We start from the raw sequence: 63125 nt of genomic DNA on the forward strand, positions 1-63125 counted from the left end.
CATACTCCAAGTGCCTTACCAGGACCACTCAGGTATGAAGACAATACCATCTCGGTTACCCGAGGCAATGATAATCAAATAACAATAAAGAAACAACGTTTAAATATAAATACTTAGCGAAGAGTTACAATTCTCAAAACCAAACCAAAAGTACGATACATGTTCTCAAACTGACTGTTCTAACTGAAATGTAAATAACTAATAAGCTACAGCGGAAGACTCCTATCATCAGGTCGTGGCAATCCCAGCTATCCCAGTACTCATCTCAATACTGCCAAGATTCGCTCACCATCCCCGAATGGATCACCGCAGTTTACAAAACAACACCGGGGTCAGTACTAATCACACAATTCAATATATACTAACAATAAGATAAAAGCATGACTTAATCACACACACACAATCACGCCAAATCCAATCATCTCTATCATCGACCGTCCACTTTGGACCACGCCGATGGGGACCGCATCCGTACCCACCAAATCCCCGCTCCACATAGTGAGCGATAACCCTGTCCATTAATGTGCACATCCCTTCGGTGGCGGGTTCCACGAGTAAGGCGAAACTAGGCGTGAAGTCACTCCCCGCAAGTGACCCCACTCGGCCGAGGCCACGCCTCACGAACCATAGACAACGATCACAACCACAATCACAATACAATTACTATATCAAACAACCAAACACAACACATCAACCAATATCCCATTATGGGACTAATGCGAGTAGGAAATCCTACAGTAAGCACACAATCGACGGTCTCTCTTCTTTGAATCAAAAGGCTTCCTCTATGAACCCTCCTCCTATCATACAACATATAAAGGCTACCAAATCACATACTACACATAAACCCCCAAATCTCTAAATTAGGGTTTAACCAAATCAAAGAAAAGACAATAAAAAGGGTACATAGATCTTACCCTCGACGCAAGGAACTCAACGGTATAATCAACGCTAAGAACTGACCTTCCAAACTCCGGGTATTGCTAATAATGCGATTAGGATGAAGAACTTGCTTGCTTTCTCTCTTAAACAGTAATTTAGGTTTTGTAAAAGTGATTTAGAATAATGACGACAAAGCTTATATACCTTAATCGCATAATTAACAAAACCCGAGAAAACTCCCCGTAAAACCGGCTACTCGATCGAGTACCCGAGGTACTCGATCGAGTACCCCCTTACTCGATCGAGTGCCCCAGCTACTCGATCGAGTGCCCCAGCTACTCGATCGAGTACCCAACAGGTCAGAAACTTTTCTAAAACGCAACTTACCCTTACTCGACAGAGTAAGGCCTACTCGATAGAGTACCCCAAGACTTATAAATACGGAGTATTACAATTTCACCTCTCCACCTCATACCCCAGAACATAATGGGTATGCTGAAAAAAGACACCGTCACATTGTTGAAACGGGTCTAGCACTTCTATCTCGTGCCGGTCTCCCTACAATCCTTTGGCCGTTTGCCTTTAGTACGGCGACTTATCTTATTAATCGTCTTCCTACTGATACATCAACGGCCATACACCTTACTCAAAATTGCGTAATTTACAACCCGATTATACTAAGTAACATAATTTCGGGTGTCTTTGTTATCCATGGTTACGACCATATACAAAGCACAAACTTGAATATTGCTCCGTCCCATGTATATTTGTTGGTTATTCACTCACACAAAGTGCCTTTCACTGCCTAGAACCCAAAACCAACCAATTATATACTTCGAGACATGCTAAATTCGTTGAAGACGAATTTCCATACGCTTGCCTTCTCAAAACCACGCCTCCTTTATCACCTCACACCAATCCTGATGATTGGTACAACCTAATCATTCCTGTTCTATCATCGACTACACCGACACTACCCTCCACCATGCCACCAACTCCCTCACAGCAACCTCCAATCCAAACTCGTCATCCTATTAATAAAATTTATACTAGACGACAACCCACTTCGTCCTCCACCACGTCCCCATCCTCACAACTTGAACCTACCACTATTGACCCCACACCGAGTCCCTCCACTTCTCCTGACTCTTCTCTGCCAGACCCGTCCTCCATGCTTCATGATTATATTCCAGGCTGAGCACATCCTCCTTACCTCCCGCTCGCAACGTTGTAACTAGACTTGACAATAATATATGCAAACCAACCCGAAATATGCCAATCTCGCTCATGCTTTCGCTACTACCAATTCACTACCAACTACGGTGAAAAAAGCTTTAATTTTAACTCAATGGAGAACCACTATGCAAGATGAATTCCAAGCCTTAGAACGAAATCAAACATGGACATTAGTCCCTAAACAATCGTCTCAAAATATAATAGTATGTAAGTGGGTATATCGGATTAAATACAATCCCGATGGTTCCCTCAAACAACACAAAGCACGACTAGTAGCAAAAGGATTTCACCAACGTCCCGGAATTGATTACACCGAAACTTTCAGTCCAGTTGTAAAACAAACAACGGTAAGCTTAATCCTTTCACTAGCATTCACCAAATCTTGGTCTTTACGTTAATTAGATGTCAATAATGCCTTTTTACAAGGGACCTTGACTGATAATGTATATATGGTTCAACCTCAAGGATTCGTCGACGAATCAAAACCTCACCACGTTTGCAAATTAAACAAAGTCATTTACGGCCAAAAACAAGCTCCTCGAGCCTGGTATACTGAACTCACAACATATCTTGTCACCTATGGCTTCCGACAATCTATTTTGGACTCATCATTGTTTATTCTTAACACCAAAACTACGTGTATCTTTATGCTCGTATATGTTGACGACCTTATTATTACTGGTCCTAACCAAAACCATCTACAACACTTTGTCACCACCTGATCTAAACGATTTTCATTGAAAGACCTTGGGTCGCTATCATATTTTCTTGGGATCGAGGTCACCCATAATGCTTATGGACTCTACCTTAATCAATCAAAATATGTCCATGATCTACTTGTTAAATACAAGATGTCAGATGTTAAATCAAATACAACACCTATGGCCACCGAAACACACCTTATATGTGAGGACAACAACCTTATCCAAGACCAATCCGACTATCGAGCAATAGTAGGGAACTTACAATACCTCTCCCTCACAAGACCGGACATAGCCTTCACTGTCAACCGCTTAGCTCAATTTCTACATCATCCTACTTCCACACACTGGCTAGCTCTAAAGCGCCTCCTCTGCTATCTCCAAGGGACTCAAAAATACGGGATTAAACTCTACGTTCACTACTCCACTTTGCCTATATGCGTTCTGTGACGCTGACTTTGCCGGCGACAAAGACAACTACGTATCAACCACCGGCTACATTATTTACCTCGGACGTAATCCCATCTTATGGTCCTCTAAGAAGCAACGCAGCCTTGCTCTTTCCACAACTGAAGCTGAATTTCGTGCTCTTGCTGCAGTCACTACCGAGACTCTATGGCTTCGTAACCTACTCACTGAACTCAACATAGCCATCACCAAACCACCGGCTCTATACTGTGATAACATGTCTGCTACACTCTATGCCAATAACCCGATGTTTCACTCGAGAATGAAGCATATGGCGCTTTCCTTCCACTTCGTTCGGGGGCATCTTCCCCTAGGCCACATACGTGTTCAACATATTGCAAGCAAAGATCAACTGGCCGATGCTCTCACCAAGCCGTTACATAAAATCCGCTTTCATGAACTACGAGACAAGATTGGACTCCTTGCTCCATCTTGCGGGGGCGTATTAACAATATTCACCAAATATCTCAAACAAGCAATGCAAACAATTAGCTCCTCAAATCAAGCTATTACAATTATCTTCTACTGTAAATAGAGGAACATATTATCTACTATCCTATTATGTAAAAGGCTCCTTATATTAGACTTATTTAGCTTCCTCCCTTCAACTATATATACTGTACATTCTCTACATTGTAATACACATTCAATACATACAACTTCCTCATCTTATACTCGCTTCCATATCCTCTGCAGTCTGCACATCAACAAGCTTTCTGAATACCTTTCAATCCTACATTATGGCTCAGAGATTTTCCAAGTTCCTGTATTTGGCAAGAAGCGATATTATAGGACTTCGTCCCACATATAAACCATCTATCATCATCATCATTCTCATAATAGAATGTCGATGCATACCTCCAGGATCCAAATAATTTTTAAACCGTCACAATTTGGATGTCTAGAAAACCTTGAAGTCAACACCTTCTTTTAACATTCAAAAGAAATACTGAAAATCGCTACCGAGTTCCCAAGAAGGGACAAAAACCTTGAGGCTCTTACTTTAACCGACGCCTGGCAGTTCCAAGTAGGTGAACGTCTCAGTATCAAAGTCAAAAGGAAACAAATTGAGTTGATTCATATAAAAAACGGGAATAAGTACCACCCCCATATCACCATATGGACCTTTTCCAAACCAATGAGCTGCCCCTTGACAGAGATCGTAATTGATTGAACATAATAAAACTGATGAAACATACTCTCAAAGTACCATTTTCTTAATAAAACTGATTGAACACTTCCTTGCCAAACACAATGTCTTTTTGGTTTCCAGGGGATAATACTTCCATGTCTACCTCAACAACAAGACCTACACCTTCCGGAACTGCGCTTGCTGACTTCGACAATGGAACAACCATATCATTGTCTAGTTCTACAAATTCCGACTGCGGCTTATATAAAAGCATACTTCGGCAATATTTCTTCTCATACGTCGTGGTGTAGGTGTGATTGTTATAAGTAGCAACGACTAATCCACACAATCTAACAGGAAGAAATAAAGAATAATGGTTCTGGTGGTTCGAGAATAACGTGATTTCCACTTTCGCTTGGCATGCACTCTCGAAGATAATGTAATGTAACAAAGCATAACCATGAGCTCCCTGGATATATGAGCAGACTCTTTTACCCAATGGAAAGAGACGACAGGGCTTCAGCACGAGTGACGTGTACCTGAACCAGATTGAATCGCTACTGCACAATTCCTTGACATTCAATGGATCTGTGAAAGAGATATATAAATGGAAATGATAATCGGTATCAATCGCACTATGCTGTTCTATTTAAACAAAACCCTTCCTCTCCTGTGAGAAAGACATTGGATTGTCAAAGCCTCGTTCAAATATAGTCCACTCAGGATGATAAATACAATCGTTAATTCTTATACTCCCACAGACGGCCGAAACCTCATGATTAGTCCCACCAACATATACAGATAACAACTCGGTCAATACAGCTCCGCAAAATTGCTCACTGTCCGCGACTTGGTCGTTTCCCCTAACGTCTTTTCCTCTAATATCAACTTCTGGAATAATTATAATTTATATCACCATATGGACCTTTTCCAAACCAAATATTCAGACCGAAACTGAACGGGAAACCAATTCGTCACCAACATATAACGTTTAATATACGGATACCAATTAACAAAATGTTATGGAGTACCAATTATATCAAAGGTAAATGGGACTGGACTCTGGAGTACAATTTACGATTTCTCGCATACAATAAGTATCCATCGTAAAGAATATCAAAGGTAAATAAATAAGTGAGATAAAGGGAGTACTTCCGTCGCAGTCAATGAGGCATAAAGAATGATAATTAACAAGTAGTTCACACAGATGGATTAATTAGGTAGGCAAAGTAGGTAACTGCAGAAAATGCTTTGCATAAATGATCATTTTTTATGCCACAAGTAATGACTAGTTTGATGCACACATCTCGAACGCAAGCCATGAGTACCACTGTAAACAACCGTATCAGCTGGCATGCTATATTGCTACCTAATATGGTGATACATGCTCTGGCGCTCTGCATCTGATCCGTCCAAACTGTCAGTGCGGTAATAGAGCCGTCAACTTTAACAGTTAACATCAAAAAACCAATGTGTACAGGACTACAGGAAGCTGAGGATCCAAATTCTATCAACTCTCAAGAGAGACAGAACATCTCAAAAGTTCGATGCTAGAATAATAGAATGTCAAAATAAGTAGCTCCAACATTATGCTACGAATACGAATTCAAGGTAAGTCGCTAATTAAACAGAAAGTGGGATGAGTAGCAATTGACGATATGGTAACTCACATTTTCATGGATCACATTTTGGTTTAGTTTGGTTTATTACTTTATTACACATACGAGTAGATATAAGAGTAGAGAAGTGTTAACACAATGACACCCAATGGCTAAAAGACGCCTTCTGTTTTGTATTAAAACCAAAAGAGCAACAACAATATGTTCAAAAATCAAAATAATCAAACAACAAAGGAAAGAGTAGAAATTGCCATATTCATTCTCTTATTCAAGGGAACGACATCAGATCCTTGGCTCCGTATCCCTTGTATAACAGCAAGCTCTCTGAATACGCTTCCAATTCTAAATACGAGCTCCTCAATTCTACTGGCTGTGGGACTTGACAAGTAGCAATGTTGTAGGAACCTTCCCCACAAATAAGACGGCCACCATCACTCTCACAATACAACACTTTTTCCTTCGAGTACTTAAAGGTGAACGGGCTGAATAAGTTATAACCATTGTTACTTGAAGATCCTGAGAACTGCAGAGTCCACACACCGTTTTCCAGCACCCTTATGCTGGAACTTACCGAAGAAATACTGAAAATCGCTAGTGACTCCCCTCGAAGAAACAAAACCCTCAATGAGTCTTCTTCGTACAAAGCAAAGGGCAGTTCAGAAAAGGTGAATCTTTCTGTATCAAAGTCGAAGGAAACAAAATGAGTTAATTGATTACTCTGCTGCCAAATATCCCCGTGTGGGTTATTTCCGAGCCAGTGTGCGGCTCCTTGAAAGTAAATCGTATTTGATTTACTACTGAAGCCATTATTACCCTTAAACAAACTCTGAAGATAGGAATGGTTAATATTCAGTCCATCATTTCTAACAGTCCATTGTTGATCACTAAGTGTATAAACGGCAACATACATCTTCATAGTCCTATCCCTTGATTTAAATGAGACTGCAACCACTTTATAATCGTTACTTTCAGGGGAGAATCCAAAAATATACATATCCTTACCGATCAAACTGGGGGGAAGTGGATTCGTGGGAAGAATTAGTGATTTGCGAATACAAGGGTTCCACAATCTTAATTCTTCCTTGTAAGAACTGTATCGTTGCACTAGGAGTAATCCATCACAAGCCCCTAAAATGTCGTATTCAAATTCATCCGATATCCTAAAAATGTGATTGGGATTTTTAAGGGTGTCGGTCTGAAGAACTGTCAATGAGCACCCACTCTCTCCCAAGAACCCCAACCTCTCAAGGACAAATAATAATTTATCCTTGTCGCGACGAACACTGCTGTATTTAAGATGCATTGAGACAAAATTAGGGTGGTCGATGATGGAGCACCAAGATTTACATACACGTCTAAATCTCAAAAGGGTTTTCACAGGCAAATTTTGGAGAATTTGAGTCACCACTTCCGGTGGAATATAACTGATTTCAGACATCAGGGGTGAACTTTTGTCTGCTGTTGCGCTGATCGTTTGCAAAGTTTTTGCAATCTAATGGAACAAAGTTTTGTCTTTTTTTTTTTTTTTTTTTTTTTTTTTTTTTTTTTTTTTATCAATTATTCATATGAATTACGTGCATGGATACAAATTGATCAAAGAAGTAATGGTAGATTAGGTGGATTGGAAGTAGGGTTTTATTCAGATGGAAGATGGGCTTACCCAAAACGATACGAAACTGGGTTGTTTGCGTAAACCGGATTTATATTTTCATAACCAGCAACTCAACTCTTTTGTAAAACGTCTTATTCAAATAAGAGATTATATTAAAATAGGAAAGTAAATAAAAGATTTTATCAAAATAGGAAATGTGTTTTAGGCGGTAAACCCTCGTTCTTGCTCACCATTTCATTAGAGACTCTAGTACTTTATTGGGTTGTTTTGAGTGGGATCTTCCCCCTTCCCCCCGTGATGTACCCGTAACTTTCCTTTGTTTATTTATATAATGCTCCTTTCTTCCAAAAAAAAAAAATATGAAAAAAGGCTCAAAAATAAATCTATAGTACGAATTATTACAAAAATCCCCAATATACTAAAAGAATAGGAAAACGTCAAGTTTTACCGCCTAAAACACATTTCCTATTTTGATAAAATCTTTTATTTACTTTCCTATTTTAATATAATCTCTTATTTAAAATTTGTCTCCAAGATTTTCGTAATAAAAATTTCGTTACTTATATGCTAAATCGTAACTAAAAGATATACTAATGAAAATTTATAAATAATTTCATTAATTTTGTTTAAAAATATATACATCTCATGATAATACTCAATCCCCTATTTACTAAATGATTAGGCATTCTCAAAAAATTTCCTTCCAAAAAGCATCTTTCTAAATAGGGTAGCTAATAACAATTATGTATACATTAACTATGTAAGGTAACTAATCATTATAATAATTTATTTCATTAACTTATTATCTTTTCATTTAAATTAATCTCTTCATCAAATTATATTTTTTTGACTAAACTCTAATCTATAATCTTTCAATTAAAATATTTTAATAAAAAAATTGTATCAAACTATGATTTACTAAATATTTTCCTGATTCTATTATTTGAGAATGACTTGATTCATACTATGTATAAAATAAAATTATAAGCCGTTTTCAATCAATTTCGAGACAAAAAAAATGAGAAAATTTATAAATTGGAATCATTAGTTTTGCGGTATAGAAAAATATTATTTACAAAAATACATTTCAACATGCTACCCAATTCTTTTAATTAATTTTCAGTTTCAACTTTTTATTTTTCAAAACAAAATGCAGTTAATAGATCCTACAACCAGTTGTACCAAGTTGTATGCTCTAGAACCCGAGTTATATAATAAAGTTTTCGAGTTTTGTTTTAAAGAAGTCGAGCTATACCATAAAATTTCTGAACTAACTCACTTAAACATAAAAGAAATTAAGTTTAAGAAAGCTCAAAACAATTACACATAAGCTCGATAAGTTATAACTTGGTTGTATGATACTATTGTACCACTGGAGGTATAATGTTATTTGTAAACAAAATGCAATGATGAGAAAAATGAACAACAAATGAGATACCACTTAGTAGAAAAAAAAACAAAAAAAGATTTATAAGCTGTGCATTTAATGCACTGGGTCTAACCTAATTGTTTTGATTAATTTTATAGGTCAATTTTTTCTAAAAATAAAGACTTTATAAATACCGCGCATTTCATTGACGGGATCTAAACTAGTTGTTGAATAAGGCGCTCTCTTAGTATAAGATCAGACCAGCCCATTAAAGATGGGTTGGCCCAAGAAAATACGTTATGTAAATTGCTGGGTATAGTACTTGGTTTTGTTGATTTGTTTTGTATTAACGACCCGTTCATTTTAACTCCGTATCGGTGTAAATTTTCCTAAAACTCGAAAACGTGTCTACTGATTCAATTAGATTTGAATTTTTCATCTTTGATATTTCGAATTAGTTACGTCAATCTTGCTGAGTACTCCAGTGCCTTAAATACCTTCCAAATTAGAGCCGGTAAACTATGATACAACTTGAGAAAACATCAGTTACAATAATGGCACAACATTAAGGGGTCTAGATTGACGTTTATCTATGAATGCATTGATGTAAATGAATCGGCACGAACACTATATGAGATTTAATTGGAACGGGTTTGGGTCAAGCACTCTAAACACGAAACCGCTAAGAATCACTTTTTATTAAAATTATTCTTCAATTATTTTAATTTTCCGTCACATAAGTATATTTACACTCCCAAACATTAATATGACAAGAAAACACGATATAAACCCGAAACAAAATTAACGGGAATGGGATGAGGCTTAAATGACCGACCTATTTATGTATGCAATAGAGTTAACACTAACACAATACTGACACAACAAGGCGAGCGGCATAATGCTCGTACTTTGAGACGGAAACACCAATAACACCAAAAACAACCGAAAAAGATGGAAACTTTGTGACGGAAACACCAATAAAACAGAATGTAAACTCTGAGACGAGGGTTGGCATCCTGTCATGGTCAATAAATTGCCCGGTAAGTCGTGTAGTCGGTACTGTAGCTGTTAATATCGAGCTGAAAGCGACATAGAAATAATCTCACCCGAATTCTACTCGCACAGAGTACTGGCATAACATGAGCGAAAGCAAACGCCACACCTATCCGTCGTTCCCTCCCCTCTCCATTATAAAAACTCAAAACTATGAAAACAAGCTGCTAAGCTCATAAATTCGTAATAGTTCAACCCAAATTACCAAAGTAGTTTGCAGGAAACGAAGCTAACTATATAGCTAGCATAGTAACCAAGTTCAAGGTGTCCGACATAGAAATAGTCGGGGAAAACGCGATATAATCTTTTGTCTAATCATTTGTTTACCTTTGATTATAATACCTCATATTAAACAAATGATGAGATGGAAAGTGTACAATATATTGCAGTCAATTCTCAAGAGTTATTTCATCAAACACCTCATATGCCTTCTCTTTTGCAGCAACTAATCGAAGTTGAAAGAATCGAAACAGTTACAACTTACAACAATATGCAAGTGGAAAGAATCGAAATTGCCATATTCATTATCCATGGGCAGGACTTCCATAAATCATTCATAGGAAGGACACCAGATCCTTGGCTCCGTATCCCTTGTATAACACCAAGCTCTCTGAATACGTTTCCAATTCTATATACTTGCTCTTCGATTTTACTGACTGTCGGACTTGACAAGTAGCAATGTTGTAGGAATTCTTCCCACAAATAAGACGGCCACCATCACTCTCACAGTAGAACACTTTTTCCTTCGAGTACTTAAAGGAGCTGAATACTTCATAACCATCGTCACTCGAAGATCCTGAAAACCGCAGAGTCCACACACCATTTTCCAGCACCCTTATGCTGGAACTTACAGAAGAAATACTGAAAATCGCTAGTGACTCCCCTCGAAGAAACAGAACCCTCGACGAGTCTTCTTCGTATGAAGCAAAGGGCAGTTTCGAAAAGGTGAATTTTTCCGTATCAAAGTCAAAGGAAACAAGATGAGTTGATTGATTACTCCGCTTGTTAATATCCCCATATAAATTATTTCCGATCCAATATGCCGCTCCTTGAAAGTAAATTGTATTTGATTTTCTATTGATATTATTGCCGTTAATCAAACTCTTAAGATACGAACCATCAATATTCAAACCATCATCTCTAAAAGTCCATTGTTGATCACTAAGTGTATAAACTGCGACATTCATCTTCTTAGCTTCGTCACTATCTCCAAATGTGATCGCAACCACTTTATAATCTTTACTAGCACGGGCGAATCCAAAAATATACTTGCCCCTACCGATCAAACCATGGGGAAGTGGGTTCATGGGGAGAATTAATGATTTGCGAATACAAGGGTTAAACAATCTTAATTCTTTCTTGAAACTAGGAGGACCGTATCGTTGAACTAGGAGTAATCCATCACAAGCCCCTAAAATGGAGTAACCAAATACATCTTTTATCCTAAAAATGCGACTTGTTTTTTTAAGGGTGTCGGTTTGAAGAACTGCCAATGAGCACCCTCTATCTCCGAAGTGTCCATACCTCTCAAGGGCGACCAATAATTTATCCTTGTCCCGACGAACATGCGTGTATTTAAGATGCATGGAAACAAAATTAGGGTGGTCAATGATGGAGCACCATGATTTACAGACGCATTTGAATCTTATCAGGGTTTCCACAGGCAAATTTGCGAGAATTTGAGTCACCAATTCCGGTGGAATATAACTGAATTCTGACATCATGTGTCTCCTGGGAATTACGTATATAGATAAATTTTATTTTTATTTTTTTTGGTAGAGATATAGATACAAATTAATCAAAGCTAAGCCAAATTAAAGGAAGATGATGATGATGATGGAGAAAAAAAAAGGGAGATTAGGTCGATTGAAATTAGGGTTTTATTTAAATGGATGCTGGGCTTGCCCAAAACGTTACAAATTGGGTTGTTTGTGTAAACCAGGTTTTTATTTACATAACTAGCAACATTCTTGAAAAAAAACGTCTTATATCATAGGACGGTCCAGTAGAATAAGTTATAGTCACCCTAACTATTAGAATTTTTGTTGTAAGATGAAATTTGTTGCAAGAGTAATTTGTTGGAGTAATGATTCGAGTATGGTGTATATGCGAAAAAGCTACGGTTACACTCAGTGTATAGAATCTTCTATACACTGCGAGTAATATCATAACACGTGGCAATAGAGGGGGAGATGAGATAGAATCTTTTTCAAATTTCATTTGTTATATTTTAGGAACCAAAATATATATAGAAAGAAAATTAAAAATTTGATTTTTTTTCTCAAATTATTATTTTATTTTTATACCATAATTTTCTATTTTGGTAAGGTAATATTCTCAAATTTTCCCCTTTTTTTCGTTAACAACCGGGTGGTACAACCAATTAACACCGCCACTCCCTCCTCCCCGCCAGCCACCCGCATACCGGCGCCGGGTACCTCTCACGCCGACGAACGACCCTGGCAACCATCAGTGCCGAAGACCTCCTCCCTGCCACGCAACCTCCACCGGCGCACCAGTTTCATCGACCCCGCCATGTAGCAGACCCGAGATTCTCAGACCTCCACCTGTACACCACCACTTTACGCCGCTGACCACCTCTTCGTCCTCCCCATGCGCTGCAATGGTCTTGCTAACCCATATCGTCATCCCTGGCGTCTACCACCCATGTCGCCATCCCGCCAACAACTAAATCGAATCATTAGATCATTGATGCTATTAGAGCAAAGCAAATGCAATCAATTATTAATATCTTCGACGTTATTAGTTCGCATGTAATCAAATGAAATCGATTCATTAACGTTATTATCCATTTAAAATAATAAAACGTATGAAAGTTTTTTTGTTATTATTTTTTTAACCAAAGTATGTATAACTTTTTGATAATAAATTGTTAGGCTAAAAAATTTAGAAGATATGAATAAAGATTATGTAAATTATATTGAACTATGGTAAATACGTGATTATTAAACAAAATACCAAAATTAAGAAGCTCTAAATCTCTCTCAAATCCCTGCCATGATTAAATAAATAGATTCCTCCATATGTCGAAATTCAATTGGTGGTGTATGAAAGATTCATACATCGAGTGTAACCGTAGCATCTTCCGTGTATATGTGGGTAATTTATTGAGTGACTGTGTCGGTGTAAAGATTTCCTAAAACTTGAAAACGTGTCTACTTAGCTGGCATTCTATTCACTTGTTGTTTTACCGACTTAACTATTTGAATTTGAATTTGAATTTCAAATAGATTGCTTAGTACTCTCGTGCCTTAAATACATTTCAAATTAGAGCCGGCAAACAATCATACAACTCGAGAAAACATCACAATCCTAACATAAAATTAATGGTCTAGATTGAAGTTTAATGATGTATGCATTGATGTAAATGGGTCGCTACAGACACTATATAAGATTTAATTGAGACGGATTTGGATCGAACTCTCTAAACACGAAACCGACAAGTATAATTTCTTTATTAAAATTATCCTTCAATTATTTTAATTTTCCCTCATATAAGTACGTATATTATGAAAACACGACATGAACCCGAAATAAAATTAACGGGAATGAGATGAGACTTAGATGACTAACCTATTTATGTAGTTAAATCAACACAAACACGATACATAATTTATTTGAGTGAGTTTGGCTTGAAGGAATCGTGACCCATTTACAAATGAGAAAAATACGAACCTAAAATAATCTGGTCTATTTGTCATGTCTATCCCATATATTACATATTGAATATAAATATATGATGATCCTTAGTCTTCATGATTCACTTATATAAATGATAAAATAGTTTAGGAATTGGTAAATAATATAAGAAAACATAAAGGTGATTTTTGAAAAAAAAAAACGCCTAAATTATTCAGCTTATAAAGGAAAAACAAAATAAATGTTTTTCTCGTTTGTTTCTGTATGTCTTTCGTTTTCTCACTTGTAAAATCAACCCGACCTAAAAAAGGCTGATCCGAGACCTGAAATTAACTCGAACTATATCACCCGAAACCCGAACTGGCCTGACCCGACCCGACCCAAACCGAACATGATCCGAGGTTTCTTGGGCCGTAACCAGTTACACAACCACCCAACCCGAAAATAACCCCACAAAACCTAACTCTAATTGAACCAGAAAAACTTGAAATGCTTTTTTCTATCTTATTCATTGATCCGAAAATGACCCGACCTGATCCGAATTAACCCGAAATAAATGAAAGATCCCAACTGATCCGACCTGACCCGAATTAGCTCGAAATAAATGAAAGACTCGAATTGACCGTTTGCTAGGTCTACTTTGTACCCCCTTGGTGTCGAAATGTGTAAATGTGTACCCCTAAACTCAAGACCCGAACCTTAATTGACCCATCATGAATATTTTATTATTTCACACCGATTATTACTGATAAGTAACTTGATAATAGGTGACCTAAAATAATCCAATCTGAAAATTTGCAAACCTGAGATTGATCCGAGCCAAACTCAATCTCGACCCGGTTGACCCGTTAACTCCACGAGAGAAAATTGATCGGGAATTGCTGGATAAGATAAAAATTGAAAGGCAATTTCTGGAAAACGCCTAAATTGACAGAAAAAACAAATTAAAAAATAAAAGTAACATTTAATTGCCATCCTCTGCCATGTTTTTACTTCTCCGCTTCTCTGTTGCAAATTAATCAGCATTTGGTATTACTGTTCTTTCTCCGTTACAAATTAATTGTTCTTCAAAAATCACAGGTTTTCTCAAAACCCTTAAACACCTTTTTTTTTTTTGGTTTATTTGGCGTTGCAGTTGTTTATTTAGTTCATCTTTTAATAATTTCCAGTGTGAATAATCAAGAACCCACCATTTCTATCCTGTTTTGATCGATTCTCCAAGAAATGCAGAAAATGAAAAGCAAAAAGAAGACCAAATCTTCGTTAGATTCGACCTGTATTTCCGAATTCATGTACATACCACCTGAAGTTTGCACCCAAATTCTCGCTAATTTACCAGCCAAAACCTTGGTAAAATTCCGGTGTGTATGTAAATCTTGGCGCGATATCATTGATCGCCCTGATTTCGTAATCCTGCATCGTAAACTTTGCAAAATCAATTCCGTTAGTAGTAAATTACTATTAGCCCTCGAGGGGTCGGGTCGGTATGGGATGCACGGATGCTTGTTGACAGTTCGTCGCGCTGATACTCTTCGAAAAACTGATCTCATCTTTAAGTGTTCGCAAAGGTATCATCTAGATGGGAGCTGTAATGAGTTGCTGTTAATTCGCGCCTTAATGAGTCACGGTAAAAAAGAACCGTTGATGCTGTGGAACCCTTGTATCAGAAAGTCGTTGCAAATTCCCCTTTCTCCATTGTCCTCCTTTGGGTCGCTCAGTTATACATTTGGGTTTGTGCCTCGCTGTAACGATTATAAAGTCGTTGTTATGACAATTCGACGGAGTCAGGATACAGATGACAGGAATATGTGTGTTGCAGTTTATACGCTCAGTGATCAACAATGGTCTCTCAGAAACGATGGCCTCAATATGTCTTTATCTTACTTTATGCGATTTTTTTGGCGATATGATTATCCCAAACTGGGTTTTTTCTTTCAAGGAGCAGCACATTGGATTGGTGATAACCCAAATGAGGATAATTCACAAAGCTACTTGATACTGCCTTCTGCTTCTGATAGTTCTACTCATTTAGTTTCTCTTGACTTTGATTCTGAAAAATTTACCTACTTGGAACTGCCTTTTGCTTCAGGCGATAGGGGAGCCGTAAGATTTCCGTTTCTTCTTAGGGAGTCTCTAGCGGTCTTCAGTATTTCTTCTGTGAAATCCAGCATATGGTCGCTGGAAGGGGAGAGCGGGAAAGGGGAGTGGACCCAACGTTTTTCAGGACTTTCAAGTTCTGACGGTTTTATGTTGTTCCGTTCTGGCCCGCGCTTGCCGCTATTCTACTGTGAGAGTGATGATGGTAGCTGTTTTGTTTACGGGAAGAAGTCATACAACATTGGTAGCAGTCAAGTGCAGGAGCTTGGAAAATGTATGTCTCGTTATGTGGATATGGAAATGTATATGGAGGGGTTGGTGTTGTGCAATGGTTACGGAGCTGAAGATCTACAGTCACTTGCTCAACAACAAGAAGAAAGGTGATGTTCTGTTGTACATTGAATGTGGATATGTCAGTTGCTCCTCTCCTGATCCCTGCCTAATGCCTGCCTAGTTAGTACTTTAAATAGCGTTCTCGATATTGTTTATATTTCAAATATAATAGTAGTGATGTTCTCAATCTTGTTGATATTGATCTTAATTGCTCTGAATCTCTGATATAGACTATAGTATTCATGTTCGAGGCCGTGGGTTCTGCGGCTTGTAATGCCTAGTAGTACTTAAGTAGTATAAATGTGATTGACAGGGAAACTACAGAATGCGCTAGCTGGCCGCTAGTAAATGATCAACCAATATGAATACTTTATTTTCAATGGAGTCAACTTTTGGTTGCTTAGTTTTTGTCATGATTCAATAAAATTAAAATGATTCAAGAAATTGTTGTTTGTCTTATAATGTGAATTAGCAACCAGAGAAATGCAATTGTTGTTTCATGCTCAATCTTTTAATTACTGTTTTGTTTCTACCACCTCTGGTGCCAAGCAATGTCGCATCTGTGCCATTGCCCGTCATACAACACCCGCCTCATCATGGAGCACCATCAACAGCCCACTTGCCTTACCTCCAAACACTGCCCCCATCAACATTTACCTTCCAAAACCCTTCCAGAAGGTAAATGTTGATTACTGTTTTGTTTCTACCATCATGGAGCACCATCAACAACGTCAGTCTGTGGAGACGACAGCTAGAAGGTGGGAGCTACCATAGTACATCATCTGTTGGCTTGTTTTATGGTAGTCCTGGCAAACTAAAAAAGTTGAAATTTAATGTACAAGCTGTACTAACATTGTAAGTAAGTATTCCTTCATTACAATTAAAAACAGTAATAACTAATTAACGGAGTTCAAACAATGTTTGCTACGACAAATTACTGAATCGTGTTTACAACAACTTCAAAATTACTGCAATATTCAATTACAATTACATATTTAATACGGACGAAGTAACCACATACGGATCAGATGATGATGGTTGTTTCTAGCAAACAAATTGAGGTAAATCATCCTTAAAGAACAAACCAAGCTTCTCCATTCGTCTTCTGCCCACATAACCTAAACGAGACAAAGAGCATTCCGCTAAAACCTCCAACTCCTTTATAATTCCATAGTTGTCGTCAAATTGAACCGATTTCTCCAACTTGTCTAAGGCAAGGCGAGCCGCCTGTCTCTCTTCTTGTCGCCGCCTTTGGTTCTCTAATAATTCCCTAGTTCTTTCTTTCTCTTCACTCTTTTTCATCACTTCATATGACTTAGCGATGATGTTTGCATATCGAGCTCTCAACATTGAGGCGCGTAATTCCTTTGCATCTTCTTCGACAATCTTCAACTTCTTCGTCATCTGTTGGTTTTCATGGTCTTCAACTCCACGGCTCCTCTTAATTCCTGCCATTATTGTGATTCACTTCCTTATGTTGTAATTTGTAAAACTAGAGAGTTTTTTTCGTAAGATTGAAATTTGTTGTAAGAGAATTAATTAATGGAGGAGAATTGTGTTGGAGTAAATAAAGTGATAACGGTAATTAGAAGAAGTTATGTGGGTAATTGTTTTTTTTTTTTTGGTGAGGAGAAGAAGGTAGTACACCCTATCAAAAGCAAACTAAACAAAACGAAAACAAAGAAAGAAAAGCAACTACACTACTTGATGTATCGCTTTCATATATACTTTTACAGCTCCCTTTATACCGTTTTACATACCGTTTCGTGCCTATTATATCATTTATAAGCTTTATTTCAATGAATTGTCGATACTGCCGCTATTTTGTGTTTTGATGCAGAAATGACTCTTTGCGAGTATGATCAAGCTAAGATTAGCATGGCGGAGACGGCATAGAAGAATACACGAAGCATGGCACGGGAAACGAGGAATCATGAAGGCTAGAAGTGAAAGAAGAGAAGAAAGAACCTGTGAAGCTAGTTCCTCGATCGAGTCATCACGACTCGATCGAAGTATCCTCGATCGAGTCACTTGCGACTCGATCGAGGATCCTCTCTGGCGGGTTTATTTCCGGAATTTCCTAAAACGTTAATCTTTTATTATAAATTAAAGACTCGTGTTTTATTGTAAAGCTACGTTATATTTTTGCTTGGTATTGCTGGAAAAACTCTCTTAGAACCCTAATCTTCCTTTTGTATGGTACTAATCTTTCCTCGTTAATTAATCATTATTGTTTTATGTTCTTCAATTATTGTCTTATGCTTGCAATTATGTTTTCATCTTTAATCATATTTGTTATTGTTGTTATAGTTATGAGTAGCTAATCCCCTCATCTAGGATGGAGGGGATCTAGGTTAATTAAAAAGGGAAAATCAATTAGTTGCTATTGATATCGTTAAAGTTGTTGTTTGATTATTGTAATTCTTCTAGTTAATCAACTTGAGGCCTGAGTTATTAATTAGTGTAGCGAATCGATCCTATCACCGACCGGGTTAGAATTGATATAGGCTGCGATAATCAAATAGAGAGTATCTAATCATAGCGACCGCATATTAGAATCAATCTAAAGGGCATAATGGAGTCGACCGATCTTATGACCTTAAACAACTTGATAGATTTAGTAATTGATTGATAATCCCCGACTGATTGACCTGGTGAACCTAATTCCTAGACTTTTAATAATATTGTTATTCATCCTTTATTTACATTGCAATTAGTCTGTCAGAATCAACTCAAAACAAAAACCTCCCGAAATTGGTTACCTTAGACAGCTTAAATATTTACAGACTTAACTTTCACCGCCTCCCTGTGGATTCGATACCTGTCTTGCTGCTAGCTATTCTTGTTAGTCCTGAGATAGATTTATTTTGGTTTGGTGATACGACTTCAGCCACATCACTACTACATAAATTAAGAGGAATAGAAAGGCACAACGCGGGGCCACGAGACCCATCCCATGTCTTGCTCCGACAGACAAAACAGTTGATCCGGCACACTTGAAAGATCATACGAAATCAGTTGGGCATCCTGGTAAACCCCCCGATTTGCTAACCAATCCGCGCATGAATTAGCCTCACGATATACATGTTGAATTTTAACTCTCCACGGATTATCCCGGACAAAAGCTTGGCAGATTTGTATCATATGCGAGTGGGCTGTTGGGACATCGAAAGTCGAGTCCATAAGAGATTTGACCACCTTCGAATCCGTTTGAACAATTACATGAGTAAGCTGAAGTTCTAATGCCATCATTAGACCCCGACGAAGGGCCATAATCTCAGCTCGTGTCACTGTTGCCAAGCCAAGCCTTTCCGAAAAAGCTTTAATGATCCGGCCAGTCGCATCTCGAAACACACCACCAGCTCCTGACAAGCCCGGATTTCCTTTGGACGCCCCATCAATGTTTAGGGCCACCCATCCCGCAGGGGGTGCTATCCATCGAACAAGAATTTCCTGTCTGCGATTTTCTTTACCCCTCACACATACATCCGTTGATTCCTTAGCATTTATCACCTCCCATATACGTTCTCAAAGAAAAGCAGCCGGATTCTGTGCAATGTCTTCCCCACGATTGAACACCCTGCAGTTCCGCCAACGCCACAACCACCAGACTATAACCGAGAACGTGGATGGCCACCCATCAAGACCATCTCTCGTTCCTCTCAATAGATTTTCAGAAACCCAATTTCGCACCAAGACCGAGGCAAAAAAACGACGGAGAATTAGCAACAGGAAAAAAAGTCCATACCTTCTTAGCTTCCGAACAATCCCGCAACAGGTGTAGCGTTGTTTCTTCCACCCCATTACACACCCCGCAACATGGATCTTCCGCCAGCCTTCTCTTGACTCTATTAGAGTTGGACAAAATCCTGTCATGGAGTAATAGCCATAGGAAGATTCGGATTCGTTGAGGTGCCCAAGTCTTTCACGGTAACTTCCAAATTGGTTCTACTTCCTCCACCGTGTCATTCCTTAGGATTTTGATAGCCGACTTGATAGAAAACTGTCCGGACGAGGTCGCTGCCCAAAATATAGTATCCTCATTATCATCCTCGCCAACTACCTCATAAGAAGCGATGGTTTAAAGAATCTCCGAGGACAAATAGTCCGCAAATAATTCCCACCGCCAGCCTATCACGGGATCCCACATTTCTTCCACTGCACAGCCTATAATGGAATCATCAATCGGAATGGGAGTGAGAGTCTCAAGGGGCACATTCAAAGCCCAAGCATGCTTCCAGAAAAGAGTTTTCTTTCCATTGCCAATCGACGCACTAAAACCCGATTTCAACGCATTAAATCCTTCGACCATACCTTTCCAAACATTAGAACATAAAGGTTTAGGTTTGAACATGTCCACGTCACATCTCCCTTTGCAATACTTATGGCGTAAAATTCTCGCCCAAAGGGCATTGGGTTCTGATAGGAGGCGCCATCCTAGCTTGGCCATGAATGCTGTGTTAACTTGACGCATCGAGCGCAAACCAAGACCACCACTTTCCTTCTCCTTAGTAACCATGTCCCACGACACTAGACTTAGAGCTCGGTTTTCTTGATTTCCACCCCACAAAAAACGCCTGGATTTTTTATCAAGATCGTCACAGACAGACCGAGGCAGCCTAGCTGTCTGCATGGCGTAAGATGGAATCGATGATAGGGTCGATTGAACCAATGTCGCCCGTCCTGCCAACGAAAGGTTTTTGGACTTCCATCCCGATAACCTTTTGTCGACTTTTTGAGCAATGAACACGAAAGTTTCTCTTGTTACCCGGCCATTGAGGGTAGGCACGCCTAAATACATGCCGAAGTCGTCAGTACTCGCTATTTGCAGTTCGTTAATGATAAACGAAACATCCTCTCCATCGACATTGGGTGAGAAATAGACCTTAGATTTTGCTCTATTTACCCGCTGACCTGATGCTTGGCAAAAGGCATTCAAAACACGATTAATCAATTGGGCCTGTTGAACTGTTGCTTCTCCAAATAGGATAATGTCGTCAGCGAAAAATAAGTGCGTTAAAGTAGGGCCTCCTCGACAAATTTGAAACCCTTTCCATTGGCTTCCTCCACTGTATTCTTCAATCAATTGGCTCAATTTTTCCATACATATCGTAAAAATGTATGGTGAAAGAGGATCGCCTTGACGGATGCCTCGTGTGGGCGCAAACGGTTCCGTCCTTTCTCCATTCCACAATACATTCAACGTCGAAGATTTGATGCACTGCATAATAGTTTGAACCATCCGAGGTGGGAGTCCCATATCTCGAAGAGTGAAATGGATGAACGGCCATTCGAGTCTGTCATACGCCTTCTCAAGATCAAGTTTGAGAGCCATAAAACCCGTGCCCCTTTTCCTGCCCCGCATGGAGTGTAATGCTTCCTGGACAATGATGATGTTGTCCGTAATTTGACGCTTGGGAACAAAACTACACTGCATGGGGTTAATAAGAATGGGAAGTACTGGCTTTAAACGGTTCACAATCATCTTCGTGATAATCTTGTACGCGACGTTACATAATCCAATAGGCCGGAACTGTGAAACAGTATGTGGGTGATCGACCTTTGGAATAAGCGAGATAAATGTTTTACCCAATCCGTCCGGGAAGTTGCCATTGTGCAGCACATCAAAAGCCAAATTGCATAGGATCGGAGAAACCGTTTCCCACTGAGATTGGTAAAACAGTGCTTGGAAACCATTCGGTCCGAGAGCCTTAAAAGGGGACATCTGGTTGAGAGCATATTGGACATCAGCTACCACATATTGACGGTTTAACTTCTCGGTTTCCTAACTTGTGAGAGCCGGGAAACGACCAATCGTTAATCCCTCAAGATTTATGGGTGAATTTGGCCCTGCAAATAGGTCTCGAAAAAAATCAATCACCATCCTCTTAATGGTATCAGCATCCCAAACCCAGCTTCATGATGCGTCTTGCAATCCTTCAATTCGGTTATGCTTTCGCCGGATAATCGTGCTCAAATGGAAAAAGCGTGTGTTTCTATCCCCATTGCATATAGCTTCCATACGAGATTTTTGAAACCACAAAAGCTCCTCTTCCCTTAGGACTTCATCCAACTGTTTTTTTAGTTTAAGCTCCAATTTAAATAAATAATTGGGCCCTCTATTAGAAAGACGTTTTTGAATGCCAAGTAGCCTCCTTTCAAGACTTCTCTTTCTTGCGAAGATATTATGAAACATATTCTTATTCCAGTCTTGTATAAGGTTTGCAAAATCGTGGATAAAGGGGAATAAAGGCCGTTCATTAGACCAATTCGAGTCCACAAATTCCAAAAAATGAGCATGACACATCCACGCAGCCTGAAAACGAAATGGTCTAAGGACTTTGGGGATGGGCGCAAAACCAGTAGTACTTACAATTATAGGGCAGTGGTCCGACTGATTTTGCATAAGATGTCGTAAAGATCCTTCCGCAAACATTGTACGCCATTCCGAATTACACATGGCCCGATCTAACCTAGCCCATTGACGAGTAGAAGCAGTAAGCCCTCGAGACCATGTATGATCCGGTCCAGAATAGTCGAGGTCAATCCAGTTATTATTCTCGCACCAAGCATTAAATTTGTTACATCTCCGCCGCATTCCATCACTAAGCCCATTACGTTCATGGATGTAACGAGTATCATTGAAATCCCCCATGGCCAACCACGGCCTATCATGGGTTCGGGCAAACGACTCTAGCTCCCGCCATAGTTCTTCTTTTTTAGTAACATTCGGGCTTGCATACACTGTCGAATAATACCAAGGTACTTCACCTACACGGGTAATCTCAACCGTAACGTGTTGGGGATGATGGATAATAGGGGTGACGGTGACTTCCTCAGGATGCCAGAACAGCCATATCCCACCACTAAACCCCGTTGCTTCCACTCTAGTTTTCCCTTGAAAATTGATTTTGTCGCATACTCGTTGCGCGACAGCATCACTGATATGAGTTTCGACTAGAGCTACGACATGAGGTGTGTTGATTCTAATTAATTCTTTGAGCATAGAAAGAAAGGCATTACTACCTGCTCCTTGAACGTTCCAGGTCATCAACCTCAAGGCTGATCGACGAGTTAAATGATTAGGTAAACGATCCATAAAACTTGCTGGGTAATGAGAGAGCGAGGACAAAAATGCCTCAGATATTAACACGAGAATCCTCATGTCCTGCATTGGGATTTTCACTTCCAGAAGCGGCTCCGGAACTGACGAGTACAGAGGGAGTGCAGACTTCATTACTACCTCCATTGAATGAGTTAGGGGTGTTGTCGACATCAGAACAGGGGCGTCCATTAGTGACATTAAGGAGAGGCAATGAGATGGGAGGATGGTGATGGGTTTGGTAATTGGTATCAGATTCGGGAAGGTGATTGAGGTTATAATGGTGATGTGGCGGGAGGATAGATGGACGTCCAGATTTTTTGTGGGTGCTACGATCAATTTTGCAGGACAAAGAGGCTTTTCGTAAATTTTCCTTATTAGAAATAGGGTTATGTGTAAATTTCGAGCTTCTTTGGTGCACAAGTTTTGGAATATTATTAATTGGGGACAAGATCATGGGAGATGGACTGACATGTTGAATTGTGAGGGGAGTAATCAAGGGAGGAGAAATCCTAGAGGATGGAATATTAAATTGATTGGTAATATTTCCATTTGAGGAGGGAATTGGAATATTCGATGCTTTTGTGATCTTTTCCTTAACGACAGGAGAAATATTAGCAGATCCTTCCTTGATTATGGCTTGATTTTTAATAAGACTTTCCTTAGAGACTGGACTCACCTCCTCACACATAAGTTCCTCATTATCAATTGGATTATCTTTTCCCTGATTTCCCATAATTTACATATTTGCCTCCCCCAAATCTCGTACACCAATATTCTCAGGCCCATTGACGAAAAACGCCTCCTTAGATTTTGCATTGTTGTTGCTTGCCTCTTGTTGACCTATCAGAACAGTATTGCTATGGATATGCAAATCTTCAAGGCCATTGACATCAGTCGAAACCATATCAAGGGCTTCAAATCTCGACCCAGAGCCTCTGTCAATTTTCACTCTAAACCCAGTGGATTTATGTTGTACTTCATTACTAGTAATCACGGGCTTATCTGCTCGAACATTCTTGCGTCTGACTGGCTTTTTGACATGCATCCAAGACCCATATGCCTCACTAGGAGCTTGAATGACACCCTTACCATTACCATTGTTAATGTTAGAGTCTGGGACTTCATTAACAACCAATTGACTAGTAGTCTCCGCATTCGCCTCAAACATCGTACAATTTGACTCATTATGGCCTAATTTTCCGCATTTATAGCATATCATACGGAGTCCCTCATATTGGATAATCCAAACTCTGCCATTCATTCGAAACTTCTAAAGCAAAGGTTTTGTTAAATCCACTTCGACGCTCATGCGAATGAACTGGCCTCTTTCCGCTAGGGCAGTTGGTTTATCAATACGGATTACTTTTCCCACTTTGCTCCCAATCTTCCTCAAGATATCCTCATGATAATATTCAACAGATAAACAAGGAATTCGTATCCATGTAGTCAGATGACGAATAGGTTCATCCGTAGCAACAAAGTTAGGAACCCATTTCCGAATGGTGAGGTAATGATCCCCAATCATCCAAGGGCCTTGAGATATCACGTGTTCATAATCCTCCTTGTTAGTGAACCTCGCCACATAGAAAGAAAACCCGACATCCATGAGTGATAGACCGCCTTTGAGAGCCCATTTCTTCTTTATCTGCCGTAGTAATGTAAAATATCCGATGTTTTTGTCAAACATCTTAGTGATGAGTGTATCCTTCCAATGCCTTCGGATCTTGATTTTTTCTGCCTTCGTAAGAAGAATAGTAGGACACATTGGGTCATTAGCGATATCATTGTCTTCAATGTCAACGTCAGACTCCTCTTCATAAGCCTCATTATTTGTGATATTGAAACTCATGCCTCGGTTGATAGCGAAAGATGGCGATCCTCCATTACTTAAAGACTCCATGTATGATAAACGAGGAGTCGGTCCTTGGTGGGCAGATTATGTGTTTTGATTCACAAAATTTGTTCCAGGGTTCTGATTCATTTTAAATTTCTTTGTAGAGCGGTTGTTTTGGTCATCTTCTGAATCGGGGGAAGAGGACGCACTTTTTTGAGAGAGCATAATCTTAGAGATGGAAGGAGTGTAAATCTTGCTTAATAACTAACTAATGAATTTAATGAGACACAGTTATGTGGGTAATTGTGTGAGTGTGTCGGTGTAAAAGTTTCCTAAAACTCGAAAACGTGTCTAGTTATCAGTATTTACTTGTCGTTTTACCGACTTAATTATTTGAATTTCAATTCCAATTTCAATTAGATTATAACTTTTCATCTTTGATATTTCAAATTAGTATAACTAGTTTTAAACCCGTGCAAAATTGCACGGGTATGTATTTGGGCCAGTATTAATGTTTTTGGATGTATATTTGTTTTTGCATTTCTAGTGTACTTATCTAGTTGGTCTAAATCTACGATCTACATAATTTATGTTTAAATTTGTTACAAACACGTGTTCACATACACTGGTTTATAAGGAAATAATGTAATCTACTATTGTAAATAAAAATTGCATACATAAAAAACTTTACATCCAGATAAAAGAAATAAAATCTAATATAATCAACTTTAACGTATGTATGTAATTCATTTGCGTTTTATGTTTGATCCCGTTTATAAATGTTATTCCTTCTTGAAATTATGTAATTTTATTATTATGTAATTTTGTTTTAAAAATTATGTAATTCAATTTCATTTACTCGCATTTGTAATTCATTCTGCGTATATGTTATTAATTTTATTTACACGGAATGTATAATATTATTTCATAATATTAATTCATAGAATTTTTTCATAATATTATTTCATAGAATTTGTTGTAAGACGGAATTTATTGCATGTTTGAAAAGGCGGAAACCCGAAGAAATAAATACATTGCACACTCACGGGTCCCACCATAACATGAATTTCCGAAAAAAAAAACTGCATTAATTACGTGGCGTGCCGAGGATTGAGTATTGTCTTTTGTATTAATATAGATAAGATTCCCGTGCTAAAGTGCATTTTTTAGATTTATTTTTTAAGGAAACTTTTCAATTAAATTATTTGCATAAAGAACTATACTTTTAATTTAATGTTATAATCTACTAAATACAATAATATTAATAAGAGGTAGAAAAAAAAGTTTACTACAGGTTACTTTTAAGTAAGTTATTTTATACTAATAAAAATAATGCTATATCATTACATCCAACTAATTTATGACATTAATAATACAAGTGAATTAGTTGTATAATCTAATTAAAATGCGTATTGACCTTAAAACTAAAATCGGTAAAATAGTAGGCTAATTCAAAATGGGCTATTAATAGCTTTTACTTTTACGTTAGGATAGAAAAAGGTGGGCTACTTATATTGGATACACAATTTACAATTCATCCAATCTTGTGGTTTGAGTATTCAGGTCTAACTAAGTAAAAGTTCTTTAGGCAGAAAAAGTAAGAGAATTTTTATTCTCTTAGTAGTAATAAAGAAGATTAGTTAGGTCAACCTTGCTCAGTACTCATGTGCCTTAAATACCTTCCAAATTAGAGCCGACAAACTATAATCATCTCGAGAAAATATCACATCACAATACTGACACAAAATTAACGGGTCTAGATTGAGGTTTAACGATGCATGCATTGATGTAAATGAGTCAACACGAACACTATATGAGATTTGATTGGGACGTGTTTATGTTGAGATCTCTAAACACGAAAAATTGCTAAGAATAACTTATTTATTTTAATTTTCCTTCACATAATTATATTCACACTCCCAAACGTTGATATGACATGATAACACGACATAAACTCGAAACAAAATTAATCGGAATGAGATGGGGATTAGATGACCGACCTATTTATGTAATTGAGTCAATACAAACACGATACAAAATTTTGTAAATCCGTTAAAATATTAAAGACACACGTTAGAAAAGTCGTTTATAAGAAAAAAATGTTACTCCATATACAAAAGACAATGGTTCCGAATGTTTTAAAATCACACACATTCTCAATGTTCATTCAGCTATCGAGTGCACTATAAAAACTCAACTTCCCCCAACTAGAACTGGCCATTAGCATAAGTTGACCCGGCCCGTCATTTTTTTTTGGGTAAAGGTAAACTTCTCATTATAATCAAAGGTTTCCCATACAATTACATATTCTCATGTCATACATAATCAGAAAATTTAATACTGTCTAATCTAATCAATCAAAGTTAATGCAGTAGCATTTCTACTTTTGATCTGTAGTTGCCCTACTCTCATTTTCATCTGGTTTTTGACCCTCTGCGGTATGCATTCAGGCCTAATGACAAGTCCATCCACCCTGCTAACATTGCGTGCATTCCAAATATTGTACATTAAGCTGGCTAAAATCACTGCTATGATCTTCTTCCTGCAGGCACTATAATCTCTTAAATGTACCCACCACTGAATCACCTCTGAATGTGGTAGCTCAAGCAAACACACATTAGAGACCAATCCTCTACATCTTTGACTGAACTCACAGGAAAAGAAAAGATGTTCATGAGTCTCTTCCTGTAAACCACATAGAAAGCAATTGTTACTCTGAATGATGTGCATCCTAACCAATCTATCCTGAGTTGTTAATCTTTGTTGAGCAATCAACCAACACAAAAAAGACTGTTTAGGTATGATCCACTGGTTTAGCATCCAGGGATACCAGGTCACCTTGCCCACATCTGGTTTCAGCCACTAGTACCCTGTCTGAATATTATAATGCTCTACATCTGCTCTGAAAATGTGATCTTTAAGTAATTGTTTAACCTTGCAAATTTTTCGCCAAGCCCAGCTACTTCCAACTCCTGGCTCATACTCTTTCCAATTAGCATTCTTGATGTAGATGGCATGCACCCATTTGACCCAAAGATGGCCAGTCTTTTTGGCCACCCACCAAGCATATTTTCCTATGGCAGCAAGGTTCTAAGCATGGAAATCTCTTATCCCTAGGCCCCCCTGATTTCTTGCTCTACAAACTGTCTCCCAAGAAACCAGCATTGGACTTTCCTTGGTGTCATTGCCATACCACAGGAAAGATCTACAAATAGCCTCCAGTTTTCCAATGACAGTTTTGGGGAGGATAAAAATTCTAGACCAATAACTGTGCAAGGAACTGAGAACTGCTTTTATCAAAACAAGACGTCCAACATAAAAAAGCTTCCCAGAACCCAGACCCCTGATCCTATCAACAATCTTATCCACCAGAATGTTACAGTCCATTACTGATAATCTTTTTGGTGAGACATTCACCCCCAAATATTTAAATGGGACAGTTCCTCTTTTCATACCAATGGCTCTCTCAATTTCAGTCACCAAATGAGCATCAATAACATTATAATAGAAGCTTGACTTACTACAGTTCATGGATAGACCAGATGACTTAGAGAACAGCTTAACAGCTTGTAACATCAATCCTACAGAGGCTCTCTCCCCCTTGCAAAAGAGGATGAGATCATCAGCAAAACATAAATAGGACAGTTTGATTCTGTTGCAAAGTGGGTGAAATTTGAACTTGCTGTGATTCTGAGTCACTAAAAGAATTCTATTGAGATATTCTAGACAAAGAGTGAAGAGAAGGGAGGAGAGGGGATCCCCTTGTCTAAGTCCTCTTTTGCCTCTAAAATATCCAAAACTTTCTCCATTAACAGACAGAGAGAAAGTGGGAGTGGTGAAGCATTGAACCAGGAGTTGGGTAAACTGTTCAGGGAAACCAGTGGCTCTCAACATATCTTCTACAAAATTCCATTCAACTGAGTCATATGCCTTTTGTAGGTCCAATTTCATCAGTATTCTGGGAGAACAACTCTTCCTCTTGTGCAATCTAACCAGGTCCTGACAAATCAGTATGTTCCCTACAATATCCCTGCCCTTAACAAAAGCACTTTGAGAAGGATTGATAATATGAGGAAGCAACTTTTCCAATCTGGTACATATCACTTTAGAGAGATATTTATACAATGTGTTGCAACATGAAATTGGCCTGAATTGCATAACATTATCAGGTATAGGGACCTTTGGGATTAGAGTGATAATAGTGGCATTGCATTGGCTCAACACTTTCCCAGACTGAAATGCACTCTGGACAGCAGAAATGACATCGGCTCCTACAACACTCCAATTGTCCTTGAAGAACTGACTACTATACCCATCAGGTCCTGGGGCTTTTGTCCCAAGGATGCTAAACATAGCAAGCCTGACTTCTTCCCTTGTGACAGGAGCAGTCAAGAGAGAACAGTGTTCAGGAGTTAAGCAATTTCCATACTTGACAATCCTCTTGTTGAGAGGCTTTACACTTTTAGAAGAGCCTAACATAATCTTATAGTAATCCTCAAAGGCTTTCTGGATGGTCTCAGGGGTAGAACATAGTTGATTATTGATATCCTTCACCTGATACACTCGATTATTAGCCCTTCTATTTTTAATGCTAGCATGGAAATAGGCCGTATTATCATCTTCACGTTGCATCCAATCTCCCTTTGCTTTCTGTCTCAAAAATTGATCTCTGGCCTTCAGTAACTCATCTAAATTCCTTGCACAGTCTCTCTCAGAGTGACAAAGATCTTCATTTAGTAGGTCATCAACCAGCAATTGTTGAAAATGATTTAGGGACAATTCAGCTACATGGGTGAGGTTTTCTATGTCTGCAAAATGATCTTTATTCAACGTTTTTAACCCAACTTTTAACCCTTTCAATTTCTGCACCACTCTAAACATAGGAGTGCCCTGAACTGGCTGTTGCCATCCAGACCTAAGAATGTCATTGTAGGTAGAGGCTAAAGACCACATATTGTAATATTTAAACGAACTACCTTTCTTTTGTCTTTCTTCTTCAAGGTAAATGAGGCCTGGGCAGTGGTCAAACATGCCCTCAGGTAAAAAGTGAACGTAGCTTTCAGAAAAGATGTCCATCCAGTCATCATTGATGAACACCCTATCCAATCTACTATAAACCTTTGATTGATGCTCATGCTTGTTATTCCAGGTGAAAAAAGCCCCCTTAGCACTAAGATCAAACAACTAACAGTCCTGAATAGTCTGCAGCATAGGTCTAATCTCAGCATGAGAAATAGGAGCCCCACCAATCCTTTCATTAACTGCCATCACAGAGTTAAAGTCCCCAGCAACAATCCAGGGTCCATTAGTCATACTGTGATAAACTCTTAAGCTGTCCCATAAAGGAAGCCTGTCAGCAGCTTTGTTTAGTCCATACACAACAATCATCCAAAAATTTTTCCTTCTAATTTTGTCAACCACCTTAAAATGAATACTCTAAATCTGGACATCTAGAATATCAATATCATACGCAGAAGGTTCCCACAAAAGCCAAATGCGTCCCCCTCTATGTAAGCTATTATTAGTGCAAATAGCCCAATGGTCTCCTACATTATTCCTTACTTTATTCCCATTACTACTTTTAACTTTTGTTTCTAACAAGCTACATAACCCCACTTTATTTAGTAGTAAGCTTCTCTTTATTTCTTTCTGTTTTGTAGGGTTATTCATTCCTCTAACATTCCATATGGAACACCTATCCATTGTCCACATAAGACTTGCTAGAGCCACCTTTTTCAACTAACCTATTCTCAGTTATCCCCAGTCTTGTTTTTTTTGCAAAGAGTGAGATAATGATTCCATAAAAGACAATCCTCCTGGTGAAAGAACACCTGGAGTAAAAGTCCTCTTTTCACCCCTATCATTCCTCATCAACCTGGTTAAGAATCTCCTAGGGAGAAAACTCTCCACCAGTGGGATTGGGGGCACAACAACAGGAGTCATAACCACCTCAGTGGCCTTGGGAGTCCTAGGGAGAGGGTCCTGCACAGGTACCTGTACAGGTGCTTTCTATACTGGTTTAGGAGCAGGTTTTTGCTGCTTTTGTGTAGGTACTACCTTAGGTTTCCAGATTTTCCTGACCGCAGGTTTAGTCATTCCCTTTCTACAGTTCTCAGTCGGATGTCCTAAACCCTTACAAGCAGTGCACTGTAATGGGAGCCAATCATACACCACCTTAAGCTGTTTAGACACTCCATATTCATTGAGAAAGGTAATAACAATAGGGAACTCTTGCCCAATATCCACCTCAATCATTATCCTAGCAAACCCTAAGAAATTCCTATGAACGGTAGCATCATCACACTTGATGAACCCGCCTACCACTCCACTCAATTTCTTTAGGCACTCTAATCCCCAATACTTAACATCCAAACCATATAATTTCATCCAAATTGGAATACGTTTAACATCATGCTTGATTAATTCAGTATCCTGTATCCATTCCTTAACAATAACAGGCTTGTTGTCGAAAAGTAGATGACCATTATTTAAAACAAATTGTTGTTGCTCTTTTGTTTTAAATCTGACTAGGAAAAAAACCATTAGGCATAAAAGAAATTTTATCAATATCCTGAGCTTTCCATACGCGATTGATAAACCCAGTGAGCACTGAACTCGGAGGGTTCGCACCAAGCACATAACAGAAAATAGAGGATGGCCAGAATTGTATCTGTCTGGCAACATCATCCTTAGTAATTTGGATCAGTGGTTGGACGCTCGTTGTTGCTGGAGGTGGCGGGACTGGTTCAACATGATCAATTTCTTCCTCCTCTAGTATCATCTCTAAGTCATCTTCAAGTTCTTGCGAAGAAAATTGCAACTTTCTGTGATGCGATTTTCCCTTCTTATTAGATGAATTCAGACTGAAATCATCCTTTTTTTGTGAATTTTTTGTGTTTTTTTGATGTGAATTCTTAGAATTTTTGTTGTTTTTCTTAGATCTAGCCATTGCCTGAAGATTAAGCTAACTAACAGAAAAGAAAGGGAGGTTTCTCTCTCTAAGTTTTCTCTCTCATCCTCGGTAAGAAAATTGCAACTGTCTGTGATACGATTTTCCCTTCTTATTAGATGAATTCAGACTGAAATCATCCTTTTTTTGTGAATTTTTTGTGTTTTTTTTTATCTGAATTCGTAGAATTTTGAAGATTTTTGTTGTTTTTCTTAGATCTAGTCATTGCTTGAAGATTAAGCTAACTAACAGAAAAGAAAGGGAGGTTTCTCTCTCTAAGTTTTCTCTCTCATCCTCGGTTAGAAACGACCCGACCCGTCATTAGCCCGTTATTTTAGGCAATTTGGCCAGGCCTGGGTCTTAAAATTTTCAGCCCAACATGCCTTGGCCCGCCATTTTAGTAGTTAAAAAGAATATACATAGGTGTGCAACTATCAGGTTGGCTTTTTATTTTTTCTTCGGATCAAACTGTATTATGTCATTTCATCCTTAGGAGGCCATCCTACAGTGGCAATAATTTTTTTTGTCAATTTGCTGCGATATTGATCGATTTTCTCCCAATGATCTTAGTCACAATGTTAGCTAGTTTCATCTAATCACCCAGAAGTATGATGTGTTACTCCGCAAGTTTTATCAAGGGTGAAGTCTACCTGCACAAAACCAGCTCTAATTTATAAGTTCGGCTTAACACCTTGTTCTATTCTATTCTCACAACTACCTCGAAATTTCATCTCCATTATATTATTGAGTATTGCTCATAACCATCGTATGTTACAACATAGGTATAAAATATGGAAAACATTATTGTTGAAGATACCCTTAGTCATCTTTTAGGCAAATTATACCATAAAACCGTGTATAATGTGTAATCAAATAAAAAGTGACCCAGGTTAAAACTTGGGTGATATTTCCGGAGATCCAGGTTCAAGCCTCCCCAAGAGCAAAATTTTCTGGACCCGAGGGTATCACGTACTGCCGAGGGTTTACCCAGTGCACACCAAAGGTAGCGGCTGCGGGTTCCCTCGTCGCAAAAAAATAAAAATAAATAAAATAAAAAGTAACCCGTTTTTAACATAAAATAAAGTCTTTTTTTCTGGACACTATAGATACTACCTTTTCAATTTCATAAACTAACATTGTACGGAAAAAAACATTCATAAAGAAACCCTACTGTCCAAAGATAAAACTTTACACAAGTCGGTAAAACTAGGGTTTTATTTCATCAGTTTATTAATCCCGGGTGAGAAACCCCTCTCTCAATTGCTCCATCATCTATCAACCGGAGAAAAATAATGAAGAGCAAGCAATCATCTTCAAATGAATACATACCCCCTAAAGTGTTTACTCAAATCCTCGTAAATTTGCCGGTTAAAAGCCTATTAAGATTCAGGTGCGTATGCAAATCTTGGCGCACCATTCTCGATAATCCTGATTTCGTTGACATGCATATTCAATTTTACAACCACCAAAATAAGATTAATTCGGATAAAATATTATCCCTCGAGGGTTTGGGACTCTATGGACGAGGTGGATGCTTGTTGACACTTCGTAAGGCCGACACTCTTTGTAAAACCAGTCAAATTTTCGAGTGCCCTGATAGCTACTATCTTCATGGAAGTTGTAATTCTTTACTTTTAATAAGCCGCCCTCAAAACTTCTTGTATGAAGGAATGAGATTGTATAACCCTAGTATTAGAAAATCATTGCTACTTCCTCGTTGTCCACTTTTACCACGTTACGAATGCCATACAACATATGTACTTGGATTCGTACCTCGCACTAAGGATTTTAAAGTCATTGCAATCTCATTAAAGCGTCCAGGTGTAGTCATTTCAGAGATGCGTCTTGCAGTTTACACACTTAGTGATCAAAGATGGGTTGTTAGAGATAACGGCTTCAATTTTGATTGTTTGTCCAATACACATTCGTTTGGGCCCTGTTATTTCTCTGAAGGCGCAACTCACTGGCTTGGAAAAGATCCATGTGAGAATAATAGTAATCGAGATTGGAAACCGACTCATCTTGTTTCCCTTGATTTTGATACGGAAAGTTTCACCTTTTTGAAACTGCCACATGCCTCGCCTGAAGCACAAAGGCGCCTGTTTCTTCTTGGTGAGTCACTCACGTTTTTCTGCATTTCTCCTGTTAGTCTCAAAATATGGGTGTTGAAATACGAGAGTGGAATGAGAGAGTGGACTTTATGGTTTTCAGGTCCTTCGAGTAGCGATGGATTTAATATGTTCTTTCATTGGGGTTGTAGAACAAGGCTGTTGTATTATAAGGGTGATGGTGAGCATGGTGGCACTCTTGTTTATGAGAACAAATCCTATAATATTGCTACTTGCGAAGTACAGTCAATTGCAAAACCTAGCTTTTATGTAGAACTGGAAACATATTCCGAGAGCTTAATTTTGTGCAAAGGATACAAAGTCGAGGATATGCCATCTTCCCCTTTTTGCTTGGATAAATAACCAGCCTAAATACAAAATTATGCTATCGAGAAGACTGAGTGTGGGTATCGTGTAGGAATTAGTTTGGGAAGACCCTCCGCTCCTAAATAAAGAATAATAAGTCCATCTCTACTTACTGCTCTTCGCATATGAGTGAATCGTCATCGACTAAAAAATTAGGACATTACAAGGAAGATATGGTGAGTTGGTGAGGGATGCTTAGATTAACATCAATAAAAAGCTAGTTTGTTTTTAGTTTAAGTATAGACTTACTTTGATTGACAATGAAGGTGTAGAACTTTAGTTATATGATATGTCAATTGCTTCTCTTGGTATCGCTTTGCTTTTGAGTGCCATTTTGGTGCAGACTTGCAGCTTCTGTTGGCTTATTATACTCGTAATTATTTAGCGCTGCTGTCTCTCTTTTAATTTTGTTTGTTCTGACTTGCTTCTTAACCTGTTGTCAACCATATGCCAATCCTATAATTTACAAACAAATATGAAGACAGTTAAATGTTGGAAAGTAATTTAACTCAATGTACCTGATGAAAAGCTAGAGCTCATTACCATTGCAAGTTACGATGTGCGAGCGTCCATGTTTGATGACGATGATGGTTTTTTTTTTTTTTTTTGCTTCCTCTTTGCGTTCGCCTTAGAATTTCAGACACGAATTTAATCAATTAATCAATCATCAAGATTAATAAGTTCTAAAATAGGTTAGTTAAGACTCCAAGCTAAGTTAGACCTACAGTTCTAGCCCAACTTGGATTTTCTTTTGCTTATCCCATAAGTAATACTACTGTAATAGTACAAATTCCAACATTATTATAATAATGAATTACTCCCTCCCAGTCACTATATTGTTCCCATTTGATATTGGCACAACACTTAAGGAAAAGTATTAAAATAGGAGTAAAAGAGTTGTGTGGGGTTGGTGATAGGAGAGAGGGATGAATTATTAGTAGTTAAATAAAGAATTGTGGGGCCAAAACATAAAGGAAAGTAATAAAATAGGGGTAAAAGAGTTGTGTGGGGTTTGGTGATAGGAGAGAGAAATGAATAAAATAAGAGTAAAAGTTTCTAAAAATAGAAAGGGGAACATTAGTTGAATAATCCGTTTTGGGAAAGAGGGAACATTATAGTGACTGGGAGGGAGTATTTTGTTAGGCACGGCGGTTTTCATAATAACGCCCAAATTTAGCACAAATTCTTTTGTAAGGACGTTTTATATATTCGCACTATTTTTAGAAACCGCAAGTGATTTGGCTCAAAATATTGGATGATTATGTTCTTCAAAGCGAGATTCTTTGAAGTCAGATGACGTGCAAGGCAAAACCCTTGCCACTCAAGAGTTATCATTTCTTTTCTTCTTCATTTGCGATCGATTTGGATTTGGATTTTTATTTAATTTCTTCTTGTCTAGATTTGGGTAGATTGAAAATTTAACCATCAAAACGCCGCATTATGATTAATTTTTATTTCTTTGCCATTCTAGACACGACAAACAATTCACTACAGGTAGATGTGAAGCATACAAGATTCTACCGCACCACGATCCTGTCGTTGTAACAAGAGGAAACTCATCGTTTTTATTAACTGATGTCAAGCATAAAACAAATTCACTAGAAGAGGCAGCCCCTTACGTCACAATTCACGGAGCCTTTGAGGTATGTGGTCCTGTTGTTGTAAAGAACATCAAAATTCCCAAAACTAGTCATTCAATCAAAAAACAATCAAATTTCAAAAGACGAAGATAGCTCATTCAACTCTGCGTACAGAGAAATTTACTCACATCAAGACGAGTAATCAATTACGGAGATCAAAGTTATTTTGCAAATCACACCCACAATTTCTAACTAAACAAATAACAATAAAAAAACTCTGTAACTTCAAATACTTAATTGTTCTAAAATTTAAAAAATGAAAGAAGTAAATAAATTACAGCCAATTCTTGAAGAAGGTTTTGAGGGTCAGGAGTCTGAAACAATAAAGACAGTCACAAGAAGGAGGCAGGTTGATTTCCTTGACACTAGAGAGTGGACAGCAAGGATCAACACCACCAAAGAAGCCGATAGTGTTGTGTGCTGGAACTGCATTCGAAATCCATTACCATACTTTGAGCTTAGAGTCGTAATTTTAATTTTCAAGCCGATAAAAGTATCACGCATCGATTAAGAAAAAAGTAGCTCGAAGTAGCGAGAAGACCTAATACGTGTCTTCCCAAAGATCATCCATGTGATTAGTTCGCGTTTACTTTGATTAGTATTGTATTTATTGCACAATGCCAAGCTCTCAAAATACGTTGCCACATCTACATCATGATGGCTCATAGATTTTCCAATCTCCCGTACTTGGCAAGTAGCAATATTATAGGACTTCGTCTCATAAACTAGATAGCCATAGCGTCCACTCCCTCTTTCCACTCTCCTGTTTCAAAACCCATATTTTCAAACGTATAGGAGAAATACAGAAAAACGCTAGTGACTCTCCCAGAAGAAATAGAGACCCTGAAGTAATATAAATATTATCCAACACAACCGGCAATTCCAAAAAGGTGAAATTTTCGGAATCAAAATCAAGGGAAACAAGATGAGTCAGATTATCAAATTGATTACTAGAATCCCCAAATGGAGCATTTCCAAGCCGGTGAGTGACCCCTCACGAAATAATACGGCCCAAACAAATTCTCAAAAGACGAACGGTCGATATTGAGGACATTATCCCTGACAATCCATTGTTGATCACTAAGTGTGTAAACTGCAACACACAACTCTCCAACCGCTAAACTGATAATGTGTTTAATTGCGATTGTGATGATTTTATAATCCTGACTATGAAGCGCAAATCCAAGCACAAATTCCGGCAAGTACTCGTCAGGCGGAAGTAGGGGACAAGGAGGAACTCGCAATGATTTTCTAATACTCGGATTGCATAATTTCATTCCTTTAGACATGTAGTCTGGAGAGAGGTTTATTAAAATCAAAGAATGACATGTTCCATAAATATCGTACTCTTCAGAACTCTTAAAAATCAAATCGATGTTCTTAAGATTGTCAGTCTCACAAAGTGTCAACGAGCATCCTCCGTTTTGCGTGCCTCCCAATCTCTCAAGGAATAATAACTTACCCGACGATTTGTTATTGTTGCAAAATTGCAAGTAGATGAAATTAGGATGATCGATAATGGAGCACCAAGATTTGCATACGCACCTGGATTTTAATAAGGTTTTAACCGGCAATTTTGCGAGAATAAGAGACAATACATCGGAGGGTATGTATTCATTTAAAGATATCTTCGCCAAGTTGATGTTGCTGCCACTCTTTTTTTCTATGATTGATTGATGGAATTCTAGGGTTTTTTGCGAAATAAGCTGTTGCCTTTGGGATTAGAGATTATTTATATACTCCTTTTTTTTAGATATATAACAAATATTATTATACAATTAGTTGTATAATAAGCCTTGTACAACTCTATACATTAATACGAGTTTATGTGCAATTTTTTTGAGTTTGTAAGAGTTTATTTTTTTTTTAAATGTTTAAGGGTGCGAGTTCAAAAACTTTAAAGCATAAACAAAACTCGAAAATTTTAACACACTGATCGGATTCTACATCATACAATTGGTTGTATAATCTACTAATTAGTACAGTCCTACCGATTATATACTCTTTTTTTTCCATTATAAAAGGTCGTCGACGTTTTATAGCGAATTATCAATGTTTTTTTAAAAAAGACCAAGACTACCCTTTTATCCTCTCTCTTTCACCCCCAAATTCTCCCAAAGCAATTAAAAACAAAAAAAAAAAGAATACAACAGCTTGACTATCGAAATCAGATATTATAACGAAAATTTTTCATGGTACCCTCGAATTTTGGTAGATTACACATAATACCCCTAATTTTAAGTTTCTACATATAGTACCCTTGTGTTTACTCTTTTTTCATAACGCCGTTACTCCTATGAGTAAATAGATGAGTAATTAAGCATTTCATGCTATTTGTGTTTTGTTATTTAGATATTAAATGTTAGTTTATTAAATAAAAAATGAATTTGGGAATTAGATGATGAAGTGTTTGTGTAATAGACTAATAATAACAAAAGAAAAGGGCGTCACAAGTCATATGAGTAATGGCGTTATGACGGAAGTTGTCAAATGGTATTCTAGGAAAGAAAAAGGTGAACACATGTGTACCATTTGTAGAAACTTAAAATTAGGGCGTCCACATCATCAAAAATTAATTTAGGAAAGTATCATAAATAATAATTTTTGATGTAAAAAATAAAGTGGAGAATCTTTTAATTATTATATATTTCCTAAATTATATTCAAGTGATATTTCCAATTTTTATATCAAACTTTTACACTTCATTTAGCAAAAAAGTATCGTTAAAAAATATTAAAATAATATAATTAGTTTCGTGGTAAAAAAATGTTATCATTAGAGTATAGATTTCATATTATTTGCACACATTAAAACTTCTTATTATGTAAAATTGTGTAATTTTTTTAGTATGTTTTGTCCAACATTGGAAAATAGTGTAGGTGTGGTGAATATATTACATATAAATAGAAGAATTGTCCCACATCGAAAGATTCGTATAAGGTGATATGATCCTATGATTATAAATAGGAGGCATATTTGGAACTTATGTGTCCGCCCAAAACTTTTTGAGTCTCATAAATATTATTTTAAAGATCTCTTAAGATTTTGTATCATTATGTATGATATGATATAAAAAAATAAAGTGGAAATCGTTTGGAGCTACCCAAAAAAGAGTTAAGAACATGAACAAGAAAATCAAAAAATACAAAACTAAAAGTTTTACTAATGGTAGTATCCTGACACAGTACAAAACTAAAAATTTTACTAATGATTGTCTTCTGAATGCAGTAATAGAGCGTTAATGAGTCGTTATATGTATCATATAGAGATCCCTATCTAATGATCGAGACTAAGTGGTTTTACCCCAAAGAAAAATAATATGTATAAATTAGTAGTTTTTTTAAAGAAGAGACATGTCGTTTTTGGTATGTTATATTTTTCACATTGAAAAATAATATAGGCATGATGAACATACTAAGTTTTAATAATTAAATTATGTATCTCACATCGAAAGAATAGTATATGGTAGGGTGATTCTATAAATATAAATAAGAGGCATATTTGAAACTTAGGTATTAACCCAAAATATTTTGATAAAAAAGATATGTACTTTTTAGTATGTTATATGTCCCACATTAAAAAATAATGTAGGTGCACTGTGGTGAATATATTATGTAAGAACTGTCCCATATATATACATTGGTTATATTATATTAAAGTGATGTCTATAATTTTGATATAAAAATTTTATATTTCATTTGACAAAAAAAATATCGTACGAAAATTATATAATTAGATTGTGACAAAAAAATGTTATCATTAGAGTGTAGATTGTATTGTATTTTCTCATTATTAAATCGGATTGATGTCAAAGTAGGTGCGGAAAAAAATGATGTACTTAGTATGTTATTTGTCCAACATTGAAAAGTAATGTAAGTGTGGTGAATATACTATGATTAAATATTCTTATGATTATAAATAGAAGTCAAAACACAAAATCTTTTGATTCTCTTAAGTATTGTCCGAGAGAGTTCTTAAAAGAGTTTGTATTACTGTCTCTACAATAATAATTTCTAACCTAAGTTAATCTTTGGAAAATCTTTTAGTTATTATAATATATATACTATATATTTCTTATTTTATATTCAAATGATGTTTCTAATTTTTATATAAAAACTTTTACATTTCATTTGGCAAAATAATATCGGTAATAAAATTTTGAAAATAATATTATAAGATTCATGGTAAGAAATGCTATCATTAGAGTTTATATATATTTCATATGATTTTTACATATTAAAGATAGTGTATTTCATAGTATGTTATATGTCCCACATTGAAAAATAATATAGGTGTAACAAATATACTACATATAAAAAATAGAATTTTCCCACATCGAAATATAGCATAAGGTGGGTGATTATATGATTATAAATAATAAGCATCCTTGGAACTTAGGCATCAACCTAAAATCTTTTGAGTCTCTTAAATATTGTCTTGGAGAGCTCTTAAAAGTTTATATCACTATATTTTCTACCTGTAGATTTTATATGACCCACATTGAAAAATAATGTATGTGTGGTAAATATACTACGTTTAAATAATATAATTAGAATTGTGTTAAAAAAAATTCTATCATTAGAGTATATGTTTATGTCATTTGCACATATTTTAATTATGATAAAAAAAAATAGAAAACAAACGTATGAATATTAATAGATAATATAGTATTTGCTTATTATTAAATCAGGTTTGATGTCGAATTAGGTTCAAAAAATACGGTGTCCTTTTAAATATGTTATTCTTCTCATATTGAAAAATAATGTAGGTGTGATAAATATATAGTACGTATAAATAGTTGAATTGTACCACATCAGACGATTATCATAAGGTGGGGTGATCCCGTGATTATAAATATGATTTATCCTTAGAACTTAGGTATCATCCCAAATATATTGAATATCTCAAATTATACTTATTATATAATAGACTTTAAACATAATTTTGAATTTAATGTTAAATTTTAAAGTTGTAACATTTTTTTAGATGGGATAAAGAGCGATAAAATGGTCAATATTATAACGGAAATTTTTCATGGTACCCTCGAATTTTGGTAAATTACACATAATACCCCAATTTAAAGTTTCTACATGTAATACCCTGGTGTTTACTTTTTTCATAACGCGGTTACTCCTATGAGTAGCTAGATGAGTAATTGAGCATGTCATGCTATTTGTGTTTAGTTATTTAGGTATTAAATGTTAGTTTATTAAATAAAATATGGATTTAGGAATTAGATGATGAAGTGTTTGTGTAATAGATAACAAAAGAAAAAGGCGTCACAAGTCATATGAGTAATGACGTTATGACGAAAGTTGTCAAATGGTATTCTGGGGGAAGAAAACGCTGAACACAAGGGTAGCATTTGTAGAAACTTAAAATTAGGGGTACCATGTGTAATCTATCAAAGTTCAAAGTTACCATGAGAAATTTCCAATACTATAATGACATAGTTAATTAAATTTTAATTTAAAAGAGAGATATTCATACCAATAAAACAATAAAGGGGGTATTATTTTTTAATTGTTATTTTATTGCCAAACCGTCAAACTTAACGTCCATTTAACATCCTTTACATTAGAGGTACCACAGGCAAAAAAAATGGAACCTCAAGGGTACCATAGGCAGATTCTTAAAAGTAGGGGTAACATGGAAAATCTTACAAAATTAAGAGGTACCACGGGAAATTTCCGTATCTCAATTATGATTAAAAAAAATTGAACAAAAACATACAAATATTAATGGAGAGTACTTGATCATATTATTAAATTTAAATATAACTGTTAGATTTAATGAGTCCTAATTGTCCGTATTCGGTATTTGGGATTTGATTGGATGTCGAACTAAGTGCAAAAAAGATGGTGTAATGCTGAGTATGTTATTTGTCCCACGTTGAAAAACAAAGCAGGTTTGATGAATATATACTACGTATAAATAGTAGAATTGTTCCACATCAGAAAATAATCCAAGTTTGGTGAATATATTACTTATAAATAGTAGTGATAAATTAACTAACTTATAATAAAAAAACGTTATAAATATATCCATGGATTAAAACGAGATTAAAACGCTGGAAATCAGTGGCAAACAATACGACCAATCTTTTTTATTGTATCTCCCATATGCATTAACAAGATTAGAACGTAAGAAATTCTTACATTATAAAACGTTGACTATACAAAAGCAAGTTACGTCTTTTTTATTAAAAAAACATCGGCAATTCGTTAAAAAATGTCGAAGATGTTTTACAGTTCGGTTGTTTTTGTAGTAAGTATTTATTTATTAGACCGTTTTCCTCTCACGACCCCTTATAAGAGGCTACAAGCTTGTGACGTAATAATGCCGTCACAAATGAAATTTTTTGTTTATTTATTTATCGAGATCTATCTTTTGTTTTTCTAAACGTTATGTGGTAAATCGGTTTTTTTAAGAACATGTACGCTTTAAAAATTTCGAATACCGAAAAAGAAAAAAAAGCTAAAGTAAGATCATCCACATTCCAAAGTATGAGTCATCTTCATAAGGTTGACCAAGACCCTGAATTGCTTACCTCAAATATGACCAAAGTCTAGACTTGTCAAAAGTATACCGAACCCGAAAAACCGATCGAAAATATCCGAATCGACACCTGACCGTACACCCGAAAGGTATAACTGAACTTTACCCCGAAACTTGAATCGACCTCAATTGATTCGAAATCGAACCGAATTTGTAATATCCGAAATAGACCCAAGATCGAATGAACCTGAACTGTTTCAACCTGAATTGTTTTAATCTGAACCGATATATACCTGAACCGATTTCAACCCGTACATTGATGATAGAAACCCAACATTGAAACCCGAAATGACCCGAATGTACCTAGGCGTCACATTTAGGGTGTCTTTTTGCACAAATACTATTATACAACTGGTTGTACTAGAGCATTGTACAACCATAATCAATCTTGCTGGGCTTATGTGTATTTTTGTCGAGCTCTTATAATTTTTTATTTATATTTTAAATTTTTGATGTCAAAAATTAAAATTTAATTGAGCTCCTATATATTATTTTTGAGTTTCATTATAATTTTTTAAGTTCAATATTTTTATAATGAAACTCAGATTCTTTTAAACAAAGCTCATTGTAACACCCCATGTTAATTGACGAGGTCCAGTGATAGGCTTAAATGACTAGTGCTTAAAGGGATTTGAAGTACTACTCATATCAACAAAGTGCACTTTCTTTTATGGGCATCCATGCGAAAGAACACCAAAGTTAAGCGTGTTTGGCTGTGAGTAGTCTTAGGATGGGTGACCTCCTGGAAGGTTCCCGAGATGCACATGAGTGAGGACAAAATGTGCTATAAAGGACCCGTGTTGATTTGTGAGCCATGTACACAACCTGGTGAGCTATCATAAGTAACCGCTACCGACCCGGTTTGGGTCGGGGTGTTACAAGTATTGTAACACCCCTAATTTCCATAATATAATTCTATAATTTTATTTTCCCATATTTTATATTTTATTTTCCGGGAAAATATCCGTCTCTTTTCTTTTGGGCTCCTTGGGCTCGAAAACGGTGAAGACCCGCTCTTTCCTTGGGTCTCACGTGATTTTGATGTAGATGGGTAAGTTTTGGGCCTAAGCTTGATATAAACCCATGAGCTTTTCTATAAATAAGAAGAGAATCAAAACCCTTGCTCTTCTTTTTTCATAATTCTCAAAACCCTAAACCTAATTCTCTCCCCCTCTCTTCCTCCCTTGTGCCGTGTGCCTCCACCCTTCCTAGGGTTTCGTGCCGTGCCTCTTCCTCCTTCCTTCATCGTCTTTCGTGCTTAGATCGATCCTACTTCTTGGATTTATCTATCTTTTTCGTAAGTTTTTATGTTTCGCGTAGTTTTTATAGTTTTTATATATATACTTAGTATATTTATTGGATTCGTTATCTTTGGCACGTGGGTGATTCAATAAAGGCGTGGAAATTGCACCTGGAGAAGACGTTTATATCGTTGAAGACGATCTTTAAGATTATTTGCTTAATAAGGTAACTAGGTGTTTTCTTTTAATTGTGTTTATGCCAATTGATGTAATTAATATGATTTAATGATTATTTTACATGATTGGTACATGTTTGATTATTTGTTGTCATGATTAAATATGTTTCGCATGGTTGTATATGTTTTTATGCATTAATTATATATCGTATGTTGTTTATGTGTTTATTATGGATGTCATGAGCGTAATTAGGGTTTACGAATAAACCCTAATGGCGGCATGATAGACGGCCAAGAGTGCTCTCCGAAGTTATAGCTAAAGGTAGTATAACCTTGATGATGATTCAAGGATTATAGCTGAAGTTAGTACAACTTTGGGTACTTACTCTAGTTATGGCTGAAGCTACTATAACATTGAAGTACGAGGTAAGGTTATAGCTGGAACTAACGTACCCTGAGATTTATGGCTCAAGGTTATGGTTGGAACTAGTATAACTTTGAGTTTCGTGTCAAGGTTATAGTTGAGGTAAGTATAACTTCAAGTTATATATGTTGAAGTTATAGTCGAGGTTAGTATAGCCTCACATCTAAAGTTCATGTTATGGTTAAGGTTACTATAACATTGATCATTAGTAATTGCTTCATATGTAGAGTTATATCCATTTGTAGTATAACATTATGTTAACTTATGTCTTTGGTTACTCTATTCATATGATAAGTGGTACAGTCAGTTACATTATTTTACGAGTTGAGTCGTGACGTTTGTTCATGCATTGTTGGTGCTGTCATTATACTGTGTACTTGTGATTTGGGTTGGTTGTATAGATGACGATAGTATCGGTTATATACTATCGGAATTAACAAACGCTACCCTTCGGGGATTCTTATGGTCTATGGTCGGGGGGAGAGCAGAGGCAGTTCGTTATACGCTCTATTCCCCGAGTGTCGTTCGGTGTAGCAGAGGCAATTCGTTAATCGCTCTGTGTTTCACCGAGAGGTCTGGCCAGGTCTTAGGCATGTAGGCAGTGGTTATACGCTACACATAGTATGGATGCAGTTCGTTATACGGCCCACAGTAGATGCAGTTCGTTATACGGTCCATACCGACTATGGAGGCAGTTCGTTATAAGCTCCATATCTAGAGGCAGTGCGTTATACGCTCTAGTGGTTAGAGGCAATTCGTTATACGCTCTAACGGTGTTCATTCTATACACTGTGTTTGTAGCTAGGGGCAGTTCGTTATACGCTCTAGTGGTTGGAGGCAGTTCGTTATATGCTCCATTAGTCAGAGGCAGTTCGTTATACGCTCTGAGGGTTGTTTGGTTTGGTCGTGGTTACATCGAGTTTGATTGTCCTAAGTTTCTACATGGTGTCTAACATGGATTGTTGTCATATGTCGTCTCATTTGGTTTAACTTTGGAATTTTTAATTAGGTGGTTATCCTAATATGATCTTGTTTGATGGTAAGTTGGTGATGAGTCTTCATGAGTATAGATGGTCTCATATGTTTACTAGTTTTGCATTACAATTGTTATTTATTGTTAGTTATATTCAATTGTTGTAAACATGACTGGGAGAGCATCTAGTTACTCCCGACTGATTGTCGACCCCCATTCTCAGGTTGTTCAGATGTTGCTGTTTGGTTGATGCTTGCTTGGGGAATGTGCGAAGCGAGCTTAATAATAATTAGGAGTTGCTTTATGTTTTAAGAACCTATGAATAATGTATTAGTTGTTTTGGTTTTAGTAGTGATCCAGATTGGTCAGGTGTTTCCGCCACCTTGACCCTTTTATCAGTATCGTACTCTGATATTTATTTTATATAAGTTTTTCCTTTGTTTTATAATCCGGGTTGTTACAGTTGGTATCAGAGCGAACACGCTCCCAACTCTTGCTTAGTTGACGACTAAAATAAATGACTTAGTTAATGAGTGAGAGTAAATGGGGTAGAAACCAATAGGATTTGTTGGTTTTCTTATGTTTGAAAAGTGTATGAGTAGTTGTTTGGAATGATACTTAGGTTCTACCACTTATAACGAGATTTCGTTCTTGCAGATGGTGCGCAACAGAAATGGTGAGTCTGATGCAGATCGCATCAGGAGACTTGAGGCCGCTTTGGCATCTATGGCCGAAAGTTTCACTAATCACCTCAACAACAACAACAATAACAACAACAACAACCATCCGCAACCGACCGTGTTTGATCGCTTTGCTCGTCACCGTCCTCCGACTTATGATGGTGCGAATGATCCTACTGCTTTGGAGGCTTGGATTCGAGAGATCGAGAAGTTGTTCCTCGCCATCTACTGGATGTCCCGAGGATCAGAAGGTGGATATCGCCACCTATTATCTGAAGGACGAGGCCGACAACTGGTGGGCTCTTGCTAGAGCTGGTCTGGAAGTTCAACCAGGATATGGTTGGGCTGTCTTCTCGGAAGCTCTGAAGAAAAGGTTTTATCCCGAGGAAATGCGCTGGCAGAAGGAGCAGGAGTTCCTTCGTCTACAGCAAGGTTCCATGACCGTTGAGGAGTACACCAACAAGTTCGTAAAGCTGTCACGTTTCGTTACTTCTGTAGCTATGGACGAGGTTTCGAGGACTCGTTGCTATGAGAAGAATCTAGCTCCTAAGGTCCGGACTGCTATGTCTGGCATTCTTTCAAATTCTTTCCAACAGGCTTATGATCGTGCTCTTAGTATCTATGATTCAGTTCTTGCTACCGAGGCTGAGGAGAGTGCAAAGAATAAGTTCGTGAAGAGGCCCTATGTTGCTCCCAGTGCTTCCCAGAAGAAACCGAAGTATGAGGCTCGTTCGTATGCTACGCGTGATCAAGGTCAAGCGAAGAGGGACCTTACTTGCAACAAGTGTGGGAAGGCATATCACCCGGGTACGACCTGTGCTACTGGTGCCCCGATCACTTGCTTTACTTGCAAGATACCGGGACACAAGTCTGTTGATTGTCCCCAGAAGCCCAAGGTTGATGCTTCTAAGGCTGATGCTGCAAAGACTGGACGAGTGTTCGTTATGAGTCGTGCTGAGGCAGATGCTAATCCAGATGTGGTTACTGGTACCTTTCTCGTTCATTCTTTATCTGCTTTTGTTGTTTTTTGATACGGGTGCATCGATGTCTTTCGTATCCGAATCCTTTTCCGTCCGTGCTGGACTCTCTTCCTCTTCATCCGTTTATACCTCTATATCCCTTCCTACGGGTGAGATTGTTTCTTGCTCCGTTCTTTTCAAGGACGTACCTGCCAGTATTGCAGGGGCGATCCTTCCTGCCAATGTCGTCCAATTCAAACTCGGAGAGTTTGATGTGATTTTGGATATGGATTGGTTATCTCGCTATGACGCTAGGTTCCTGTGTCGTGATCAGAAGATCGTGCTTAAGAGTCCCACAGGTTCGAGAGTTTCTTATCAGGGTGTTAGGGTTACACCTACTGTCAAGTGGGTTTCTGCTTTGAAAATGGTTAGCATGGGTAGAAAGGGTCATCAGATCTATCTGTGCAGTGTTCATGGTGTTTCAGTTGAGCCTAAGTTAGAGGATATCCCTGTGGTTAGGGAGTTTCCCGATGTCTTTCCTGAGGATCTACCTGGTATTCCTCCTGAGCGAGATGTAGAGTTCTCGATTGAGTTGCTACCTGGAAATGGTCCCATTTCAAAAGGTCCTTATCGTATGGCACCTGCTGAGTTATAAGAACTCAAGAAGCAACTTGAGGAGATGATCGATAAGGGTTTTATCCGACCGAGTGCTTCGCCGTGGGGTGCTCCTGTGTTGTTCGTCAAGAAGAAAGATGGTAGTATGCGGTTGTGCATTGAGTACCGTGAGCTGAATAAGGTTACTATCAAGAATAAGTATCCTTTGCCGAGGATCGAGGATTTGTTTGATCAGCTCCGTGGTTCTAGTGTGTTCTCGAAGATCGATCTGAGGTCAGGTTACCATTAGATTCCAGTTAGGAATGAATATATTCCTAAGACTGCTTTTCGTTCAAGGTATGGACACTATGAGTTCGTGGTGATGCCGTTTGGGTTGACGAATGCACCTGCTGTTTTCATGGATAAGATGAACCGCACTTTCAGCGAGTATTTGGATAAGTGTGTCGTGGTGTTCATAGACGACATACTGATTTACTCGAGACACGAGGCTGAGCACGAGCATCATCTTCATGTTATATTGGAGATTCTACGATAGCAGAAGTGGTATGCCAAGTTCTCAAAGTGCGAGTTTTGGTTAAAGGAAGTTACCTTCTTGGGTCATGTGATATGAGGCGATGGAGTTATGGTTGATCCGTCGAAGATCCGAGCCGTGGTCGATTGGAAGAGTCCAAAGAATGTGAACGAGGTTCGAAATTTCCTTGGACTAGCTGGGTACTATCGTTGGTTTGTACATGATTTCTCTAAGATTGCAAGACCGATGACTCAGTTAATGAAGAAGGAATCCAAGATCATTTGTACAGAGGCTTGTGAAGCTGCCTTTCAGGAGTTGAAGAAGAGGTTGACTACCGCTTCGTTGTTGACTCTACCAGAAGAGGGCGTTGAGTTCGATGTCTTCTGCGCTGCGTCAAAGTTTGGGTTGGGTTGTGTCTTGATGCAGAAGGGTAAAGTTGTGGCTTATGCTTCCCGTCAGTTGAAAGTTCACGAGATGAAATATCCGACTCACGATCTTGAGTTAGCAGCAGTGGTGTTTGCACTTAAGCTGTGGCGACACTACTTGTATGGAGTCTCTTGCAACTTTTATACGGATCATAAGAGCTTGAAGTATATCTTCACTCAGAGAGATCTTAACATGAGGCATAGACGCTGGTTGAAGCTGTTTAACGTCTATAAGTTTGAGCTGCAGTATCATGAGGGTAAGGCAAACGTGGTTGCCGATGCTTTGAGTCGCAATGTAACACCCCCATATACTGAGGAGCCTTAACCAGGCCTTCCCTAGAATATAAAAGCATTACCATCTCGGTTGCCCGAGGTAAGTAATCATCAAAAGTCGATAAAAGAACAATTATAATTATAGTTATATTTACAAGTGTTACAACCAACTAATAAAATAAAGATACAACTTGTCTGCTACACACTATCTCTATCCGAACTAGTGACGACACACCCCTGCCAGGACTCCAGCTATCAACCACATCAACACCTGCTAAGACTGACTGCTCACCATAAGGGATCACGGCAGACACATAAACAAACAAGACAACCACACAAGGTCAGTAACTGAGGTAAGATACAACATAAACCTAACAACAACCGTCAACACAATACCAACACAATCAGTCACACACAATCATACCCACTCCAATCAATCTCCGTCACTGACTGTCCACTGGACCAGCCCTGCCAGTGGGGGACCGCAGCCGTTCCCACCTAAGCCCCGCTCATCATCTCGAGCGATAACCCTATCCCATTAATGTGCACATCCCCTCCCGTGGTGGGTTCCACGGAGGGCAAAACTAGTGCGTGAAGCCACTCCCGCAAGTGACTCCACTCAGCCGAGGACGCACCTCGAGAACCACAGACATTCAGTCACAAACAGTTGTATACAACAACAACCACAACGACGAAAACAACAACCGCAGCAACGACAACATCAATCAACAACAACAACCGACACTCTAATAACCAACAGAAACTGCGTAGGCGAACCTACCTTTAGGCAACTGCGACGATTCCATGCTCATACACGCAACACCCAGCAAAGAAGCAACACCTAAACACACCATACAAACATCTATCACCACCAATCTAACCCTAACTGAAAAGACAAAAATACGGATGATGATGACGACATACCTACATGAGGAAACCTAGCAAAGGACCGCTACCCGACTCAAGCTTTGCACTCCTAAGGCACAAGGACCTTCAAAGGCTCCCATGGAAGGTATTTGGTGAAGGGAAAAGGAAGGGACGACATCTAGGTTTAGAAGAAGGAGGCGGAAATGATTTGCGAATATAGGAAAACACGATTATAAACCCTCGCTGAAAAGACGCTACTCGATCGAGTAACTAACATACTCGATCGAGTGGCCCCTACTCGATCGAGTATCCAAGCTACTCGATCGAGTAGCCTCTACTCTATCGAAGACCACCCACAACTCCAGACACAAAGTACTATGGCACGCAATCCTAAGCTCCATTACCGCTCCCAAGGTCGGTCAACGCTGGTCAACGGGTCCCTAAAAGGGCGGGTATTACGATCTCCCCCCTTAAAAAGAACTTCGTCCCCGAAGTTCAACACACCCTTCCCCAAAACACCAAATATAGAAACAAGATCAACGTCACCTCTCTACCGACACGGGTCACTACTTCCTATAAATACTATACGTCATGTCATCATCATCGACTGTCCAACACACCATGTCTAACACACCACATACATCGACTTCTACAACCTACCACTTGAAGTACCAACCTCACAACATGAATCAGCACAACCCACGACTACACTGCTGCTTACAACTCTTTACCTCGCACGAAGAGACGCTACCTTTACTAGTACGCAACTATCAAAACGAAACATGCCACATAACACAACTATGTCACCCAACGGTTCTATGACATCATAACCATCTCTCTATGACCGTCTTTTCATAGCATATTCAACTTTTACTTCAACATACAAATTACTCAACAAACAATGAAAATAATTATAGCTTCATACAAGGAATGTAACAGAAATAATAGAAAACATTATAAACAAACAACAAAATAACTGTAATATCAACCTTTTTGTTTTGCGACATTACTCTTCCTCTCTAAAAGGAACTTCGTCCCCGAAGTTCACCACCGAATTATTACTCACATTACATAAAGCTTACCTCTTGTCATATAACCAACACATACAATGCCTTACGGACATTACTCATTACTCACACAAACATTAATTCATAAAATCATTTGCTACTTTATTCGAATAATTATCCATAGTTCGAATGCATGTATATATCCATTGTATATGTATATAGGAAATGCACAACTCCGGTGAAATATAATTATTAGACATTACGGATGTAAAATGAATGCAATAAGAACCAACTACTACTTGCACTATTCGTTACGAATACGCATCCAAAACTCAAACACGGCTTCCAACATATGAAATTAACGGTCCAACCATATTACTAATCATAAACAACCATATTAAACATCAAATATGCAATGACATAAACATTAAAACAAATTTAATTAACGAAAAGTTCTTGTAACAGTGCCACTCGATCGAGTACATAGGGTACTCGATCGAGCTGGACCTACTCGATCGAGTGTCTTGGCTACTCGATCGAGTAGCCTCAAATCAGAATGCTTCATCCCCGTCACTCCTGCAGCTACTCGACCGAGTGAGGGGCACTCTGTCGAGTGGCCACAGGTCAAAACCTCGAAATCTTCCTGTCATAACATACAATATATATATATAGAAGGTCACACAAACTCGAGTCGGGATGACAACCCGACCCCCAAAATCCTGCAAACAAGTTTAATCCTAACAAATACGGCCTTATGGCCATCCATACAAACCAAATGTAAGAAGTACTAACTAAAACGACTACTACCATCCAACACAACCAAACCATAAACAAAGAGAAAGAAAAGGAGTATCACTCCTCCTGCTGCTGCTCATCCATCATCTCATCTCCACCACCACCAGAGGTACCTGCTCCTGATGACCCAAGACCCGCGTCGACCCCTGCTCCAGCTCCTTAACTCTCATACCATGGGGTCAAACCGCCAAAAGCAAAGGACTGTGGTGTCCCTCATGCTGTCTGGTCCACCCCATAAGAGTGGAAAACCCCACTGTAGTCCCCAACTCCGCTCCACCACACTGGATGTGGTCCCTCGGTCCCAATACCCTGAGCATATACCATATCATGCATGTTCCATAGTGTCAAGGTAGAGGACACTCTCTCTGCCAAGTAGATCGAACGTGTCTCGGAGGTATCAAGGTAGGGGTAACAAGGAAATGGGTACTGAGGCGGTGCTGCTGGCTATGGCTGAGTCTCAGCCGTCCTCTCCGTCACACGACGTGGTCCCCTCCCTAGCCTGGGTCTATCCTCCGCTGCTCTCACGTTCTCCCTCTTCCTCGGCTCGGGCATCACTTGAAGGATCGTGTCGTCAATGAGGTATGTCTGTGTCGGCCGGTGTACATCCTCATCCTCCTCATCAGAATCACCGCATCTAAAGGCTCAATCAGTGGAAGGTGCTCAGGAGCCGGTATCCTCATCCAGCTCATACCCCACACCCTCCATGCTAGGCTACCATCCTCCAAGGTTCTCAACCATTTCAGGTCGAGGTAGTAATCTCTGTCCATGGTAGGCACCGGGGTGGCCAAGGGAACGTACTCAGAGGAAGCCTCAAAGGAGGCTAGCTTTTCAGCTAGCCGAGTGGCAAAAGCACCACAACTCAAGTGCTGAGTGGTAGAAGTAGCCATCAAAGCAAGGCTAGCACACACCATGGCAGGAGCATTGAAGACCACCTTCTCGGTCCGCTCCGGGTTAAGATAAGCCATCAAAAGCAAAAACTCGTGAGAGTTCAACTTACTCATGTCGGGCCTCTCGTAAAGAAGGTTCGAGATGGAACGAAGGAAGATCCTCAAAGTGACATGCTGGACATCATTAATCAACATGTTCCTGGCAGTGGGAGCTGACTTCCCAGAAAGGCAAGGCATAAGGCAGCAAACCCCGCACTCAGCCGGAATGTCACGGATGGATCCCTTGAGAGGCTTAGCCAACCCAAGGTGAGAAGCAAAGAGGTCCATGGTTAACACAAAACTCGTGTTCATAAGACGGAATTGGACAGTCTGTTCATTCGGCTCGTATTTAAACGAGCTCATGAACTCCAAAGTTAGAAAAGGATAGGTATGCTTCCGCAAACGGTACAGCCCTGTGAATCCCATGGTCTCAAAGATATGACGGACATCCGTCTCAATCCCCAGGTCATCTAGAAGTGTGGTGTCCACACATCGAGTAGGTCTCATCTTCCGTTTCTGTAAAGCTACAAACCTCTCCCACTGCTTGTAGTCCACAAAGACTACTGAAAGGTATTCCGGTACAGATGGTACTATGGGTGAGCTCCCCTCCCCTATTTCGGGCTGAGAAGCCCTTCCCCTCTTACTTTGACGAGTCCCCAGGTTTAGTCTCGGCATCTGTTTCAGCACACAATTTGAACTTACTTACACAGGCACTTAAAACATGTAATTTACACAAATTAAGCATTGAATAATCATCTATGTACACACTTTCATCAACCAATTCCTAATTTTGATATATATAACCTCAGTTTATAGCATCGCATATGGTCTCTATAGCTGTGAAAATTCTAGCATAGATAACATGAATTACGCCGCTACTACGACTGTCAACACATGGCTTAAACACGACTCCATATATGCTTGAGAACATGTGAAACATTCATGTATGCTCATAGAAAAGGGCAACTAAGTACACCATCATAGACAAACAACATTATGAATAAACTTCTCAATTCCCATAATCAGACGGTCTCTACAGCTGTAACAATTTTGACATATTTAGCATGAACTAGCATCGCTACTACTACTTCAAAAGTTTCATATTCAACACCAATTTCCAATCATAGAAAACGAATTTCAATTTGGAGCACTTTTAAGACGGAATGTTTTTTTAAGGCAATTTTGAGGTGAAAATTACAAAAACCAACTTCCTACATCATACATACAACATACATTACTCAAATTTCATCCTATAATATGTAAGGGACAAGCAAAAATTCAACTTAATTTTTCAAACCCTAGAAAATTCGGCCCAAATTTATGCAATTTCCATTCAATTTTCTTAGCATAATTAGCAACAACAATCATAAAAGAAAAGCATGTGGATCACATCATAACAACTACAAACAACTTTTCTTTCATATAGATCGAATTTTTGGACTTTCTATCATTCTAATTGCTCCTAGTTAATGGGAAAACATCAATATATAAAAGAAATTCATACCTTAAGCAATTAGCTAGGAAGTGAAAGAACAAGTAAAAGCAATGAAAAATCACCCAACTAAGTCACCACAAACACAATAATTGAAGAGCTTGAGTGAGATATGGAGATAGGGTTTGCGAGATATGAAGAAGAAATAAGAAGAATAAGAAAGAAAAGGGGTTTATGAACCCGTATAATTTCCGGTACTGTAGATTACTCGATCGAGTGTCTAGGGTACTCGATCGAGTGCCATCTGCTCGATCGAGTAGGCGCTATTTGATCGGGTATTCGTAGGAAATCCCTACATTCCCGACGTCATAGCTTCCTAACTAGATCGAGTGAGGTCTACTCGGTCTAGTAGGCACTCACACTCGGTCAAGTAAGGTTGGGTACTGGTCGGAACTTACGAGTTTAACTGAAGATTCCTGCAAAACAACATTACATGTAGATTCCAAACCGAGTTCGGAAATCGTCACTTGTTATAATATTCATACACATTATACCATTACTACTCAATTATATCATACAGTCTTACCAAATAAAATGCACATCACATTATTCTATCATGAACTTCACTCAACATGATTTACCTGTTACCGAATCCTCCACGTATGCAATTATCTCATTATAACATGTCTAACTCGTTTTACTACATTATTAACAACCTTATATTCACGCTACTTGAAACACATAATTAACGATAAAATTACATGTATTGTCCAAGTGTATTAGCAACATATTCATGCTTCAACATAAACGAATTATTCTACACAAATTAATCACCACCCAAGCGAAAACTTTCGACCACTAAACAATAAACATTGCATATACTCATTACTATTTCGACGATTCTCATACTAGTTTGACAATTTATTAACTATCACTATTATGGGTACTGTAAGATGTATCAACCCGTATAAAATCATCATTACTAATTGCCTGAAGCAAACACAAACATTACCACATTCCATACCACAGCACACACTTCTACACTTTTCACATACTTTTGTCGTATAAAACCTTCCACGTTCCCCATTATCATCACATACACGCACTAACACTACCAAAACTTCACCATACATGATTCCGACGCAACTATTATGCCTACGTTAGGTCCAACAAAGACTCAACCACATTCACTATTTACATAACCACCACACACATTAAGCACGTATTTACCAACTCCACATTTCCCATACCCAGTGACTGGCTTAAGCACAATGGGGTCAAGATTTTGAAATGAGGGCGCCTACTCACCCAAAATCTAGCATCAGCTGGGGCTCCCATTACACATATACCAGGTTCAATTTTATTAGACACTACGTTCATTAGGTTCATTGGTTACAGGTTCCAAAATCGTCGCTCTGATACCACTTTGTAACACCCCCATATACTGAGGAGCCTTAACCAGGCCTTCCCTAGCATATACAGGTATTACTATCTCGGTTGCCCGAGGTAAGTAATCATCAAAAGTCGATAAAAGAACAATTATAGTTATATTTACAAGTGTTACAACCAACTAATAAAATAAAGATACAACTTGTCTGCTACAAACTATCTCTATCCGAACTCGTGACGACACACCCCTGCCAGGACTCCAGCTATCAACCACATCAACACCTGCTAAGACTGACTGCTCACCATAAGGGATCACGGCAGACAAATAAATAAATAAGACAACCACACAAGGTCAGTAACTGAGGTAAGACACACCATAAACCTAACAACAACCGTCAACACAATACCAACACAATCAGTCACACACAATCATACCCACTCCAATCAATCTCCGTCGACTGTCCACTGGACCAGCCCTGCCATTGGGGGACCGCAGTCGTTCCCACCTAAGCCCCGCTCATCATCTCGAGCGATAACCCTATCCCATTAATGTGCACATCCCCTCCCGTGGCGGGTTCCACGGAGGGCAAAACTAGGGCGTGAAGCCACTCCCGCAAGTGACTCCACTCAGCCGAGGACACACCTCGAGAACCACAGACATTCAGTCACAAACAGCTGTATACAACAACAACAACCACAACGACGAAAACAACAACCGCGGGAATGACAACATTAATCAACAACAACAACCGACACTCTAATAACCAACAGAAACTGAGTAGGCGAATCTACCTTTAGCCAACTGTGACGATTCCATGCTCATACACGCAACACCCAGGAACAAGCAACACCTAAACACACCATATAAACATCTATCACCACCAATCTAACCCTAACTGAAAAGACAAAGATACGGAAGATGATGACGACATACCTACATGAGAAAACCTGGCAAAGGACCGCTACCCGATTCAAGCTTTGCACTCCTAAGTCACAAGGACCTTCAAAGGCTCCCATGGAAGGTATTTGGTGAAGGGAAAAGGAAGGGACGACATCTAGGTTTAGAAGAAGGAGGCGGAAATGATTTGCGGATATAGGAAAACACGATTATAAACCCTCGCTGAAAAGACGCTACTCGATCGAGTAACTAACATACTCGATCGAGTGGCCCCTACTCGATCGAACATCCAAGCTACTCGATCGATTAGCCTCTACTCTATCGAGTACCACCCACAACTCCAGACACAATGTAATATGGCACGCAATCCTAAGCTCCATTACCGCTCCCAAGGTCGGTCAACGCTGGTCAACGGGTCCCTAAAAGGGCGGGTATTACACGCAAGGTGTGTCATGCTATGAGATATGTGTTGGTGTTACCTGATGACTTGAGTCGAGAGTTCCAGAAGATGAGCCTTGAGGTAGTTCTTCCTGGTACTTTATATTTGAGTGCGATGGTTGCTGAACCCGAGATCCTTCATGAGATCCGAGTTAAGAAGAGAGAGGATGAATACTTAGAAGGAGTTCGAGTCGCTATAAGCGAAGGACGTGCCAAAGAGTTCGACGTTGGACCTGATGATGGTCTACGATTCCAAGGTCGTTGGTGTGTGCCTAGCTGTGAGGTCTTAAAATGTAAGATTCTCAAGGAGGCTCATAGTACTCCCTATTCGGTTCATCTCGGTGGTGATAAGATGAACAAGGATCTGAAGCTAAAGTTTTGGTGGCCGGGTATGAAGAAAAAGATCGCCGAGTTTGTGAGTAGTTGCTTGGTTTGTCAGAAGGTCAAGTTCGAACATCAGAGACCTGGTGGTCTACTGCAACCTTTGGAGATTCCCACCTGGAAATGGGATTCGATTTCGATGGACTTCGTCTTGGGTTTACCGAGGTCGCCGATAGGAATGAATGCGATTTGGGTCGTGGTTGATCGTTTGACTAAGGTCGCGCATTTCATTCCGATGAAGGAGACTTGGAGTCTCGAGGAACTAGCGAATGCTTATCAGCGTGAGATCATTCGTCTTCATGGGGTTCCTAAAGATATCATCTCCGACTGTGATCGGAGGTTTTGTTCGCAGTTTTGGAAGAAGCTCCAGTTGGCTTTGGGCAGTGAGCTCAAGATGAGTACAACTTTTCACGCTGCAACTGATGGTCAGACTGAGCGTACGATTTAGACGATTGAGGATATGTTGCGAGTTTGTGCTTTAGAATTTCAGGTTAGTTGGGAGAAGAGTTTACCGCTTGTAGAGTTCTCCTACAACAACAGTTACCAAGCTAGTATTCAGATGGCTCCGTTTGAGGCACGTTATGGAAGGAAGTGTCGTAGCCCTTTGTGTTGGAACGATTCTAGTAAGGCTGTCATTCTTGGTCCAGAGTTGGTCCAGGAATCAATTGAGCAAGTGAGGTTGATACGTGAGAAGCTTAAGGCAGCCCAGGATCGACAGAAGACGTATGCAGACTTGCGGCGTAGGCCGATTGAGTTTGAGGTTGGCGATAAGGTTTTTCTTAAGGTTTCGCCGATGAAAGGTGTTAAGAGATTTGGGCTTAAGGGCAAGCTTAGTCCTAAGTACATTGGACCGTATGAGGAGCTCAAGAGAGTTGGCGAGGTAGCCTATAGGTTGGTTTTACCTCCGAGTCTGTCGAAGGTTCACGACGTGTTCTATGTGTTGCAGTTGCGTCGTTACCGCAGTGATCCTTCCCATGTTCTACCGGCTGATGTTATCGAGGTTGAGCCTAACCTGACTTATGAGGAACGTCTTGTTCGCATTTTGGAACGTCAGGAGAAGAGGTTAAGGAATAAGGTGGTACCTTTTGGTTCGGGTTCTGTGGAGAAGTCAGAAATTTGAGCAAGAGACTTGGGAAACCGAAGCGTCTATGCGAGAGAAGCATCCATATCTTTTCGAGTGAGGTAGTTCTCTTATCAAGTTTCGAGAACGAAACTTCTTTTTAGGGAGTTGGATTGTAACACCCCTAATTTCCATAATATAATTCTATAATTTTATTTTCCCATATTTTATATTTTATTTTCCGGGAAAATATCCGTCTCTTTTCTTTTGCGCTCGTTGGGCTCGAAAACGGTGAAGACCCGCTCTTTCCTTGGGTCTCACGTGATTTTGATGTAGATGGGTAAGTTTTGGGTCTAAGTTTGAAATAAACCCATGAGCTTCTCTATAAATAAGAAGAGAATCCAAACCCTTGCTTTTCTTTTCTCATAATTCTGAAAATCCTAAACCTAATTCTCTCCTCCTCTCTTCCTCCCTTGTGCCGTATGCCTCCACCCTTCCTAGGGTTTCGTGCCGCGCTTCTTCCTTCTTCCTTCATCGTCTTTCGTGCTTAGATCGTTCCTACTTCTTGAATTTATCTATCTTCTTCGTAAGTTTTTATGTTTCGCGTAGTTTTTATAGTTTTTATATATATAGTTAGTATATTTATTGGATTCGTTATATTTGGCACGTGGGTGATTCAATAAAGGCGTGGAGATTGCACCTGGAGAAGACTTTTATATCGTTGAAGACGATCTTTAGGATTACTTGTTTAATAAGGTAACTAGATGTTTTCTTTTAATTGTGTTTATGCCAATTGATGTAATTGATATGATTTAATGATTGTTTTACATGATTGGTACATGTTTGATTATTTGTTGTCATGATTAAATATGTTTCGCATGGTTGTATATGTTTTTATGCATTAATTATATATCGTATGTTGTTTATGTGTTTATTATGGGTGTCATGAGCGTAATTAGGGTTTACGAATAAACCCTAATGGCGGCATGATAGGCGGCCAAGAGTGCTCTCCGAAGTTATAGCTAAAGCTAGTATAACCTTGATGATGATTCAAGGATTATAGCTGAAGTTAGTACAACTTTGGGTACTTACTCTAGTTATGGCTGAAGCTACTATAACATTGAAGTATGAGGTAAGATTATAGCTGGAACTAACGTACCCTGAGATTTATGGCTCACGGTTATGGTTGGAACTAGTATAACTTTGAGTTTCGTGTCAAGGTTATAGTTGAGGTAAGTATAACTTCAAGTTATATATGTTGAAGTTATAGTCGAGGTTAGTATAGCCTCACATCTAAAGTTCATGTTATGGTTAAGGTTACTATAACATTGATATCCATTTGTAGTATAACATTATGTTAACTTATGTCTTTGGTTACTCTATTCATATGATAAGTGGTACAGTCAGTTACATTATTTTACGAGTTGAGTCGTGATGTTTGTTCATGCATTGTTGGTGCTGTCATTATACTGTGTACTTGTGATTTGGGTTGGTTGTATAGATGACGATAGTATCGGTTATATACTATCGGAATGAACAAACGCTACCCTTCGGGGATTCTTATGGTCTATGGTCGGGGGGATAGCAGAGGCAGTTCGTTATACGCTCTGTTCCCCGAGTGTCGTTCGGTGTAGCAGAGGCAGTTCGTTAATCGCTCTATGTTTCACCGAGAGGTTTGGCCAGGTCTTAGGCATGTAGGAAGTGGTTATACGCTACACATAGTGTGGATGCAGTTCGTTATACGGTCCACAGTGGATGCAGTTCGTTATACGGTTCATACCGACTATGGAGGCAGTTCGTTATACGCTCCATATCTAGAGGCAGTTCGTTATACGCTCTAGTGGTTAGAGGCAATTCGTTATACGCTCAAACGGCATTCATTCTATACACTGTTTTTGTAGCTAGGGGCAGTTCGTTATACGCTCTAGTGGTTGGAGGCAGTTCGTTATACGCTTCATTAGTCAGAGGCAGTTCGTTATATGCTCTGATGGTTGTTTGATTTGGTCGTGGTTACATCGAGTTTGATTGTCCTAAGTTTCTACATGGTGTCTAACATGGATTGTTGTCATATGTCGTCTCATGTGGTTTAATTTAACTTTGGAATTTTTAATTAGGTGGTTATCCTAATATGATCTTGTTTGATGGTAAGTTGGTGATGAGTCTTCATGAGTATAGATGGTCTCATATGTTTACTAGTTTTGCATTACAATTGTTATTGATTGTTAGTTATATTCAGTTGTTGTAAACATGACTGGGAGAGCATCTAGTTACTCCCGACTGATTGTCGACCCCCATTCTCAGGTTGTTCAGATGTTGCTGTTTGGTTGATGCTTGCTTGGGGAATGTTCGAAGCGAGCTTAATAATAATTAGGAGTTGCTTTATGTTTTAAGAACCTTTGAATAATGTATTAGTTGTTTTGGTTTTAGTAGCGATCCGGATTGGTCAGGTGTTTCCGCCACCTTGACCCTTTTATCAGTATCGTACTCTGATATTTATTTTATATATGTTTTTCCTTTGTTTTATAATCCGGGTGGTTACACTCATAATCTATAGGTCTAAGCTCAACTAAATAAGTCTAAAACTCGGATTTGGTTGTATAGTCTATTTACTGGTATTTTTGTACATGAGTGTCACCCCTTTGACGTCAATGAATTCATATTATATCGTATTTATGCAAAAAAAACATTATTTACTACTTTTTAAAAAAAAGAAATTATTCGTATTATATCCAATTTTTTGAATAAAGACCTAATCCCTTGACATCCGATCTGATTATGACCTGACTCGAATCTCATCTGCTCTGATATTGACCCGACTCAAACTTTATTTGCATTAATATTGACCCAACTCGAACCTGAACCTACCCGAAATAGCTACAACTGATTAAAAGTGAAAACTGAATCCAACCTGAATTGAACCGAACTGAAATCGAAAAAAAGATAAACCGAAATAACCCGATCCGAAAGAACCCGAACCGAAAATGATCCGATTGACCCGTTTGCCACCTCTACCAAAGTCCCAACCCACACCCGATTTGTACCTTAACTTTGAAATGGACCATATTCGAAATCACCCTAACTTGTTGTTAACCCGACTTGAAGTGGACCATATTCGAAATTACCTGAAGTGAGCCAATATATCAGCAAAATGAACCGACAAAAATTAGTATTTATTAAAGAGTTTTAACCATTCACCCGAAAATAAACTGACCCCAAAACAAATCTGGCACAAAATAAGCCGATATCTTGACATCCGAATATTGACTCAAACTCGAATGACTCCACCCAACCCAATTCAAAACAAAATATGTGGCATACCTGAAATAACCCTTCTTAAATTCACTCAACCTAAACTCGCCTATGTGCCACCTCCACGGCCAATTCATACTCAATTATTATGATTTTCCAAAAAATTGTTTTCATAGGCTTTAGAGCATCAACAATGTTCTTTGTGTGCGTTCTTAATGAATAACGAACTAGGAGCCATTGTTAGAAGTCGTTTGAGAATCGTTCGTCCGTGAAGGTTTGTGCAGACGAACCCGTTCGCTATGAAGAAAGGGAACAGTAAAATCTTGGTTGGAACATATAAGAGAGGAGAGAGTGATGGGCACGCACTCCCCGCTACCTACATACCAAATTTCAGACGAAACAAAGCATCATAACCTCTTTAAAAGACCCACTAAAAATCCCCGACCACCCGCTAATCTCTCCGGCCAGCCATACTTTACACAACAATAGACCTCACATAAGGCCACTTTTTACCATCGTGTTGATAACCCTTGGAAAGCTTGTATTTCCAGCTTTCCAACGAGTCCAAGAACACCTCAAACTGACATCGTTTGCTATCCCAAACATCGATTGAAAGTTACCCCAACGCAAAATGCTAAGTCCTTCAGCCAAAAAGTCGTGTTTGACAACAAAAAATTTATTAAAGGTTGTGTTTTACAAACTTTTTTTTTAAAGGTGATGTTTGGAAGAATTGTTTTTTAAAGGTTGTGTTTGACAAAAAACCGTATTAAAAAGAACGGGTTTACCATTGTTAATATACGTTCTTAAATACCGATTTTCGTTAAAAAGTCAGGTGGCGACGATGTGGCTAAGGCAGCTATGCAACTAGTAGAATGTTCGTTAGCTTAGTTGTTAACGTCACCAAGAGTAGTGTTCATCATCTGGTTTCAAAACGTGACTCACTCCACACAACATAAGAAAAGTAGACAATTAAAAGTTGAAACCAAACAGCTACTCTATAGAGTCTGAGTAATAGTAATTCTTGCAAATCAACCACCAAGAGGGAGTCGCATTTGTTATTCACGTTAATGATGTCAAATCCTTGGCTCCAAATAAGTTTTCAAATCCAAGTTTCTGCCTCGTTAATCTACCAAGCATCCAAACTTGGCAACTATCAATATTAATGGAATAATTTTCAATGATAAAAGACCTACATGCGAACACTCTCGTCAGAGAATACTGGTGTATTCGTGTGCAAGTGAAAAAACCACCCCTTTCGTCATTTTCAGAAAAACAGATCGAGAAAGTAAAGTGAGTCCCTTCTCCCTTAGATGAAACACAAACGTAGATGCCCGTCTTTCTGCCGAAGGAAATGCAAAATCCAAGTAGGTGAATTTTTCCAATCAAGAAAAGAGATAAGTCGATTCATAGCTATCAGGATTATATGGGTTCTTTTCTATCCAGTATGCCGCCCCTTGAAAGATTAAAGCTTTAAATACCCTTATTTTATAATAGCTTCTCAGAAACACATCAAGTGAAGTACCAATAGGCAATAACACACATAGTTCTAACAGGCTCCTAAGTCCAAAGTTCATCTATGTCGAATGATTGCAATGGTTTTGTAAACCTTACTGCAATTCGCTAAATAACTACGGACAGCCAACATATGATATATTAAAAACTCAAGACAATTACAATCAACAGG

General features: G+C 38.4%; 7 protein-coding genes across 7 annotated transcripts; 2 read left to right on the forward strand and 5 right to left on the reverse strand.

The window, feature by feature from the left end:
• Positions 1 to 6306: 6306 nt before the first annotated feature.
• LOC141587601 (F-box/kelch-repeat protein At3g06240-like) lies at positions 6307 to 7476 on the reverse strand. Its single transcript, XM_074409076.1, has one exon. It carries the CDS (start codon positions 7474 to 7476, stop codon positions 6307 to 6309), a length of 1170 nt encoding a protein of 389 aa, XP_074265177.1.
• A 3150-nt stretch (positions 7477 to 10626) lies between these two features.
• On the reverse strand, positions 10627 to 11793 carry LOC141587602 (F-box/kelch-repeat protein At3g06240-like). The gene has a single exon (XM_074409077.1). It carries the CDS (start codon positions 11791 to 11793, stop codon positions 10627 to 10629), a length of 1167 nt encoding a protein of 388 aa, XP_074265178.1.
• A 3172-nt stretch (positions 11794 to 14965) lies between these two features.
• On the forward strand, positions 14966 to 16213 carry LOC141587603 (F-box/kelch-repeat protein At3g23880-like). The gene has a single exon (XM_074409078.1). The coding sequence runs from the start codon at positions 14966 to 14968 to the stop codon at positions 16211 to 16213; it is 1248 nt and encodes a 415-aa protein (XP_074265179.1).
• A 5866-nt stretch (positions 16214 to 22079) lies between these two features.
• On the reverse strand, positions 22080 to 23261 carry LOC141587604 (uncharacterized). The gene has a single exon (XM_074409079.1). The coding sequence runs from the start codon at positions 23259 to 23261 to the stop codon at positions 22080 to 22082; it is 1182 nt and encodes a 393-aa protein (XP_074265180.1).
• A 1276-nt stretch (positions 23262 to 24537) lies between these two features.
• On the reverse strand, positions 24538 to 25167 carry LOC141587605 (uncharacterized). The gene has a single exon (XM_074409080.1). The coding sequence runs from the start codon at positions 25165 to 25167 to the stop codon at positions 24538 to 24540; it is 630 nt and encodes a 209-aa protein (XP_074265181.1).
• Positions 25168 to 27450: 2283 nt separating this feature from the next.
• On the reverse strand, positions 27451 to 32050 carry LOC141587606 (uncharacterized). The gene is made up of 5 exons (XM_074409081.1): positions 31732 to 32050; positions 31117 to 31628; positions 30291 to 30522; positions 28246 to 30113; positions 27451 to 27786 (listed from the first exon to the last, which is right to left on the reverse strand). Exons 1-5 carry the CDS (start codon positions 32048 to 32050, stop codon positions 27451 to 27453), a joined length of 3267 nt encoding a protein of 1088 aa, XP_074265182.1.
• A 1292-nt stretch (positions 32051 to 33342) lies between these two features.
• On the forward strand, positions 33343 to 34521 carry LOC141587608 (F-box/kelch-repeat protein At3g23880-like). Its single transcript, XM_074409082.1, has one exon. It carries the CDS (start codon positions 33343 to 33345, stop codon positions 34519 to 34521), a length of 1179 nt encoding a protein of 392 aa, XP_074265183.1.
• Positions 34522 to 63125: the final 28604 nt, after the last annotated feature.

This window comes from Silene latifolia, chromosome 6 (assembly GCF_048544455.1).
Source record: "Silene latifolia isolate original U9 population chromosome 6, ASM4854445v1, whole genome shotgun sequence".
NCBI lineage: Eukaryota > Viridiplantae > Streptophyta > Magnoliopsida > Caryophyllales > Caryophyllaceae > Silene > Silene latifolia.

Bases quoted from the DNA above. Each gene is read 5' to 3' on its own strand.
- LOC141587601 (XM_074409076.1), bottom strand. From the start codon at position 7,476: ATGTCTGAAATCAGTTATATTCCACCGGAAGTGGTGACTCAAATTCTC.
- LOC141587602 (XM_074409077.1), bottom strand. From the start codon at position 11,793: ATGTCAGAATTCAGTTATATTCCACCGGAATTGGTGACTCAAATTCTC.
- LOC141587603 (XM_074409078.1), top strand. From the start codon at position 14,966: ATGAAAAGCAAAAAGAAGACCAAATCTTCGTTAGATTCGACCTGTATT.
- LOC141587604 (XM_074409079.1), bottom strand. From the start codon at position 23,261: ATGGATCGTTTACCTAATCATTTAACTCGTCGATCAGCCTTGAGGTTG.
- LOC141587605 (XM_074409080.1), bottom strand. From the start codon at position 25,167: ATGGAGTCTTTAAGTAATGGAGGATCGCCATCTTTCGCTATCAACCGA.
- LOC141587606 (XM_074409081.1), bottom strand. From the start codon at position 32,050: ATGGCTAGATCTAAGAAAAACAACAAAAATTCTAAGAATTCACATCAA. The intron at 30,523-31,116 runs GTATAGAAAGCA...ATTCATTTTAAG, and splicing joins AAAAACCTGCTCCTAAACCA to GTGGTTGACAAAATTAGAAG. The intron at 30,114-30,290 runs GTTAGTTGTTTG...ACCACTGCCCAG, and splicing joins GCTGCAGACTATTCAGGACT to GCCTCATTTACCTTGAAGAA.
- LOC141587608 (XM_074409082.1), top strand. From the start codon at position 33,343: ATGAAGAGCAAGCAATCATCTTCAAATGAATACATACCCCCTAAAGTG.